General features: G+C 38.8%; 1 protein-coding gene and 1 pseudogene across 2 annotated transcripts; both read right to left on the reverse strand.

The window, feature by feature from the left end:
• Positions 1-10,128: 10,128 nt before the first annotated feature.
• On the reverse strand, positions 10,129-41,437 carry LOC108996180 (annotated as a pseudogene).
• Positions 41,438-59,190: 17,753 nt separating this feature from the next.
• On the reverse strand, positions 59,191-67,442 carry LOC108996644 (RHOMBOID-like protein 12, mitochondrial). Of its 2 annotated transcripts, none has more exons than XR_001997058.2 (8): positions 67,021-67,442; positions 65,835-65,955; positions 63,648-63,767; positions 62,519-62,679; positions 61,149-61,193; positions 60,359-60,463; positions 60,227-60,268; positions 59,191-59,750 (listed from the first exon to the last, which is right to left on the reverse strand). XR_001997058.2 is itself a non-coding variant. In XM_018972655.2 (8 exons), exons 1-8 carry the CDS (start codon positions 67,407-67,409, stop codon positions 59,661-59,663), a joined length of 1,023 nt encoding a protein of 340 aa, XP_018828200.1. In that variant the 5' UTR covers positions 67,410-67,442; the 3' UTR covers positions 59,195-59,660. The 2 variants fall into 2 exon arrangements, 1 of the variants encoding a protein (XP_018828200.1); XM_018972655.2 differs by having other exon boundaries at positions 59,195-59,750; positions 62,569-62,679.
• Positions 67,443-72,089: the final 4,647 nt, after the last annotated feature.

Here is a 72,089-nt window from a genome sequence, read left to right on the forward strand (position 1 = left end):
AGTTTCAATGTGGTTATTTAGAGTACTTGAGATTGAGTTTTGCTAATAAAGTTTTGGAATTTTATTTTAGTTGTGTTGAGAAACATGTTCTTAAGTGACAGGTAATAATTCTCCAGGCCAACAGGGTTTGGGGCATTACAGTGGTGGCGCCGGAGGACGGCGCACGGCGGCGCTACGTGCACCAAGCCCATTCAGGCTTTGCACTTCCAACGGGGAGAAAGGGAGAGTGTGAGAGAGAGGGATCGGCATGGGAGGACTCACCGGCGTGAGGTGGAGCTAGTGGTGCCGGCGGTGAGGTATGGCAACGCACGGCGGCGCCAGGCCGAGCCACAGAAGAATCGGGCGTGGGGGTGGATCGCGTACTGCGTACGCTTGAGGGAGAGGGAGGAGAGAGAGGGCTACGGGGAAAGTGAGGGAGAAAGAGAGGGGGTCTGGGTATTTAATCGAGTCCCTTCGTCTGGGGATCCACGTAACGATGGATCTCAAACACTGATTTAAAATGCATAAATATTAACTTAATTAAAAAACGCTTAGAGGAATTAAGGTAGAATATTATTTTAAACTAACTTTAGTTTATAAAATAATATTGTTCATCATTAATAAAATGATGAAGTCTCACTTAACATATTAAAGAGAATAAAACCATTTGATTAATAAAAGCTTTAAACATAATTTAAATCTCATAATATCTTAAATAATTGAAATCATTATAATAATAACATTAAAATGATTTCTGACAATTATTATATTTTTGGAGCTCTTCAAGAATATTACAAGTGTCGTATTTAAGATAAATCTTAATTCAATAACACTGGAAATACTCCTTATAAATATTTCCAACATGACTTAAAATACTGGGCGTGCCCTAGAAGTCACACGATATCTTTCGAACCACGCCATCATGGTTCGACACGCATAACGTGGCTCGCAGTCGTTAGTGAGAAGGGTGGATGATCACAAAATCTCTGCCCTCGGGATTTGCTTACGTCATAAAGACGGAACATACGTCAGAAGGAGAGAAGCGTACGTAAGAAGGAAGGAGCAGGGTATTACAGAGAAGTCGTGGGAGAGTGAGAGAGAGTGTGCGTGCATGGGTGGTAGATCAGAGCTAATGGCTGTTGGGATAGTTCGGTAGTGGCCTAAGGAGGCTGGAGGTGGTGGTCATCTGTCATGGGTGGTGGTGCACGGCAGTGGAGGGTGTGCAACCCCTGCGTGTGAAGAAAGGAAGCCCGTGCGGTGGAGAAGGGCTTTTGGCCATGGATCAAGTGGAGGAGGAAGGGGGAGGGAAGAGGAGGTCCATGGCAGTACTTGGTGGCCGTGGGTACCGTGTACGGCGATGCTAGAGGCAGCGCACGGTGAAGCCGTGCGTGGGTCTCTTGTGCGTGCGACGGGGAAGGTGGCTGCATGGGAGGGCCTAAGCTCGCTGGAGGGTGATGGCCGATGGAAGTGGAAGATTCCATGGAGGTGGTGGCGCCATTGGGTGGCGCACGGCGGCGCAGTAGCACTAAGCCCGTTGGGGCTATGCATGGCCAGCAGAGAGAGAGAGAGAGAGACTGGCATGGGAGGACTCACTGGCATGAGGTAGAGCTGGTGGTGCTGGTGGTGCCGGCGGTGTGGTCTGGCGACGCACGGCAGCGCCGGGCTGTGCATTGAAGGCTTCGGCGTGGGAGTGGGATGCGTACTACGTACGCCGAAGGGGAGAAGAGGAGAGAGAGAGGGCTGGGGAAAGTGAGGGGGAAAGAGAGAGGGTCTGGGTTTATAATCCAGTCCCTTCGTCTGGGGATCCACGTAACGACCTAACGGTGGATCTCAAATACTGATTTGAAAATGCATAAATATTAACTTAATTAAAAACGCTTAAAGGAATTAAGGTAAAATATTATTTTAAACTAACTTTAGTTTATAAAATAATATTCTTCATCATTAATAAAATGATGAAGTCTCACTGAACATATTGAAAAGAATAAAATCATTTGATTAATAAAAGCTTTCAACATAATTTAAATCTCATAATATCTTAAATAATTGAAATCATTTTAATAATACTATTAAAATGATTTCCGACAATTATAATATTTTTGGAGCTCTTCAATAATATTATGACTGTCGTATTTAAGATCAAATCTTAATTCAATAAGACTGGAAATACTTCTTATAAATATTTCCAGCATATTTAAAATACTGGGCGTGCCCTAAAAGTCATACGATATATTTCGAAACACGCCATCATGGTTCGACACGCATGACGTGGCTCGTAGTCGCTAGTGAGAAGGGCAGATGATCACATAATCTCTGCCCTCGAAATTTGTTTACGTCATAAAAACGGGACATACATTTGAAAGAAGAAACGTACATAAGAAGGAATGAGCAGGGTATCACAAGGATAGTCCCCGACTAGTCCTTCACAATGAAGGAAGAAGCATGAAACTCAAAGAAAACATTATTGTCTAAACAAAAATGTTGAGCAGATAACAGATTTTTTTGAATATCGAGAACAAGCAGAATTTGATTAAGAACAAATGATTTAGAGGGAGACGAGATTGTAGAAGTGCCACTTTGCACAATTTTCAGACCTGCACCATTAGCCACCTAGACATGGTCTTGCATATCATAGCCTTCATTTTGATCATGAATATTGCTCATGTCATTTGTGAGATGATGGGTGGCTCCTATGTCAGGATGCCACTCTTTGTCAACATGTGGATAGTTGGCAGCAAGCAGTGCTTGTGGTTGATTGTTGGAATTTTGTTGATCCTGATAAGATAAATCAAAGCGGTGATAGCATTTTTGGGCACTATGGCCTGGTTTGAAGCATACCTGACAGATAAGGGAGTTTGATTGGCCTGAATCACGAGATTGAGAACGTCCTCCACTAGCTACCTCGATTTCGATTGGACGATTGAAAAGTTCCAGTTTGTCAAGTTTGCTGTTGAGGTTTCGTGGTGACCATATTTGCAAAAGCAGCAATTTGAAGGGGCTGATTATTATGATTTATATGTGATTCACAGATGAGAAGTAGGGAGTAGTGTTCCTCCAAGTTGACAAGACCAGGTCTTAAGGTAATCGTGGAGGCCGTGGAATCATATTCATCGCCAAGTCCTGCAAGAACATAGGTGATTATATCATCACTTTTGAGAGGTTGTCCAGCAAAGGCAAGCTTGTCAGCCATTCTTTTGATGGAGAGGAAATATGCATTTGCTATCATTGCCCCTTTTCTAGCATTTGCCAATTGGGTTCGAATTTGGATCACTTTAGCACGGGAAAGAGAAGAGAAGTTGCGCACAAGTGCAAGCCATACCTCACGAGATGTGGTGTAAGACATGACTTGACTGAGGACATGATGGGCACCAAAATGGACCTAGTCTTAAAGATCCTTTGCAAGTTCCAGATGGATCAATTATATATCAATTACATGGTCAAGAGCCAAGAAGATCAAGGAGGCAATGCAATGATTGATACAATCCACTTGGGATGAAGCTAGCAAGACTCCAACACTCAAGATGGACTTGAAAGATGAAAATCCTATTTTGATTCATTTGATAAGCTATGGAAGAGGGCAACAACATGACTTAAGCTTTGGGCCCTTGAAGACTTTCAACTTGTTAATTCATTTAAATGACTTATTTTATTAGTTTAGAAATTATTGGGTTTAATTATGAGAACGACTTAAGGGGAGCCTATTCAAGGGCATGTTGGGAAATTTTTTTTTTTTGTTGAACTAGAGTTTCAAGAAGTACTATAGCGAACTAGGGTTTCAAAAGTACTATAGCCGAGTTACTGTAGCGTCGTACTGTAGCCACGGCATTGTTCATCCAAGGGCGTTTTTGGAAGATGGGGATTTATTTTGGCTAGGGTTTGATTAGGTTTCATTTTAAATACTCTTTGTTGCCTCATGTTAAGAAGTTTTATGAAATTTGATGAATTTATTCATTGTGAGTTGAGTTTTACTCCTCTTGTTCTTAATTGAACTTTTGAACTTATCAAAGGTAAATCACAACCTTTGTGGTGTTCCTCCTTGTAATCCAGGTTCCTGAGACGGGTTCTTCAAGTGGTCTAGATTTTAATATAATCTAGGCTCTTGAAACAAGTTCTCATCGGGTCTAGATTATCCATCCGTTGACTTGATTTTGGCTTTCTTAGAGAGTTTTCAAATTGATTGTAGGTTCAAGGGATTTTATTCTCGTGGGTTCATATCATTTGGTATTCAAAGCAAGGTTTCTAATCAGGTATGATTCTATCTTTTAAGTTCTTGCATTTTTAAATTTAATTCTAGGGCTTTATTGTTCTAGGGTTACAAAAAAATACAAACAAAAAGTAGGTTGTCGAAATTTTTAGGATTTTGGGTTTGACTGAAATTTGCATCACCTAGGGTTTCAAAATTCTAGGGTTTCTTGCATCTCTAAGTTTATCAATTGCTTGGAGTGTCGTTCCATTGATTCTCTTCTACTTCATTGTCAATTCTTGTGTGTTTGAATATTGCTATTTGTGATTGCATTAGAGAAAATAAGAGAAAATAAAATAAAAATAAAAAAAAATAAATAAATAAATAAAAAGAGAAGAAGAAGAAAAAGTAGCATATTCAAATGTTGCTACATAGTTACAACAAAGAGAAAGAAAGTATTTGTTGATTGAGCTTTTATCATCATAGGAGCTGAATACATCTTTCTAATTGGTATCTTGTTTTATAATTACTCTTTCCCTTGTATAAATTCCTTGAGTCCTGTGTCATTTTATTCATTCCTTGTTTCTTGGATCTATATTACTGGTTGGAATAATACAAAGTTGTATTGTCTTGATTTAGTTCAACTAGTTCTTAAAGAACTTGAGCGGAAAAACTATTGAGGTAAAAGGCAAGAGAGTGTGAGACTATTATTGGGAAAAAACCATTAAGAGTGAAACACGAGTGGAGTGCCATTATTCAAGTGTAAACACATAAGGGAGTGTGTGAGGTTTTCCACTAATATTGTTTTTGTGCAACATATTATGTGTCTCATAGCAGTGACTTATCACCAAAGGATGTAGCAGATAACTCATCATTTGTGTTGCAAGCCATGCAACAACAGTTTGAGCGGTTGAACTTGGTGTTGGATGAAGTGAGGGATAGGATGGATCATCAAGAAGCGGTAATTAGAAATCTCCAGGGCATGAGAGATAGGAGGTGACGTGGGTCTAGTGTTGAAAATGAGAATCTGAAATAAGTGTATGGTGATTTTCTTGTTACTATGCGTGCACTCAATACACGACTTAAGATGGATGATACGGAGCAATAGAGCGAGAACATTTTTCATACTAGATGCCACATCAACAACAAGGTATGTAGTATGATCATTGATTTGAGGAGTTGTATTAATTTGGCTAGTACTACTTTAGTTGAGAAATTGAATTTACCTACCTTGAAACACCCTAGACCATACAAGTTGTAGTGGTTGAGTGATTGTGGGGAGGTTATGGTAAATAAGCAAGTGTTAGTTTCTTTTTCAATTGGAAAATACCAAGATATGGTGCTTTGTGATGCAGTGCATATGCATGCTAGCCATATTTTGTTGGGAAAGTCGTGGCAGTATGATAGGAAGGTGATCCACGATGGGTTAAGAAACATGTACAATTTTGAAAATGATGGAAAAACAATCAAACTTGCTCCTTTAATTCCAACACAAGTCCATGGGGACCAACTGAAATTGAAAAGTGAGGTTGCTCAAAAAAGAAAGAGTGAAAATGGGAGTGATAAAAAAAAGAAAGAGTGACAGTGAGAGTGATCAAAAAAGAAAAAGTGAAAATGAGAGTGACAAAAAAAGAAAGAGTGAGAGTGATCAAAAAAGAAAAAGTGAAAAAGAGATTGAGCTAAAAAGTAAGACTGAAAGTGAGATTGAGCTAAAAAGTAAGAGTGAATGTGAGATTGATATAAAAAAAAAATAAAAAATAGTGAGGTCGAAATTGAGAAAGTGAGAATAATGAGAGCGAGAAAAAAAAAGGTGAGACTGACACCTCAAGAAAAAAAGATAATGAGTTGAAAAATAATTATAAGATCGAGAGTACAAAAAAAGATGAAGAAAAAGAGAGTGACAGAAAAGAAAAAAAATAATTATAAGATCGAGAGTACAAAAAAAGATGAAGAAAAAGAGAGTGACAGGAAAAAAAAAGTTTGAAAAGGAAAAAGTGAGTGAAAAAGAAAAGTGAGTGGAAAGAAAAGAGAGAGTGAAGAAAGTGAGAGAAAAATAAAGAGAAAAGTGAGTTTTTATGCTAAGGCGAGTCTTAATACTAACTAACTTGACGTATTTTTGCCTAGTATTGTTGTTTCTTTGTTGCAGGGATATGAGATCGTGTTTCCTAGTGGTGTATTTAGTGGATTGCCACCTATTAGCGAGATAGAGCACTACATTGATTTTGTGCCAGGTGGGACAATTCCTATCCGACCTTTCTTTGAAGAACATGAGTCCTTAATACACTTGAAGCGACAAGGTAAGTTTTTGACTATAATGCATGCTAAGTGGGAGGACTGTATTGAGACTTTTCTTCATGTAGTCAAATACACACATGGTAAGGAAAATTTTGTGATTGATGCTTTACCAAGAAGGTATGGCCTTGTCTTCATTTTATATGCAAAATTATTGAGATTTGAATATGATGAGAAATTGCATGCTAATGATGTTGACTTTGCTAGCGTGTATGGAGCGTGTGAGAATGCGTCATTTGGTAAGTGTTATAGACTAGATTGGTATTTGTTTAGAGAGAATACATTTTGTGAGCCTACTAGTGTTATGCGTGAGATGCCAGTGCATGGATGTGGTTTGTTGGGTCATTATGGTGTAAAAAGGGTTTTAGACATGTTGCATGAACGTTTGTGGGGTATCATTTGCCATTTATTGACTTGTTGCATGAACGTTTGTGGAAGTATCATTTGTCATTGATTAACATGTCACATAAACGTTTATGGGAGTATCATTTGCCATACATTGACTTGTTGCATGAACGTTTGCGAGACTATCATTTACCTTTCATTAAGTTTGCATATAATTGGAGTGATCATTTTTATGTCAAGAAAACTTTAAATATTTTGTATGAACATTTATATTGGTTTAAGATGAAGAGAGATGTCAATCGTATTTGTGTCAGGTGCATTACATGTAGAAATGCCAAATTTAGGGTTTTGCCACATGGGTTGTATATACCCTTACCCGTTCCTAATGAGCCATGGGTAGACATGTCTATGGACTTTGTTTCGGGGCTGCCTAGTACAAAAAAGGGTAGAGATTCTATTTTTGTAGTTGTGGATAGATTTAGTAAGATAGTAAATTTCATTCCATGCCATAAAACAGATGATGCCACAAACATAACTGACTTTTTTTTCAGGAAGATAGTGCGACTCCATGGTGTACCTAGGAGTATTGTTTATGATAGAGATGTTAAATTTCTTAGCTACTTTTGGAAGGTGTTGTGAGGGAACTTGGGTAGTACTAAGCTCTTATTTTCCACTACTTGTCATCTACAGACTAATGGTCAAACTAAAGAAGTTAATAGGGCTTTAACTCAGCTTTTATGCACTGTTGTTAATAAGAATTTAAAAATTTTGGAGGATTGTTTGCCATATATAGGGTTTGCATATATTAGGACCATGCATACTACTACTTCATATTCTCTGTTTGAAATTGTTTATAGTTTTAATCCACTTGCTCATTTACCTTTGATGCTTTTGCTTGTTGATAATAGGAGTAGCTTGGATGAACATTTTCAAATTCTTAAGAAAATTAATGAAAATGCATATAAAGTGGATCTTTCAGGTAAGTATCATGTTTCTGCTATTTTCAATGTTACTAACATTTTTCCCTTTGATCCAAGTGGAGATTCGAGGTCGAATCCTTTTGAGGAGAGGGGGAATGATGGGCACCAAAATGGACCTCCTAGTCTTAAAGATCCTTTGCAAGTTCCAGATGAGTCAATTACATGGTCAAGAGTTAAGAAGATCAAAGAGGCAATGCAAGGATTGATACAATCCACTTGGGATGAAGCTACAAGACTCCAACACTCAAGATGGACTTGAAAGATGAAGATCCTGTTTTGATTCATTTGATAAGTTATGGAAGAGGGTAACAACATGACTTAAAGGCTTTGGGCCCTTGAAGATTTTCAACTTGTTAATTCATTTAAATGACTTATTTTATTAGTTTAGAATTATTGGGTTTAATTATCAGAAGGACTTAAGGCGGAGGGGCCTATTCAAGGGCATGTTGGAAAATTTATTATTTTTATTGACTTAGGGTTTCAAGAAGTACTATAGCGAACTAGGGTTTCAAAAGTACTGTAGCCGAGTTACTGTAGCGTCATACTGTAGCTGCGGCACTGTTCATCCAAAGGCATTTTTTGAAGATGGAGATTTATTTTGACTAGGGTTTGATTAGGTTTTGTTTTAAATACTCTTTGTTACCTCATTTTAAGAAATTTTATGAAATTTGATGAATTTATTCATTGTGAGTTGAGTTTTACTCCTCTTGTTCTTGATTGAACTTTTGAACTTATCAAAAGTAAATCACAACCTTTATGGCATTCCTCCTTGTAATCTGGGTTCTTGAGACGGGTTCTTCAACGGGTTTACATTTTAATATAATCTGTATTCTTGAAACGAGTTCTCATCAGGCCTTGATTCTCCATCCGTTGACTTGATTTTGACTTTCTTGAAAAGTTTTCAAATTGATTGTGGATTCAAGGGATTTCATTCCCGCGGGTTCATATCAGGACATCTTCAGTGAGTGAGGAGTTGATGGTGGCTAGGATTAAGGAATCCTGACGAAGCCACTGATTATATTGAGGATTTGGAATTTTGTGAATGGCGCCAGTGTTAGAGTCAGGGAAATCTATTTATTTGGGTGGGATGGGGATTGTGCCATCAAGGTAGCTAAAAAGGTCGTGACCTCGGAAGTATGGTAAAGCTTGAGCTTTCCACACAAGATAGTTGGAGGAATTGAGTTTAAAATTTATAGTAAATGGAAAATTGGTGAGGGTTGGGATAGTAGCAGGAGTAGTGGAATTAGTGGAGTTTGAGGAAGATGAGGAGGCCATTTAGGATCAGAGAAGAGAAGACGTATGTCTTTTAGTGGCTCTGTGATACCATGTAAACTGTTCCAACTTGTAAAGAGGAATACGAAAACACTTTGATATTCTGTCTTGTTTGATCTGTGCATTTATGCATAGATCTTCAATATACCCTATCGCGGAAACCCAAACACAAGCCAAAGATGAATATTTGGTGCATTTCCATCCAATCCCTTGTCCTAGATCCATTTTTAAATGTTAAAACTCCTTCACATTTGAACACCTTCGCTCCATGGCTGAAACTATCTTAAGCTTAATACCAAAGTTTGTTTTACATTTTCACACACAAGCACATTATGCTTTCTAGGAATTGTTATATGTTTTTCGACACTTATTCTTTACCAGGATAACGAAGGAAATAAAAATGGAGGAATAGAGTGGCTAGGCCAAAAACTCACATTGCACGACTCCTCCAAGACTTGATGTAGTGCCTTGAGTTACAAGTGGAGTGTTTGGTTTGTGAGAAAATTGAAGAAAAAGAAGGAAAAAGGGGGAAATGTTGTTTTGCCAAAAATAGCTCGATCTCTATATTTTTCTTTGTTTTTTTCTTCTACTTTTTTTTTTTTTTTGGGAGTTCATCCATGTGTACCCGCTTGTTTGCATTCTCCAGTTTATTACAATCTACCTCCACCCCCGTGGTCAAATATGGGTGGAGAATATAATGTACTTGTACCGCTTATAGTAATACCAGACTGGTCAATGAATCATTCTACACGTAGCTAAACATGCTATTTTCATGAAATTGATGGGAAAAAAAAAAAGAAACACAGAAGCCTAGTATTACTGCTGCTAAACATGCCATTTTCATGAAATTCCTTTGGAGTAAGAAAGGAAAAATGGATGCATTTCCTAACACCAACTCTAAACCCGACTGGCCTAACAAGCAGTCACGTTTCCACTGGTTCTAGCCTATCACATTACAAGTAATCATAGGGAGGTTTAAACACAAGAAAAGGAAAACCGACTATATTGGCACTAGAGAAAGGAGTTTATAGAATTGTGGTACGATTTAGAAAAATCTTTTTCAAACTCAGGTATGATTTAGAAACGACCTTTCCGAATTCGAGCCCAGGTTATAGCCGCAACTGCAGCACCCCCCAAGTGTGCTGCTCCTGATATATGGCTGTCTACCTGCAACAGTACAACAAAAGCAATAATATAAACCCATTATCTTCAATGATTCATTGGTCTGCTCCTACAACAGGGGCTCTTAAAGATTGATCAATTGTGATTATATATCAATAGCACCTGGGGCTTATCAGGACAATTTAGCTGAGGTTATCAACTTATCATGCAGTTCCATATATGGGCAGGGTTGTCTCATTTAGAGAATTAAGAAAGGGCATTGAAAATTCACAATAGATAAGGTCAGTTAGCGGTCAGACAAGAATATGGAAGACGTGATGATTCAATGGGAGAATTCATATTTGACATCCCTTGCATATATTGAATCTTACAGCCAACAGAAAGAAAAAAAAATAGGAATAGCATCTGTGCAGATCAAGCAGTACAAAAGATAACTGGAGTCACTTTGTTATGTTGTACCCCCATATAATCATGACACTACCCTTAACCTGCTTCAATCCATAGAAAATTCTAAAGCTTGAGTTGTGTTTAGGAAAATGGCTAGTCATAGAAGAAATCGAGCATACCTCTATTATCCTCAAGATATCTTTTCCAATTAGGAAGATCCCCTGCAATGACAATTAACAAAAGGTGTATTATGAGGATTTTAAGTATTTGTCTCGCACAATCAAAATCGATAGAGGCTAAAGGTGAGCTTACCAATAAGATGTAATAAAGAAAACTTTGCACTGTAGGTGCTTGATAAAAGAACTATGAATAACAGAGAGTAATATGCCTCAGAACCAACATCGTTATTCTTACTATTTCACTTAACCGAGACTTTACAATGGTGTATATTGATACACTTGTGATATATGAAAGAGAAAGAGATAATACAAAGATTCCTATATATGAACCAATAGTGATCAGCCACATCATCATTCAGTTATAACAAACTATTGCCTGCTGCAGATGTAGTGCTCCATGATATTCCCGAATCTTCCTTCTTGGTAGTGCTACTGTCCTGCAATGTTGAGGATTGCAGTGTAGAGGAATTATTTGTCTCAATAGCCCCCCTCGAGGCAAGCGTCATTGGGAAAACATTGAGGCTTGATCGCATAAGAGTGAACCGGGCAGTGGATAGTGGCATAGTAAAAATATCAGCAAGCTGATCTTTGCTGGAAACAAAGGATACCCGAAGAGACTTTGCAGCAACACGTTCTCGGACAAAGTGGTAGTCTAAAGCCACATGCTTAGTGCGCGAGTGGAGAACAGGATTTACAGCCAAATATGTTGCACCAAGGTTATCACACCACAAGGTTGGTGGATCAGCAAGAAATATCTTTAGCTCACTAAGTAGTGACTGAAGCCAGAGTATTTCACAAGTTGTGTTGGCGACGGCTTTGTATTCAGCTTCGGTTGAGGAATGGGCAATTGTGGGTTGCTTCTTGGAGCCCCAAGAGACCAAGTTAGAACCAAAATACACACAATAACCTCCAGTTGACTTGCGGTCGTCAGGACATCCAGCCCAATCAGCGTCAGAGAAGGCAGATAAAGTAAATGAAGATTTAGAAGAAAAATGAAGACCAAAGTTAGATGTGAGACGGAGATAACGTAAGATGCATTTGACTGCTTGCCAATGTGGAAGGCGGGGACAGTGCATATATTGACATACTCTATTGACTGCAAATGAAATATATGGATGTGTAAATGAGAGATATTGAAGACTACCTACTGTGCTTCGATACAACTGAGGATCCTCGAAGGATGAACCATCAGTTGTCGTAAGCTTAACCGAAGATGACATTGGGCTAGAAACAGCCTTAGACTCATGCATGTTTGTTTTCTTTAATAGATCATGAATGTATTTGGATTGAGTCATGCACAAACCATCAGAGGACTGAGAGATTTCTATTCCTAAAAAATAGTGTAAGTCACCCAAATCCTTTATGGGAAAGGAATTACTCAGTGCAGAGATAAATTGAGAGCTGAGAGCGGAATTGGAGCCCGTGATAATGATGTCATCCATGTATATTAGAACAAACACAGAATCAATGTTATTTGAGAAAATAAACAAGGATGTGTCTGATCTAGATGCAATAAATCCTAGGGAAAGCAATTTGCTACTGAGCTTAGAAAACCAAGCCCTAGGGGCTTGTTTAAGTCCGTATAAGGATTTACGCAACTTACAGAGGTGTTGAGGACAGTCTGGATTAGCAAAACCCGGCGGTTGGTGCATATACACAGCCTCTTCCAAGTCCCCGTGAAGGAAAGCGTTCTGGACATCCAATTGATGTAGCGGCCACCGAGAGGAAACAGCAATGGAAAGGATGAGACGGATCGTCACTGGCTTGACAACTGGACTAAATGTCTCAGAGAAGTCGACACCAGATTGTTGGTGAAAGCCCTTGGCCACAAGGCGGGCCTTGCGACGTTCAAGGGTCCCGTCGGCTCGACATTTGGTCTTCAAGACCCATTTTGAACCAAGGATATTCAAACCAGGAGTGAATGGGACTAAATCCCAGGTATGGTTAGAGAGGAGAGCTTGAAATTCAAGAGCCATCGCCGCACGCCACTCAGGGTGCTTGGAGGCCTCTGTGAAAGACGAAGGTTCCTCTGGAATGTTGGATGAAATGGTTTCTGTGTGATGAAGAGAGGTTTTCGGGGGTGGCCATGCGATAGTACCGTCAGACCGATTGAGAGGGCAATGGATATTATTTCGGGAACGGGTGGTCATGGGATGGTGAGGCTGTAGAGGAAATGAGGAAGTAGTTGTTGGGTCTGTAAGGGAAGACGGCGCTGAAGGAGTAGGATGCAAAGAAGAAAACCTAGATGAAGAATGATGATCGGATGGTCCCAAATCTGTCGAGTGGATAAGTGACTGAGCTGGGAATGTGGGCTAAGTTTAAGTGGTGGGTACGGGTTGGTGAGAGTTGGGCCCAGAGGAGATTGTAGTTAATGGAAGAGGTGATACGGGCATTTTGGAGTTAATGGGTGGGCCAAGGGTATGGGACATGGGTTGAGGTTCAGATGGTGTAGATGAAAAAGGGAAATTGGTCTCATGGAATTGGACGTCCCGTGAGACGTAAGTTCGGCCTGTTGACACATGAAGGCATAGATAGCCTTTGTGATCTGGGCTGTAACCCATGAAAACACAAGGTTTGGATCGTAGGTCCATTTTGTGTCGATTAAAGGGTCTGAGATTGGGCCAACAGAGACACCCAAATGTTTTTAAAAATTTGTAATCAGGTATTTTGTTAAAAAGAACTTGGAAGGGAGATTTATTTTGGAGAATGGGTGTAGGAAGTCTATTAATTAAGTAGACAGCAGTGAGAGACGTGGGTGAGAGAAGGGCATTGGTCTGTAGTGCAATACGAGACTCATGGTTCAAGAGGTAACTGTAAATTTGAGGGGTAGACAAAGGATCAGGCCGCGTGGAGAGTGAGGTCACGAGGGACTCATAATCGGAACCTAGTCCTGCTAATAAATAGATAGTAAACTCAGAGGTGGGTAATGGGTGGCCAGCGGCACTAAGGGTAGCTGCCAGAGCATTGACCTTGTGAAAATATTCAGAAATGGTAGATGAACCCTTTTTTAAGGTGGCAAGTTGGAGTTTAGTGTGCATTACGTGGGCAGAGGATTGGGCAGCAAATAGATTTGCCAAAGTTTCCCAAATCGCAAAGGAGGTTGCGCAGGAGAGCACTTGTGCCAATACTGTTTCGGACAAAGAAGTATTGATAGTTGCTACTATGAGTTGGTCCTGTAATACCCATTTCTTGTATTCAGGATTTTCAGCATTGTTAGACATGGGAGAGGAGGCATAGGAATGGTGCCGTCCACATAGCCAAGAAGCTGATGGCCTCTAAGGAAGGGCACGATTTGTGCCTTCCATAAGAGATAGTTGTCCAAGGTAAGTTTAATAGTAATGAAGTGTGATGCAGAACTAATAATGGTTGGGTTAGCTGAGGAAGAATGTTTTGAGTTGGCCATTATAGAAGAGGGGACGCTAGTCCTAGTGGCTCTCTGATACCATAATAAAGAAAACTTTGCACTGTAGGTGCTTGATAAAAGAACTATGAATAACAGAGAGTAATATGCCTCAGAACCAACATCGTTCTTCTTACTATTTCACTTAACCGAGACTTTACAATGGTGTATATTTATACACTTGTGATATATGAAAGAGAAAGAGATAATACAAAGATTCCTATATATGAACCAATAGTGATCAGCCACATCATCATTCAGTTATAACAAACTATTGCCTGCTGCAGATGTAGTGCTCCATGATATTCCCAAATCTTCCTTCTTGGTAGTGCTGTTGTCCTGCAATGTTGAGGATTGCAGTGTAGAAGAATTATTTGTCTCAATAAGATGGCAGGGACTGGGATAATAAATTCAAAATAGAGGGTAGATTTTGGAAAGAGGAATATATCAACCAGCATGATAGCATTCACAACCCCACTTGCCCCCTAGACAACACAAATAAACTCAATAGTCAAACAAGTTTCAAGTTTCAGCAAATGCTCCATGAAATTCAGGAAGTGTCCTGCAATCCTCCACCATTTTCTAGAAAATCAGAGCTTTGAAACAAGTTTTGTTAAGGAGGCTTTCCCTTAATCTTATGGACACTTCAAATGGCCTGCTGCAGTGGAACGTGCCATTTATAAGAGCAGTCCCAGATTGGGAAGTGGGAGATACTTCTAACTTATACAGCACCCTGTACGCATTGATTTTGGAGCATGGTGTAGAGGACAAACTGTTGTGGATTCATCCCAGGAACAAGAACTTCTCAGCAAGATCCTTTTATAATGCTTTGACTTCTCAATCTTCTACTGTTTTCCCTTGGAAGCATATTTGGAAAAGCAAAGTGCCTCTAAAAGTTGCTTTTTTGGTAGGTCGGCCTCTCATGGAAAAATTCTGACCATAGACAAGCTGAGGAAGCGCGGTATTATCATAATGGATTGCTGCTTTATGTGCAAAAAAAATGGAGAATCAACAGACCATCTTGTTCTCCATTGTGAAGTGACGAAGGCTCTTTGGGATGATATATTTGTAAGGATGGACATTGCGTGGGTGATGCCTAAGAGGATGGTGGAACTCTTGGCTTGTTGGAGTGGAGTACGGGCAAATCGTCAAGTAGTGGAGGTTTGGAAGATGGTGCCTATATGTCTTATGTGGTGTATATGTAACAAGAGGAATGGACAATGCTTTGAAAATAGAGAACGTTCTTCAGGGGGTATTAGAGCTTTCTTTTATCAATCTTTGTTACTTTGGGCTAAGACCATTGTATTAGAGGGGGCTAATTTTAATGACTTGTATGCTTCTTTGTTTGCCAGTAGGCTGTAATTAGGTATATTTCTCTTGTATACTACATGTGTACTTGAGCTTTGCCTAATTATGAGGATTAATAAATTTTTCTTATAAAAAAAAAATAATTGACACATTTTCTTTAAAGACTGAAGTTTCAATAGGCTTGGTAGTCATCCATAGAACAAATTTATTTTCTCCTCTCTTCTTTCTGATGAGAAACAGAAATTAGTTAGGCACTGCAAAACGGCATAATGCGTGAGAGACACACCAGAAAAGATTCCATTGGACTAATTATTTGCAAAATTTATTTCTAAAGGTCCTTATAAAAAATCTTTCTCAGGGCAAAATATATTAGCACCTTTGATGATGAGGGAATAAAGGCTTTGTGCGCCAAGAAAAATATTGAACCACCAAGAGCCCCGGCAAGATACAACTTAAGCAAAAATTCAGGTCCGAAAGCTCTTCCAATCTGCCAATGTGAGAAATTAGCAGAACAGCCATATATGAAATGTACAAACTCAAAATTAATTGACAGAAAGATGAAATTTTACAAACTCCAAATTTTACAAGCAAAACGAACAGGAAAGAGAACTAATTTGTTTCTTAAGATAAAATGGTGTCTTTATCCCTCAGCAAATACTGACCAAAAAGAGTGCACACTGGAAAGTTAAATAAAACCTACAAATTTCCTACATATCATATGGCAGTGATTGTCTGTCTAGGTTTCTCCATTGCCTACAAGGAAAATTAGATCATCCAAGTTAACAAAATCAGTCAATTGGGTTCTACATGGAGACTCGATAAAAAAATTGGTAGCACATATCATTTATAGAAATTTTAGAATACCGACTCAACTAATAGAAACACAGCTGACTATATTTCCATCAGATGACCAAATGTCAACATCTTTTTTCGTGGTTTTAAAATCATAACCACAGAGGGTTTGTAAGGGTTCTCTGGGTTTAAGAGAGGGTTGTAGGCAAATTTCTGGGTTGGAGTATGGTTTTTAGTGTAAACAGAAAGGGAATGTAAATGCATTCACAATCAAAGAACTAGCAAGACAACTATTTGATGAAAAGCAACTGAGGAATCAGATTGCCAAAGGGTTCTTCGAGGGCCCTTAACCTCCAAATTCTAGATGTTTCTTCAATAATGGTTCAGATGATTATTCAGACGTTCATTCCACTACATATCCTTGCAGGGATAACAAACGTGACAAAGGAAATTGCAACACGTGTAAAGTAAAAACAGAATTGAAAACGGAACGCAAAAAGACTAAACAACAATACTAAGACTCAATTGACTTTGAATGACAAGTAGCCTACGAGGTAGCCATTCTCTAAGTCTCCCATCTTCATACGACGTCGTGCTGGTCATCCCATGAAACGGTGAGCTTCATCTTTCTTTCTCAAACGCTGCGTTGCAAGTTCCCAACTTAAATCCCTAACTCATCACTTCACTTTTACTTCCATCTTCTTCCTTTCGATACTTGCATCTCTCTGTGTCCCTCATCGCCGCCCTTTGCCCCACCTCCTTGTGAGACCCAAACAATCTCCCTCCCTTAAAGCACCTTGCCCACAAGGTGTGGGTAAAGGTCTCTAAGCTTCCAGAGTGATTCCCAGCTATTGTTTTCATGGTTTATGCCAACCCATTTGATTAAAACTTCAGTAGTAGCTCGGCTGCGTATGTTCTTGAGACGGCGGTCCAAAATGACTTCTGGTTCCGGCAAGATTTCAGCTTTATCATTCACTGGTCACCCAGTTTTCTCTTCAAACAAGAGACGTGGAAAACTGGGTGAATCCGTGAGGCTGCTATCAGATCCAACTTGTAGGCCACTTTTCCCACACGCTGGATCACTCGGAAAGGCCCATAAAATCGTGGAGAGAGCTTGAGATTCCGACAAGTTGCTATGGACTTCTGCCTATAAGGCTGAAGTTTGAGGTAAACCCAGTCGCCTTCAATAAATTCCCTTTCAGTTCGTCTACGATCAGCATAAAATTTCATCCTTGCTTGTGATGCCTCTAAATTCTGTTTAAGCAATGACTTGATCTGATCCCTTGTGTGCAATAAACTGTCGACTGCTACATTTGATGATGTGCCCGGTATGTAAGTAGTGAGTTTACGAGGACTGTAACCGTAGAGGGCTTCAAAAGGTGAAATTTTGGTAGATGTATGATAGGATGTGTTGTACCAGAACTCTGCCATTGGTAACCATTGGGCCCAGCTCTTAGGTTTTACCCCCGCATAGCACCTTAAGTACCCCTCCAAGGTTTTGTTAAGAGCTTCCGTTTGTCCATCTGTCTCTGGGTGATAGGCGGAACTATAATTCAAGGTAGACCCTTGTAGCTCGAATAGGGCCTTCCAAAAGGAACTTAAAAAGATGGGATCTCGATCTAAAACTATTATTTTAGGAACCCCATGAAGTTTGAACACTTCCTTTAAAAAGATTTGAGCTACCCCAGCAGCTGTATATGGGTGGGAGAGTGCCATAAAATGGCCATATTTAGTGAATCTATCCACCACTACAAGTATAACACTTGCACCTTGAGACATTGGTAACCCTTCCACAAAATCTAAAGAAATTGCTTCCCAAGCCTGTGCAGGAATAGGGAGTGGTTGCAAAAGGCTTGGGGCTAAAATAGACTCAGATTTATTGACTTGACATACATCGCATTCCCTGACTGTCTTTTTGATATCCTTTTTCATACCTTTCAAAAAAAATCTCTTTTGGCTCTTTTGTAAGTTTTAAGAAATCCTGAGTGTCCAGCCTGAGGATCTCCATGTATAAACTTTAGAACCTTGCTCTTGAAAGCCGATTGAGGGTCCACCACTATTCTTCCCTTCTTTAAGATTAAGCCTTGCTGGAGTGTGTACCCTGTAGGCACCTCCTGATTATTGTCAAATCTGGCTAATAGTTGCTGCAAGTCTGTTGAGGTGGTATAAGTATGCTTTAGTTCGTCAATCCATAGAGGAGTAGGAAAGGTAATAACAGCTAACGACCCTTCAGGAACTGTTTCAGACTCATGCATTCGTGAAAGTGCATCTGCCACTTTGTTTTCCTTCCCCATTTTGTACTGGATGTTGAAGTCATATCCCATAAGTTTGGTAATCCATTTTTGTTGGGTTACCGTGCCCACCTTCTGCTCGAGTAAGAACTTTAAGGCTTGCTGGTCAGTCTTGATAGTGAAAGCCTGACCCAGTAGATAAGGTCTCCATTTATGAACTGCTGTTGCAAGTGCTAGGAACTCCTTTTCATAAGTTGATAGGGTCAGAGCTCTACCCTTTAAAGCCTTGTTGAAAAAAGCTATTGGTTGGCCTCCTTGCATTAGGACAGCTCCTATGCCTCCCCCGCTGGCATCACATTCCAGTGTAAAAGGTTGTGAAAAGTCTGGCAGCCTCAATACAGGTGGTGAAGTCACGGCTGCCTTCAGATCCTGAAATGCCGTAGCTGCCCTTTCACTCCATACAAATGAGTTAAGTTTCAACAATTCAGTGAGTGGTGATGCAATGAGTACATACCCCTTAATGAACTTACGAGAGTACCCAGTGAGCCCTAAAAATCCCCGTAAGGATTTAGTGTTCTTAGGTACTGGCCAGTCGAGCATGGCTGCCACCTTCTTTGGGTCTGCCTTGACCCCACCAACGGTCACAATATGCCCCAAACATTCTACTTCATTCACCCCAAACAAACATTTAGACCTTTTAGCATACAAACAGTGATAAGCTAGGTTCCTTACGACTTGCTGTAAATGATCCAAATGTTCTTCCATACTACTGTTGTAAACTAGTATGTCGTCAAAAAAAACTAACACAAACTTCCGCAAGAAGGGTTTAAAAACTGTGTTCATCAGCCCTTGAAATGTAGAGGGTGCATTGGTAAGCCCAAAAGGTATTACCAAAAATTCATAATGGCCTTCATGGGTGCGGAAGGCTATTTTATGGACATCCTCAAGTACCACCCTGATTTGATGATAGCCAGACCGTAGGTCTAACTTGGAAAATACCACTAAGTCATATAACTCATCCAGTAATTCATGTATTACTCGAATTGGGAATTTATCCTTAACAGTTTCATTGTTGAGAGGCCCTCAGTAATCGACACACAAACGCCAACTGCCATCATGTTTTCTGACTAATAATACAGGAGATGAAAAGGGGCTGGAACTGGGTCTAATAACTCCAGTTCTAAGTAATTCAGAGACAATTTTTTCTATTTCAATCTTTTGGTAGTGGGGGTATCGATAGGGTCTGGTAGAGATTGGGCTAGTGCCATCCTTCAAAACTATCTTGTGGTCATGAGACCTGGTAGGAGGCAAGCCCACAGGTTCCTGAAAGACCTAGTGAAAGTGTTCTAGCAACTGAAAAGTTTCTGGGCAGCAAGGCTGAGAGGGATGTTCCATCTCAGTATCTATTAACTGTAAAATAAGTCCCTTCCCTTTGTGAACAGTTTGCAACAAAAATTTATCATCTTCATTAACAAAAGTAGTATCACTTAATTGTAAGCCCTTCAACCCCACCATTTTACCCTTCCACCGAAACTGCATCACTAAGCTAGCAAAATCCCAAGTAATTGGTCCAAGGCCTTTTAACCACTGTACTCCCAGCACAGCACCACATCCAGGTAAGGATAAAACTTGAAATGAGGGAGAGAATGTGGCACCTTGTATGTTAGTGAGCACATTACTGCAATAGCCTTGACTTTGCAAGAGCTCACCATTCGCCACTCGTACCTTGAGCTGTCCAGCTCCATCCATAGGTAACTGATTTTTTTTAACAATTAGAGGATCAAGAAAATTGTGGGTGCTTCCGGAGTCCACCAAAATAACCACCATAGAGGTGCCAATCTTGCCCCATACCCTCATTGTATTCGGGCAAGGAGTGCCAGTGAGTGCATTGAGAGAAATTTCTGGGTTACTTTCTAGCAGTAGTTTAGGCCCTGTCTCTTTAGGTTCCGTGGAATCATAAAATACTTCATCAGTGATGTCTTCGGAGGCAACTTCTGAACCGTGTAGTAAGTAGAACTTAGGGGTTTTACACACATGCAATGGGTTCCATTTCTTTTCACAGTGATAACACAAGCCTTTTTTTCTTTTTTCATCCATTTGCATAGAAGAAAATTTTCTTGTAGGTACTGCTGGTCTGGTAAATCTAGAAGTTTGTTCACTGGTTGATCCACCTTGGTTATTACTGAAAGAAGATGTACTGCCCTTATCCCCCCATGTTTTTGTTGATCTCCTTGAACTGACAATATATTCCTCTTGGATTCGTGCGAGGCCAAATGCTGCATTTAGATTTACTGGGTTGAACATACGAAGGGGAAGTCGAATCTCATCTCGAAGGCCACTGAGGAAACAGCTTAACTTATGGGAATCTGGAAGTCTTTTCAGTCTGTTGGAAAGAGCTTCAAATCTGGCCTTGTATTCTGCAACTGAGGAAGTTTGCTTGAGGCGTGTGATGTCCTCCATGGGATCATCGTAAGCAGTAGGCCCGAACCTGAGTTGAAGAGCTTGGATAAAAGTTTGCAGCATGTGAATTGGCCAGTGTCTGCAGCATCCTGATACCACACAAGGGCCTCACCATTCATATGGTAGGAAGCCATGAGAAGTCTATGAGCACCAGGTGTTTGATGAAAATCAAAGTAATGTGAGGCCTTGAAAATCCAGCCCGCCGGATCTGTACCATCAAAGAGAGGAAACTCCAGCTTGATTCCTCTAAATGGTGGTCGTCGATTTTCCATCTGTTCCTGTTCTCCATCTGCACGAGGATCCCAAGTCACAAGTTGGGTTTGGATCTGATTTTGAGTAGCCATCATGGTGCGCATCATGTCATTCATCTGGTGCATTTGATCCCTTAACTCCTGAATATTGTGGTCATGATTAGCGAGCATTTCCTGTTGTTTACTAGATCTTGTATTTTCAGCCATTAGGACCGTGGGCTCTAGATACCAATTGTAAGGGTTCTCTGGGTTTAAGAGAGGGTTGTAGGCAGTTTTCTAGGTTAGAGTATGGTTTTTAGTGTAAATAGAATGGGAATGTAAATGAATTCACAATCAAAGAACTAGCAAGACAACTATTTGATGAAAAGCAACTGAGGAATCAGATTGCCAAAGGGTTCTTCGAGGGCCCTTGACCTCCAAATTCTAGATGTTTCTTCAATAATGGTTCAGATGATTATTCAGACGTTCGTTCCACTACATATCCTTGCAGGGATAACAAACGTGACAAAGGAAATTGCAACACGTGTAAAGTAAAAGCAAAATTGAAAACAGAATGCAAAAAGACTAAACGACAATACTAAGACTCAATTTACTTTGAACGACAAGTAGCCTACGAGGTAGCCATTCTCTAAGTCTCCCATCTTCATACAACGTCATGCTGGTCATCCCATGAAACGGTGAGCTTCATCTTCCTTTCTCAAACGCTGCGTTGCGAGTTCCCAACTTAAATCCCTAACTCATCACTTCACTTTTACTTCCATCTTCTTCCTTTCGATACTTGCATCTCTCTGTGTCCCTCATCGCCGCCCTTTGCCCCACCTCCTTGTGAGACCCTAACAAGGTTCGTATTTAGTTTTTATGTATCCTCCTTCTATGAGGCTTAAAGGCTCTTACATCCTAAGTGAAATGTGTTGTTCTTTGATAAAACTCCCTTTGTTCATCAGAAAACAAAATCTAAGCTTCTCTCTCACCCTCCTAATAGTATGGCTAAAGCTAGGATGATATGCTTAACAAACCTAACAGCTTGACAAGGTGTGTAGACTGTAGTAATCTGGTACACTTAAGCACCCAAAAAAAAAATAGAGAAACACAATTATCAATACCTTCATCACAGAAAAATACAATTTCTAGTAATTCCCATACATCCCCAAACTAGAAGCTGTTAAAAAAATCTGAAAAATCCGAATCTTTCGTTCATATTCAAAAATTAAATATTATTTATTTATTGAAAAAATTGTATATTTGTTTCAATTATATTAAAAAATGGATTAAAATGTGATGTTTGCAAATTGTCAGACACAAGTATAAAACAACAGACACAGAAGCAAAGAACCCTTACATTCATTCCAAAGAAGTATAATCCGATCATGTTGGAAGCAATATGCCCGACATGAATATGACTGAATGCAAAAGTTATCAACACATGCAGTCGTCCACTTGCAATATTATCCAGTGAGATCTGTTCAGAGAACATCAATATGTAATGAGTTTAGGAAGATATCATATTAAATTGAATCCGATTGGAAGATGGCCATTGTCAACATGTCTATCCTTTGTACCAAAGCCTTATGTGATTATTAGCTAACTTTATTTATCCCCTTTAAAGAAAAAAGCCATTTTTCCCTCACAGAAGCACATGCTTGTTATATTATTTAAAGTTTTCTTGACACCGCTTGAGCTGTATCCTAAGACTTAGCTTGCTTCTGACACAAACCAATCTAGAAACAGAGTGCCCAATCAAGTAGAAGTGTGGAAAACATAATCTAAATTATGGCTTGTTTGTTAGAGGGAAATAAATTCCAGACTCGGTGCTTATTGCAAATGAATGCCTGAATATAGAGATATAGCATTGCTTTGTAAGCTTGATATGGAAAAGGCATACGACGATGTTCACTAGGACTTTCTATATTATTTGCTGGGAGGTGTGGTTTTGGGGAGAAGTGGCGTTCTTGGACAATGCAGTATATCTCCACAGTTCAATTCTCTGTGTTGCTGAATGGTACTCCTGGTGGTTTCTTCAGTGGTTCTTGTGACTTAGACAAGGCGAACCATTGTCTCCTTTACTTTTTGTAATTTTCGTGGAAGCTTTCAGTAGAATGTTGTCAGTTCAGGTGGAGGGTGCTTTCCTATCTAGATTTTCAGTAGGAGATCTCAGCATTTATCATTTGTTGCTTGCATTTGACACTTTAATATTCTGTGGCCATTAACTCTCCAAGGGCTATTCTCTTATTCTTTGAAACTGATTCTGGAATAAAAGTGAACTTAGCCCAGTCAAAATTAGTTCCGGTGGGAAATGTTCCTTTCATGGGGGTTTGGCTAGCATATTGGGTTGCAAGGTATCAACTCTGCCTAATGAATTACGTTGGTCTTCCTTCAAGAGCCTCCTTTGAGGCTCAGTTAATTTGCGAAGGTCTGATTGAAAAGATGGAGCATAGGTTGGCTAGTTGAAAGAGGATGTATTTTTAGGACCACCTTAATTAAGAGCATTTTTTTCCATTTACCTACATATTTCTTATCATTGTTCCCTTTTCCCTCTAGTATAGCTAATCACATGGAGAAGCTCCAACATGATTTCTCATGGGGAGGAATTGGGATTAGTTCAAGTTTCATCTTATGTAACGACCCGATCCTATATTTTTAGGGATACATTTCAGATAATTTTATTAGGCTCAATAAATGAGTTAAAGCCCAAAAAAGAATTTATCGGATAGATTATTTTTATTAAACCTAGAATTATGACTCCATCATTATTATTATCATCATTATTATCATTATTATTATTATTATCATCATCATCATCATTATTATTTTTCTTATTATTATTATTATTATTATTATTATTTTTCTCTACAAGCTCATGAGTCATTTTCATTATAAAACTCCTCCTTACCGAATTTTTCTTCTATAAATTTCAATAATCCACTCACATGCAAATTCACAACTCTTTTTATCTAGGATTTTCTTTTAGGTTTTCAAACATATATACATATACACGTTTCACTCACCAAAACTGCAAGCCGCAAGTCCTCCACCATGAGTCTTCCAATCACGTATCAAAACAATGCATGCACGGCTTCATCCGTTTCCTCCGCATTCACGTTTCTCATCCTAGGGTTTTCCTCTTGGCTCTCAACCAGCTAGGTTTATAAATAAGTTAAGCCCTCCTCTACATGAAAGGCATAGTCACTGCCGTCAACGTCTAAATACACTCACGCACACAAAGCACCTTTCACAAACCTCCTCCCCTCAAAACCGCAACACACGTCCAGGAAAACAACCCCCACCACCTCCCCTTAGTTTGTCCAGCAGACCACCCAAGACCTTCTCCGTGACGACCACCGAAAACCACAGCCACAGCCCCACGTTCAGTCCCGCAGCACGGCTACCCGAGTTCACCACCTAACGTTCACCCTCCAACACCCCTAGCTCACGCTCCGCCCTCAGCCAACGCGTAACCGAGAACCACCAACTTCCCCACACACAGCAACCAAAGCTCTACCCACCACCACCGTCGCCCAGCCGTTGAGAAACCACACGAACAATACTCTGTTTTACTTCACCAAAACAGAGGAATTATCCTTGCCCAAAACGAGAGCCACGTTCTGCCACTAGTGGGCCGCGACGCCACCGTCGACAGCAACAGACGACGCTGGAGATCTAGCCTCCACTGCCCAGTGATGCCACAGCAAGCCGCCACCCTTGCTCTGTAAGTTCACACCGTTTCCTCTCCCTCTCATTCATCCCGTAAACTCTCTTTCACTCATTCTCTCTCTTCTGCCGCACCACTGCCGGAGAAGCCCAGCACGACGCAGACCACTCCTAGCCACCGTGAAACTCATCCAGCCACCATGACCCTTCGTCGCACTCAGCCTCTCTCTCGGTGAGCATCGCACCACCCTCCACTTCCGTAAACTGTTTTTATTCTTGTCCCGTAAGCTGCCTTCTTCCCTATTTTATGTGTTTTATTTTCAGACTTTCCCAAAATGCCCATGCCCACTATGATGTTTTCCCAAAAATACCTATGTCTATTTAGGATTAAAAGATGAGAATATTTTAGTGTAAGGAAGAATCTAGGTTTAGAAAATATAGACTATTTTAGTAGTTTAGGTTTTAAATAAAGTCATAGGTTTAATTAGAAATTTATGAAAATTTCGTGTTTATTTTTATAGGCGACCGACTATGCGTCGAAAATAGTGGATTAACGCTGCAAGGTAAGTAGCATGATCATATTCTTACCCATATGTACGGTGAAATGCTTGTCTTTTTATAAAAGATATTATGCATGTATGCCCTTCATTGGAAGCCCCTTTTTACGTACACAAGACATGATAAAATTATGAAAAATCCATGATTTTATGTGAAGTATTATGCATTAAGTTATTTAAGAAAAATCATGATTTTATGCGATGAAACATGTATCACGACATTTATGAAATAATGTGATTTCATTTGAAATCTATGATATGATATGACAAGATATGACAAGTATGCATGTGATTTCTTTTGAAATCTATGATATTACAAGTATGCAAGTATGATTATGACAAAATATGATTATGATAAAATATGTAACGGCCTATGTTATGATATGGAAACGGTACCTATGTTATGGGCATATTGCATTGCCAGGTCTTGCATGCTGGTAGTGCACCCAGTATGTCTTCCTTATGTATGGATTCCACAACCCGCGGCCACGGGCGGAATCGAAATCTATTTAGATTCGCTAACCCTAACTCACGGGGGTCAACAGTGAGTAACAGCCTATGACAAGTGAAAGATAAGTTAATGTTCATGTTCATGTTATTTATGAATGTATTTATAAATATGCACGTTTTTTTTTTAGAAACCTTATGTTTATTATGTTTACTGTATAATGTCTTGCTTATTGAGTATTCGACTCATTTTAGTTTTTTTTTATGTTCTTAAACTACCCCAGGTGATAACATTTATGAGGATGAGACTGCAGGACAGGACTAGACTCCGGGCTGTGAGGCAAAAGCCTAGACAGATTATGCTGTGATTATTTTTATGGTTTAAAGTTTAAATAAATTATTTTGATAAGCACATGAGACTTCCGTATTTTTTAAATAAGTGCTTCTGCAGACTCTATTTTGGATTTTCAGTATTCATTAAAATTTGTTTTATTTATGGAAACTTTCGCATCTGGCGCGTTGTTAAAAAAAAAGTTTTAAATTCAAGTTTAGTAGTAGCACACTGGCTCCTTGAAAATTGTAAAATGTCTTTTTGGAAAGCGGGGTGTTACACCTTATTAATTGGGATGAGGTATGCTCTCTGGTTTCCAGGGGAATATTGGGAGTTCAAAACTTACTTAGATTCAATCAAGACCTACTAGGAAATTTTTTGTGGTGTTTCCAATAGGAGAGGGATGCTTTGTGGAAGGAGGTAATTGACTTAGTGTTTGGGGGGAGGGTGCATGAAAGAGGTAAATGGACCTATAGCGTGGGTCTGTGGAAATATATTAGAAAATGATGCGTCTGTTCACTAAACACCCTAAAGTGGAGATGGGTGATGGTTCCAGGATCAAGCTCTGGCATGATTTATGGTGTAGGGACAGGGTGCTCAAGAATGCTTTCCCAATAGTCCATGGGATTTCTCGTGAGGTGGCTTCAATGGCTGATTCATTTGAAGTTTTATATGGCTCTCTTCAGTGGGATGGTAAGTTTGTTCAAAGCAGATTTCAATTTAGGAGATAGGGGCCTTCACCAATTTCTTCACCTTGTGATCCTCTATTGATCTTGGAGCTGGAAGCACAAACAAAATGCTTTGGAGCGCTTCCAAGAAAGGGAAATTCACTTAAGCTCATTTTACAAGGTCCTCACTTCTGAAGTGAATTCTCCCTTTGCTTGGAAAAGTATCTGGAGTAAGGCGTCACTAAAAGCCATTGTTTGCTGGGATAGCTTCCTTAGTGAAGAATTTAACCATTGACAACCTAAGGAAGTGCAATGTCATTGTGATGGATTGATGTTGCGTGTGCAAGAAGAGTGGGAAATCAGTTGACCACTTGCTACTCTACTATGAAGTTGATGGGTAATGCCCAAGAGGGTGGTAGGCCTTTTCTTGAGTTGGAGAGAGTTATATGGCAATCCACAAAATGCAGTCGTGTGGAAGAAGTGAGAATATATATATATAAAAGCTGACATGGCTAGGGCGAATTTTTTCTCTCGACTTTGAGGCATCCTAGGGCTTTCGTGAGAGAAGGGGAGGTTCGGATTCGTTCTACAAAGCAGTGGGTGACTAATACGAAGGGGAAGGATTTAGTGGAAGCTTTAGGGAGGCATTTTGCCGATGTGGTGGGATCAAATCCTCTACTGCTGCTGAACGTTAACATACCACATCGTGCTCCAAAGTTTCAAGATGATGAAATGGTTTTTGTATTCTCAAAAGCAGAAGGAGCTTTGCTAGGGATCCGCAACTGTTTCGATGCACACTACACACACTTTTTATTTTTTATTTTTTTCAAATGTCAGATGCTTCTCTCTCATCTATCTCTCTCTCATCTATGTCTCTCTCTCCTCAAGCTCTCTCTCTCATCACCTCTCTCTCATCAAGCTTTCTCTCTCTTCCACCTCTCTCAATCCTCAAGCTCTCTCTCTCATCATTTCTCTCTCATCAAGCTTTCTGTCTCTTCGACCTCTCTCACTCGTCAAGCTCTCCCTCTCATCACCTCTCTCTCATTAAGCTTTCTCTCTTCGACCTCTCTCTCTCATCAAGCTTTCTCTCTCTTCGACCTCTCTCACAAGCTCTCTCTCTCATCACCTCTCTCTCATCAAGCTTTCTCTCTCTTCGACCTCTCCCTCTCTCCTCAAGATCTCTCTCAGACCTCTCCCTCTCTCCTCAAGCTCTCTCTCTCATCAACTCTCTCTCCTCAAGCTCTCTCTCTCATTAGTTCTCTCTCATCAAACCCCTCTCTCTCTCTCATCAAACCCCTCTCTCTCATCAAGCTCTCACGCTCTGCCTCCTCAACGTCTCTCACTTCTCTCTCTTCTCAAGTGTTCTCTCTCACATCAAACTGTTGATTGCAACGAGAGGAAAAAAATCAAACGGTAAAACCGATTGACACGTGGGGTGTGTTTTGGCTGATGCCAAGCAGAGGCTGATGCGAATACTTTTTCTTGAAGTTATTATGTCGAAGACCTTCACTTGATCATATTCGGGGCCTTATAAATAATCGGTGGGGGTTGAAAGCAGTACCAATTATGTAATATCCGAGTCCTACTCATAGGTCTTTACGTCATTTTATTAATTCTTTAAGTTAAATATTTTGAGATAAAGATTTTTATTATTTTTAATTATTTTATTTTAAGATGAGTATGCTTTATTTTTAAAATATGATTTATTAAAATAAATCAAAGGTATTATTTTTATGACTTTGAAATATTTTCCCTTAAGCCCTTTAATTTTATTCATTTCAGAAATGGCCCAAGTATTCTCTATCATTGGATTCGTAAGTGAAAAGCATCCTTGAGGTGGATAGATCTCCACCATCAATCTTCGAAGCTTATGTGATAAGCTTTGACTAAGGCAGAAAGTCTCTCTTATCCCTTTCACCCATAGGCTTCTAAAGTAAGCCATCAAGCCCTTTGACCCATAAGCTTCCTAAGGAAGCTATTGCACCCATCGTCTAAGGCAAGTCAAAAAGAGAGAAGAGAAAAATAAAAATTGTCCTAAGGCATTCCCCAATACCCATCGACCGTCACCCAAGGAAAATAGAAAACTTCATCTTCCTCTCCAAGCAAGCATTAGCCAACCTTCACCTATTTCTTCCTCTTCTCTTTCCATCTTTAAGAAAGTAAGTTCATCTCATCTCCTTCAAGCTTGTGACTCCATAGCAAGGGACAAAGAAAAATATTTTCCTCTCATCCTCTCCAAGCCATACGAGTATATTCTCTCCATATTCATTTTCGGTTTTTGCCTCAAAACTTGGAACTCAAGCTTGATTTTCACCTTTCAAAGGGTGAAATCTTGAAGGTAATATACTTTTGGTATTCCCTGCTATGATTTACATGTGGGTTTCAAGTTTCACTATTTTCTTACCTATGATGTTTCGGTTTTGGGGTTTAAAACAGTGATATCGTGTTGCTCTTCATCCACACGGTTGTCCCTCTATTTGGTCTTCCACTTGTGTTTTGGAAGGAGCTAAGAGCTTAAGGTAAAAATCCTAATTTGACTTATTTATTTTTAATGTGATTTTGCAAGCTCATTAAGTGTTTTAGCTTGTGTTTTGATGTGGTTAATTTCTCATATTGCAACTAAATATGTATGCCCTATTTTTTGCCCAAACCGAATGGTATTATAGTTGTTTTGCTATGTATTTTCCTATATTTCGAAAATACTATGTTGTTATTAAATTTGGTTTAATCATAGGTGATGATTAAAGTGATTTTAAATTATATATGTTGTTATCATGTGCCTTGTGTTGAGATTTGGTTGGTAATCTAATTTTAGGATGCTAGAGGTTTGGTTTAAAGGTTTGCTTGGTTCTATAATTTTACATCTTGCTTTTAAAAAGTATTAAGTGAGTAAATCATAAGTTTAAGTATTTAAAGACTTTAAAATTTCTTAATGGGTGACTTTGTCATACTTTATGCTACTTTAATTTTAATAGGAGGTTTTATCTAAACTAATTAAATATTGCTTATGTGAATAGGTTATAGCTTAGTTAGTTTTATAGAGACCCATTTCTCCTCATAAAAGGCCTAATAAGAGGAGTGATGTAACTCCTTATAAAGTCCAGGATGAGTTTCTTCCTAAGCCATTTAGGACTTCTCAACACACCCCCTCAAGTGTGGACCGGTATTTCCGGTACCATCATTGTGGGTAGGTTGCAGGAGTCAATCATCAGTCATAGGTTAACCTGCTCTGATACCATATAGAGACACTCATTTCTCCCCATAAAAGGCCTAATAGGAGAAGTGATGTAACTCCTTATAAAGTCTAGGATGATTTTGTTCCTAAGTCTTGTGGGACTTCTCAACACGCCCCCTCACGTGTGGACCTGTATTTCCTGTACCATTATCGTGGGTAGGTCGCAGGAGCCAATCATCAGTCATAAGTTAACCTGCTCTGATACCATATAGAGACACTCATTTTATAGAAACATTCATTTCTCCTCATAAAAGACCTAATAGGAGGAGTGGGGTAACTCCTTATAAAGACCAGGATGAGTTTGTTCCTAAGCCGTGTGGGACTTCTCAACACACCCCCTCACGTGTGGGCCAGTATTTCCGGTACCATCATCGTGGGTAGGTTGCAGAAGCCCATCATCGGTCATAGGTTAACCTCCTCTGATACCATATAGAAATACCCATTTCTCCCCATATAAGGCCTAATAGGAGGAGTGAGGTAACTTTTTATAAATACCAGGATGGGTTTGTTCATAAGCCGTGTGAGACTTCTCAACAAGTTTAGATATAAGAAATTAATTGTCCATGATATATTATGATATGCAAAGCTTTCCAAGTATTCCTAAGTCCATGACATGCCATGTATTGGAGTAAAAATAGCCCATTTATGTTGTCCATCGTTTGGTTAAATTCTACCTAACCTAAGAGTCCAAAAATGTTGATAAGCTAACCTTTTTATAATGAGGGACCACAAGTTGATTTAAAGGGCATGTTTCCTAAGCTTGTTTAGCCTACTTGAGATGGCTAAATCTATTTTAAAGCCCATTGTTGAGAATTTCTAGATTTTATCTCCTCATATCCATAACCCAAAGTGAGCTTAAATCAAAAAAACCTTGCTTGAAGCCTATGAATTCTTAAGTACTTTTCATATAAGCTTTTAAAAATAATCTCTCCATGAACAGCTAGCATGTCTTAATATTTAAGTTATTTCTTTTATAAGTTGAGGTGAGGAGTAGTCATTTGGATTAATGTTAAGCATAGAAGAGGTGTTAGATTGTAATATCGTGACTTTCTCTTTTAAAGGGAGGGCTAAAGGATATTGTATGAGTATTAACACGCTTATGCTATTTATTGGAATATGACCTATATTGATTATGGAAGTATCGAGGAGCATAGAGGTAAGTAGTTATGACCATGCTTCTTACACCAAGTTCTCTTTATGAAAGAATGTCTCTCTCTCTTTTCAAATATTCTTCTAAAGAAAGAGTAAAGGTATATAGTATGTACAATCTCTTTCTTGATAGCCTCTGTTAAACACCCTATCGATTATAATTGTGTGTATGTGTATAAGGTAATGCATGCACGTAGGTTGTAAGTCATGAGATTTCCATACATGCTCTCTCAATAAACTTATTGGTTATCCCTATATGTAGTATAGCATGAAAATGTATTTTGTTCATAAAAATGCATGTGCATTGGATTAAGAAAGATGATGAAAATGTTTTGATTGCAAAGGAAAGGAAATGAATGTCTCATGCCTTATGCTTCAATTGATGCTTTAAATGAGTTTTAAAATGTCCCTATGAACTCATGCTTTAAATGACGTGAAGAAAATGTTTTAAAATGTCCCTATGAACTGATGTTAAAATGTCCCTATGAACTAATGTGTTATAGATGCCATGAAAAATGATGTTTAAGCTCATGCTTTTAAAGGACGTTTTCCATAAATGAACTGTTAAATTAAAAGGATTGAAATGACTTAAATGAATGAAAGAAATGACTTAATGAATGAATGTCTTATTGTATGAAAATACGTAATGGCCATATGAATTAAAAGGGTACCAAATGAATGGGCAAATTGCAATGCCGGGTAAGTAGTACTGGAAGTGCACCCAGTGCTGCCCCCTAACTGAAAGGGATTCACAACCTGTGGCCACGGGCGGAATCCAAGTCCAAAGGAAAACTACTAACCCTAACACACGGGGCGTAATAGTGTGTACCGGCCAAAGAAAGTGAAATATGAAAGTATAGTTATTTCTTAAAATGTTTATACATAAAAGCATAGTTATTACTTATTCCTTAAATGTTTATGCATGAAAGTATGGCTTATTCTTTAAATTGTTATGCATGAAAGCATTGTCACGATTAGCAAATGTTTATGTATTCATGTTTTCAAAAGAAAAGAATAGATGCCTAGTATGTTCACTGCATGGTGTACTACTTACTGAGTATTCGACTCACTTTTGTTTTAAATGTTTTAAACATCCAGGTGATGACGAAAAGGCTAGGGAGCAAGGCACTACTACAGAGGGAGAGGCAAAAGCTTAGGATCTTCTCTAACTAGAACAATTATGTTTTGGATGATGGGTTATGTTTTTATGAATGTATGGACTCTGAGAGTCTTTTATGGATGAATGTTCGAATAGAATGTCTATCAAGTGTTCCCTTTATTAAATTAAAAATTTAGAGTGCACGTGTGTCATGTCCATGCCAATAGCATGTTACTAGAAAAAGAAAGAAAAGAAAGAAAATGAAAATAAAAGAAAAAGAACAGGCATTTACGTCGCGATCCCGCCCTTCCCGGGGCGGGGTTGTGACAAGTTATTGGTCAATTGAGAAACCCACGTAATGTGTTGGTGCAGATGGCTAAGGAAGAGGATTTTATCTTTGTGATGGTGAGAGGAAATTTTGAAATACTTGGCATACCTTTTCAAGTTTTTCACTGGACTCCGGAGTATGTGGAAGATGGGATTCGCCTTGGGTTCCGGTGTGGATGGATTTGCCGGGATTACATCCGAATTATTTTCAGGAATCAATATTGCGTAGTATTGGTGATGGCTTTGGTAAATATCTGAAGCGGGATAACGCTATGGCTTGTGTTTCTCGACCGGAGGCGGCTCAAATTTATGTGGAGGTAAATATTTATGCTCCTTTGAGGCATTCTTTTTGGCTGGGTTCTCCACATGGGAGTTCTAGTCTTTTTCAGGAAGTCTTTTATGAGGCGGTGCCGAGTTATTGCAGCTCTTGTCACAAACAGGGTCACACAAAACTCAGATGCAAACAAGGTCGGGATATTAAGCAGCAAATGAATGTAGTGCCAAGAGGTGGTAATAAGAAATCGGGAAAACTAACGTGGAAGGAGGTCAATCTTAAGGATAGAAAGGAACAGAGGCCTATTGCGCAGGTAGAGATTGGGGAGGCGTCAAGGTCTCGGTGTCAGGCAATTTTGGAGAGTATCCAGGTTCGAAAAAATGCACAATCGGGTAGATTGGATACAATTTTATTTATCTCACAGTTGGGAGTGGTACATGAGAATTGTGAGGCTATTATTAGAGAAGCTGATCTGGTTGTGGCAATGGCTAACCTTGAGATGCATATATCTTACGTGTGCAGCTCGAGCACATCTGTGAATCACTGGCAGCAAAATGATGAGAAAGATGGTGTGATGGATGATTTCTCACATACCCAAACGCCTGTAGTGAATTCAGAAAAATGGTGTGATATGGCTAAAGAGGTTTTAGAGGAAGAGGCATTGCAGAAAACCGCTAATTCTGTTCCTAGGAGCTTGCTGAGGGTGGTTGATGAGGCCTTGGAGTTTGAGTTAGGAGGGTTGGGAAGAGTAGATTTTTTGCAGTTAACGATATTATTGAGGATGCTCTATGTCGGGCGGTTTCTAATGTGGAACAAGAATGTGAGTTAAATGAGTTGGCTGCAAAAATTTTTTATCCTGATCCAGCAATAGATGTTCCTTTGAAAAATGTAAAGGGGGTAAGAAAAGAGAAAGTCTATCGTTGTCCTGGAGCTTTGTAAGCGTTCCAAAAAATTTATTTGATTTTTTTTATGTCTATACTCATATGCAATATTAGGGGAATTATTTCGTTGAAACATAGGCTTCGGCGTATTTTGAATAAAAGCCATCCATTGTTAGTGGCTATTTTGGAACCTTTTCTTAATGCGAATAAATGTAGTAGATGGGCGACATGGTTGCATTTACCATCTTGTTAATAATTCGAACGTGGGTGGGAAAATATGGTTGTTTTGGGCAAAAGAGCTTGAGTTCGAGCTGATTTAAACTACAGCACAAGCTATTTCGGGCTGGTTCTCTTATGGTAATAGGCGTGTGTTGACATCTTTTGTGAATGCCAGTTGTTTCCGTGATCAAAGACTAGAGCTATGGGATTATCTCAGATTGCAAGACTCTCAAGGGCTTCCATGGCTCATTGGAGGGGATTTTAATATTTTTTTTTTATAAGTAAAAATATTATATATATCAAAAAGGAATAACCAAGTATATTGATGTATACAAGAAAACACATTGCCCATTGACCCCAATGACCCAAAAAACCCGTGAAAAACAACCCAAAATACACTAAGCCCGACCCCAACCCCTTGTTTCCTGTAGAACTAAAACGCTACCCGAAAACCCAACCCCAACCTCTTATTTCCTCCTTTAGAACTAAAACTTCACAATGCCCTCCCTTTGGACTTTCCTGTAGTTGAGCTACCACTCTTAGTGTCGTAGTTGATTGTCCAATGAAGACTCCTTGCTTTTCTTGAAACTTGATTTGGTTCCAAGCTCGTGGCTTGCCTCAATCGCAGTAATTAGTTCTTTAAATTGGTCTTCACATCCTCCATGTGAAATTCTCACAAACTGCTGAATCTCGCTAACTTTAGGCAGAATCCAATCTGCTATTGGAAGAAGAAAAACCAAGGGAGCAACATTATTCCCAGACACAGCATCCAATTGCACTCCCGCCGCTGGACATTCCTCTATACAAGGCACCAACGCCAAGCTCATTGGTTCTCCAACAACTCTATCGATTCTCTCCAATGGTTTCAGGCACATTGGAGATTCAGGGGTGATAGCAAGTTCCTTCACCTCTAGGGTGGTATCGGATTCTACATCTCTTTCAGACCTCGGCAGTACACCATTTTCGTTCAACTCCGACGAGGGAGTCATAGCTTTTTCAGGGACCAAGGGTGTAACAAGAGGCGAATGGCATTCCATTACTAATGTCTCAATGCCGAAACTGGATGTAGACCCCTTTTCAAATATTCCAGATTTCCTTTTGACCCACCATACTCTCCTCGACCTGGTTATGGGGACAGGGCCGAATCTGATTTTCCGTTTTCCATTAGAGTTTAAAGGGTTTGGGTCCATCTCGTTTCTTATAACTCTGTTGTCTCCAGCTAAAATTAAGTCTATTTTCATAGACAAGTAAGCTATTGTTGCCTTCAACTCGACCAGTTGGGTTTCCATCTCCGAAATGATAGTGAAAAAGTTGAGGGCTTGCTACAGGCTTCTCGGGCTAAGATTGATTTTAATGGGTGCATTAACGATTGTGCTTTGCTAGATCTCCCTTTCAAAGGAAATTGTTTATCTTGGTGTAATGGAAGACTTGGAGGAAGGCGAAAATGGGCCCGATTGGAAGTTTTACGTAGATTGGGTTTCTCTGATAATTGGAGAAATCTAGTTTATAATGCGAGTGCTTCTCCGTATTACTTGGTGATGTTGAATGGATGCACTAAAGGTTTTTTTAAGGCTTTGCGTGGCTTACAGCAAGGTGATCCTTTATTGCCATACCTTTTTATTTTGTCTCAGGAAATTCTCTCTCGTATGCTACATCAACAATTTAGTGTGGGTCATATTAAACCTTACCATCCGGGTGGGGGTACCGTTATTTCTCATTTGTTGTATGCGGACAATATCCTGATTTTTGCAAATGGTGGAAAGGTGTCCATCCGGAATTTTATGTTAACTTTGCACCGGTATGAAAATATGTCTAGCCAGTCGATTAGCCCGAGTAAGTCTACTAATTTTTTCTCATGTACCATTTCTACGGATAGGAAAAATAGCCTCAAGCTGATTTCCAGTTTTGAAGAAGGATCATGGCCTTGTCTATATCTGGGAATTCCACTTTACGTGGGGCGGTTGAAGATTAGATTATTTGATTTTTTATTGGCAAAAATTCAGAAAAAGTTAGCAGGTTGGAAAAGTGAGATTTTATCTTTTGGGGGGAAGATCATTATTATTAAAAATGTGTTGAACAACATGCCAATCCATATGTTATATGTTTTGAAGGTGCCGAAAGTTGTGTTTGCAACGCCTAAAAAAGTCTTTTCTGATTTTCTTTGGGGCTCTTCGATGGAGATTAAAAATCGCAAGTGGTTATCATGGAGGAGTGTTTGTAAGCCAGTGGAGGAGGGAGGCCTTGGCATTAGAGATTTGATGGAGGTGCAAGATTATTTACTTATGAAATTTGGTTGGAAATTACTAAAGGGGGAATCTATGTGAGCAGAATTTTTCCTAAAAAAGTACCTTGGGCAGATCATATTTATAACATAACGCAAGTAAACAAAGGTTCCCGGCTCTGGAAGGGAATTACAGCGTTATTGCCAAACGTGATGTTGAACTCTCAATGGTTGGTTAGGAATGGTCAGTTAAATTTTTGGATGGATAATTGGATGGGGTGTGGTCCTTTGAGAAGTCTTTGTCCGATGGTAGGAAGTTGTAATCTGACGATAGCTGAAGTAATTGATGATAGGGAGCCGAAACTTGAAGAAATTCAGAACCTGGTAAGGCCTGAGGTATTGCAGCTAATTTCTGAATCAGGTGTGAGGATTTGGCAGGGGAGGGATGTGTTGGTATGGAAGCATTCTGTGGATGGAGATTTCACCACTAAATCTGCCTAGGATATTTCTAGGCAACGTGGTCAAGTTTGTGAATGGAGAAAGTAGCTTTGGCAAGTGGACATACCCAATAAAATGTCTTTCTTATGTTGGAGGGCGAAGCGAGGAGCTGTGCCGACTGATGATTCTATTCAACGTCTAGGCATCCCGTTGGTCTCTAAATGCCATTGTTGTAGCGCCTCAAGTGGAAACTATGCATCATATTTTATGTGAGGGGACAAATGCTCAAAAGGTATGGAAGTTTTTTGCTGATCTTTGTCAGATAAGATTGCCGCGAATCCGAAACTAGGAGCGTATGGTGTCTTATTGGTGGCAGCGAGCGACAGCTCAATCTCAAGCTGGGTGGATTTGTGGAGCTCTTCCCATTATTATTTCCTGGACTTTATGGAAGTCTCGTTGTGAGGCTAGAATGGAAGGTGTGTTGTTTAAAATAGAAGATGTTATCAAAACTGTGAAGTTTTTACATAAAAATGCTGCTTGTAATCGGAAAAAATTTCAGCATATGAGCAAGAATGAGAGGTCGGTGATGGAGAGCTTAAATATTGCGATTTGCCCTATTCATAAAAAAAGAGCTTCGTTTATTAAATGGAGCTTGCCGCCAATAGGTAGGATGAAGCTTAACGTAGACAGTGGTGCTTGTAACAATCTGGGAGAGGCAGGGGGTGGCGGGGTCATCCGAGATTCCAATGGTAGAGTTATAGGAAGTTTTGCGCACTCCTACGGCGTTGCATCTAATACTATCACAGAGTGTCAAGCTTTACTTGATGGGCTTCGGTTATGTAAACGTTTAAGTTTGCACAGGATGTCTTAGTAGAATCGGATTTGATGGTTATCATAAATTGGCTTGCTTCTAGAATTTGTGGACTTTGGTTTCTATGAGAGTTTTGGGAGGAGATTAAAGAACTTGTTCATGAGCTCAATGTACGATTTAAGCATATTTTTCGATAAGCAAATATAGCAACGGATTTTTTGGCAAAAGAAGGGTCGCATGGAGTCACTATGGATTTTATTGGTGCAGAAATATTAAAACCTCGGTTGAGAGGATTGATGTGTATGGATCGTTTGGGAATTCCTTTTATTAGAGAGAAATGAGGTTGGTTGTTCACGGATTTTTGTTTGGAAAGGTGGTGTATGGAAAACCACATTACTTGGGAATGAGAAGTTATTGCTCTTTATAAGGTTCCAATGAGACTTCAATTGTATCATTGACTAGTCTTTTTGGAGTATAGGTCATGTGGTTTGGGTCTTCCATTTGGGCGTTACAAATGGTATCAGAAACTATCCCAACCAGAAATGTGGGACTTCAGCCATGTCACCTACAATGGATAAGCCCGACGAGGACGTCGGGGATTTAAGGGAGGTAGATTGTGATACTTCCATAGGATATGGATAAGGGTAGGTGGTGTATAGGATCCCACATTACTTGAGAATGAGAAGTTCTTACTATTTATAAGGTTACAATGGGGTTCCAATTGTATTATTGATTAGTCCTTTTGGAATATAGGTCATGTGGTTTGGGTCTTCCATTGGGGCGTTACAACATTGGTTTGGAAATGATTGTGTGTTTTTTGTTTTGTAAGCTTAGGTGGTTGAGTGTTTTGTTTCCACGGTGTTCCTCCGCCATAAGTGATGGATCTTTAATAATACTCGGGGTAGGGGCCCTACTGGACATGGGGCCCTGACTTTTTATTAAAAAAAAAAAGAGAAAAGAAAAGAAAAGTCATGTGGAAGATGACTTCCATTTGTCTTTTGCTGTGCATTTGAAAGGAAAAGAATGGTCGGAAATTTGAAGATTGAGAAAGGAGAATGGAAGAATTTAAATGCCTCTTTTTCAACATTTTGTTCCTTTGCTTGCTAGCTATAGATTTCAATTGACTAAGCTTTCATGACTTCCTTGCATCTACTTATCCTTCTTAACTAGGTGTGGTTCTTATATTCATCCCATCTACTTGGGCTATGCCAATTCTTTATTATCAATAAAATTTTTGTTTAACTATCAAAAAAAGATTAAGCAGCATATAGTTTAAAAATGACTCACCATAAAGTTTTTCCTCATAAATTGAGGATCTGCGACACGCCATAACATAAAAACAGCTACATTAGCCATAATCAAGCCATAAAGCACACCATCAACAGTGAATCCTTGCAACCATGATCTCCTGACAACAGGAGGAGAGAACTGGTTGACATAGAAGAACTTAACAGTTTTAAATTGCAAACTATATAAGAGCAGAAGTGTCCCATTCTAACAATGGATTACAATATTGAAACCTATCCATTTTTTATGAAGTTAACACACAAACTGGTAATCTATAAATAAATAAAAATAGATTTTCCTGATTTAAAGTAGAAATAACTTGTAAAATTATTACAAGGAATACTAGAGATCCTATGATTTTTTTTACAGTTAAGTCAAATTATATTTACAAACAAGAAGGGTATTAAGGTCAGAAAAATAGCACTAGCGGCACAATATCACGACCCTCATATTAAAAAAATGAAAATTCTTTTCAGAAGCCCAATTATTTTGCACGGCCTGTCACTACCATTTTACAACCAATTTATTATTTATAGTGTTTTTCTTTTTTTATCATTTTTTTAAATATTTTTTTTTAACATCAAATCATTTAAAAAAATTTTAAAAATATATAATTTTATGAATAATTATTTTCTTAATTATTAAGTAAAATAAAAAATTAAAAATAATTAAATAAAAATAATAATAAATAGATAGTAAAAGAATCGTAACTATCATCTTCCTGTTTTGCATACCCCCACACTTCCCACGTCACGGAGTGAGATAGTCAATTTTACCCCTGTTTAAAACTCCGCATTTCTTTCTCCATAGGCTCGAAAAACTTCTTAGAGGCAAAGTTCTCTTCACGTTCTCGTTTGAGAGGGAAGTTCTCTTCTCTTTCAGCCATTCAACGGAAAACATCCTCAGGCAATCACAAGTTGCGGAAAGGATCTACGGAAAGGCTCATTCCGGCAGAAATGGATCTTCGTCAGCGTTATGGGGATATGAACGAAATGGGGATGTTCTTCAAAGGATTAAGGGTTTGGAGGATTTGGACCGGCCTGCTTATATAAACATTGAATAGGTTTGGACCCATGTACTTAGATTCACACAGCTCACGTTTCTCAATCTTTTGGTTGGTTTGCAGTGAAAAAACAGACAGAGAGTGGAATAGAAATAATGAAGAAAAGGCCTGATTTTGGAGGAGAGATAGAGAGAGAGAGAGTAAACTTGCTAAATTGCTAATGCTCCGCCACAATTGGATAGACACTCGAGCAATTTTTTTCCTTCTTTCCTTACGCCGATCTGTTTGTTGTATGCAGGGTGTGCAAAATAGAAGAGTTCTGCTACCGAAAAGGTAGTCCGAATTCTTCACCGAACAGTACATTTAATTTTTTTTATATATTTTTTTAATTATCATAAATATTTTTAAAAAAAATAAAAACTTTACAACATTATTAAAAAATATTTTCTAAATTTTTAAGTAAAAAAAAAAATTGGGGACACATTTGAATCCGAAATTGGGACCCAAAACATTTTTAAAAATAGAAAGACTTCTCGTTGCAGAACTCATTAAAAAATTTAGGTTTACGTGTAATTTTCATTTGGGACTATTGATGTGAGAACATAGTTTAAAAAATAAAATAATATTATAATAATATTATTTTTAAAATAATTTTTTTTTCATTTTATCTTCGTTCGTAAATAAGACTGCATACGTAATTTTTTACTAGAAATAAAATTTCTCTTAAAAAATATCACGATAGATTTGCATTTTAAAACTAAATTACAAAAAATAAAATTTAAATCTTAAATTCAAAATAGTAAGATCAGAAACTGAAGAGAAATGAAGTTTTGGTTTAGAAGACAGGTGCTTTTGGTACAAACAGAAAGAGCAATGGAGTGTTTTACCAAAAATGGAAATTGTGCATTTACACCCCTATCTGACACGCACTGTCCTTTTCTGGCCTTGGTATACAGCCTTTACTCTTTTACAAATAAAATCCACCATAAACCCAGAAGCATAAAAAAAAAAAGGGCTCTATATATTCTTCTCAGGAATATTACACAAGTTTTTTCGGGCTAAAAAGTTCGCGCTAAATTTGAGAAATCTAAAAAGTCTCGATTTCCGGTTCACATAATGACTACATTGTGTGCTTTTTCCCGGACAGATGAACATTATAGAAAATGCTTGGATGCAGAGAGAACAAAATAAGATTCCACAAAAGAAATACCAAATGTTCTTCCTTTTTCTTATAATGTCTAAGCAAACAGACTCTTAAGCACAGAGCAAACACATTACCAGCCATGCCTACGAGAATCAAAACTCGGGTTGAACCCAAAGCTCTGCCTATGAAATTTCGCTCCAACAAACCGAACTCTACAATCTGCAACACTCTTGCTTCAGGCCCGCAAGAGATTATTTGTGGACAAGAACTGCTTTGCAATCGCCGGCTTTGAGAGAAACCCATAAATAGATTTCCCTGAAAAAATATGCCGCGAAAGAGACTGGTGGTGAAATGGGTGAAAAGAGCAGAGAAGTTGGTTTTGGGCTGGGTTATTCGGTTTGATAGCGGAATAGAAGGGTATGAAACGGCGAGCATGGAGAAGTGAAGAGGAAGTGGAGGTGTTAGAGAGTTTCTTGGGGAGGTTTGAGGCAACCTGGAGAGAGAGAAACCTCTGCATTTTTGGGTCAGAGAGAACCACTTTGCCTTTGGTCCTTTGGGGGCCCTTCTTTTAAAACTTATTTCTAATGGAACGTTGGTACTTCAATCAGAATTAAAGAACGGAACTTGAGGACATAGGAGATTTTTTTTTTTTTTTTCTCAAAACCTCTTTCATTCATAACTTGCACTATTACATAGACATTAAGCAGTTAGGAAGGTCTTCCATATCAATTATACGTTCTGTTTCACATAGAGCAACCTTGCCTAGCCTGTGGGCAACTTCATTGCCTTCACGACATATGTGACTAACTGCAGGTTTTCGGCTTAAGATAAAATATAAAATTTTAATTTGATGTCATTTGATCTCATCTTGTTTCTAAATATAATAATACAAAATTTTTAAACTAATTATTACAATATTTTCAAACTTTTAAATAAAAGTAAAAAACAATTCCAACCTTTTTAAATCTCTAAAAAAAAATTATATTATAAAATTATATTCTAATAATATTTTAATTTTATAATATTTTTTATTCAACTTTTTTTCTCTCATTTTCCAATACCAAAAAAATACAGAATTCAAATTATTTAAGTACTATTCACAAACTATCTTATTACTATTTATAAAATTATTATCTCATCTTCCTTTCCAAACCAACTCTAAAACAACACTTTTCATACGAGCCATGTTTGTTTAAATATCAGAGATGAGCATTCCAAAGTAGTTTTCATAATTTTTCTTCTGTTCTATTGCATTAAACACTATCTTGGAGTCCCCTTCTAATATTGCCTTTTTCTTTCCCAATTCAAGCCCAAAAGTAATTACTTTAAGAGCTGCAGTTACCTCCGCTAGAAGTGGATCTGGAAGTGCTTCGTGTTGCTGCCTCAAAGTTGCCAAGAGATTCCCTTCCTCGTCTCTTACATCAACTCCTATGCCTATTTTACATTGCTTTGAGTCAACTACCACATCCTAATTTATTTTAAGAAAATCTTGAAGTTGACATTCCTAGGTAAACCCTCTTATTGCTTGTAGTTAAATCCCGAGCATCCTCATCAGTGTTTGATATAGATAATTCAGACATGTTTTTCACTATGTGCATCACATTCTATCTAACTCTCGAATTCAATATTAGTAAAAATGGAATACGGATAATTATTGACTTTAAATTAGGTTGAATCAATTATATTGAATAAGTCCTGAGTTATTATTCATCGAAATTGATTAGGAATTTTTAATTAGTCCATAAGCCAAGAATTCATTTTAAAGCCAGTCAAAGTTTAGTGGATAATTTTGAATGATATTAATATTCTAGTACTTTTTAGGAAGCCTAATTAAGATTTATTAGATAATATTAAATAAGCTGAGGCTCTAAAAATTATGACCTAGTTATATGTCGCCAAACATAACCCAGTTATAATTTTTCTTATTGAAAGAACCATACCTTGACATGGTGGAAATTATTAGTTTGAGCTAGATTATTGTAACGCCCCATTCTCATAGGTCTAGAGAGTTAGCTCATGTCAACTAAAATCATCTCCAATAACACATTTAAAATTACCCAGATTCTTCATAAAATATTAGCTTAGTTGTTCAACACATGTTCCTCCATAGGGACACAAAAGAAGTATCTCAATAACATATATTTTAGTTTTTACAAAGATTCAAAAATATCCATGACTCAAAATACCAAAGTAACATAAAATATCAACATTACCAAAAAGACTCTCCAAAAAATTCTTGTACTAATTCTAACTATAGTACTTATTGGGGATAGAGAGAGAACCTCCTCCTTCTCTCTAAAAAAAAAAACACCTCAATCTTGAAACTAGCTTGAGGGGGAGGAGCCGCCTCCCCCTCCCTTCCCTCTTGCTTTTTTTGTCTTTATCCGCTAGGTTTTATTTTGTTTTGTTTTGTTTGTGTTTTCAGGGATAATAATAGAAGACACTGCTATGGGTTTTCGGTAGATTTGGCACCATCCACCGATGGTAGCAGTGTGTGCGCATCCATCCCACAATGTTTGTGCTGGTACTAGTTTCGACAGGGGCATGGGTGGGCAGACTGGCACCATCCACCGATGCAGATTGCGACGCCTGATAGGTTGAGTAGGGGTGGCAGCGGGTGGTGGCTGAGAGCGAAAGGGTGGGCAGGGGTAGGGGTGGTGGCGGCATGAGATCGGTAGGAGCATCGGTGGGTCGTTTGTGCAGATGGGCAGAGGTGGCTCGACGGCAGGGGCAGAGGAATCGGTGGAGGGGGTCACGGGTCGACGGTCTACAGAGGAATCGGTGGAGGGGGCAACGCAGGATGGTGAAGAAGAAAAAATTAAAAATTAAAAAAAATTAAAAAAAAAAAGAAAAGAAAAAGAAAGGGCAGCGGCAGCAGTTTAAGATGTAACGCTAATAGCAGTGTCTTTTTCAGTCTGTGTCTTTTTACTTTTCCATGTACTTCATGTTTGGTGTTGTTTACAATAAATAGAAATAGGCTATTGGATTTTTTTGAGTCCATAGTAGTAGAGTTCCGATCCTCCTTTGGGACGAGGTGGAGTGATAGTACTTTTCCTCTTTGAGAGGACGGAGGGTGATAGCACTCTTTTTTTTAGAGGGGTTATTTAGTTGTGTTTTTACAGGACACTATTCTCTCGGACAAACCGGATGGTTTGTTTAGGAGAAAATTTACAAAAGTTAAGGCAATGTCCTTCATAAAAAAATTTGTGTGCGGGGGATGGATGACATTTGTAACTTCGAATTCATTGAATGACATGAAGTCTATTTCCATAAAAAATAAAATAAATCTTGTACTCTAAGGCACTTAATCTTCTACGATCATCAAAACTTGCTAATACTTGCTATTCTTGACTTCCAGGTGATGCATCAAAATTATCTTAAAAATGTTGTGAAGATAAGGGGTGAGTTATCAATAACTCAGTAAGTAGAGAACATATACTAGTAATCAAATATGAGCATTTACAGAGTTCAAAATGCAGAATCAGAACATGTTATCAAAAATATCAGAGCAAAAGTTCAAAAATATTATTCAAAATCTCTTTGGCACAGCATAACTGAAACATTATATCAGAACAAAATTTCATGTTTAACCTCAGCAGTAGGGTTGTACAAACCCCGGCGATCAAATGAATAGAAACAGAATGTGAACCTTCCCCTTATTATTCTCAGAGCCAAATATGTGCTCACAAGAAAGACCACGCAGAAAATCACTTTGTTTCCAAAGTGGGTGCATTAGAACAGAAAAGTTGGTATCAACCCAAACAGAGGTCACAATTTTACACCCATAGTAAAGTCAGAACAGAACAGAAACAGACTATCATGGCAGAGGTTTTAGAAATCACATCATATCATATCAAAGTACATAATAATTTCAGAACAGAACAGAATCAGATCACAAAAATATAATTTATTCACAAATTTTCATATTCACTCTTTTCTGCACAGTTCAAAAATAAAATGCCAAAATAAGCTCATGTCTTCTTCACCAGTCATGCTAGAAAATATTTGATTCTTATACAAAATTTCATGAGTAATGTCGAACAAATAATTAAAGTTGTTTCAAATTTTTTTCATAACAAAACATGCATATTTTTCCGAAATTGACTTCAATCGATTTTATTTTTATACAAAGTCTAATATAAGAACTCCCGCTTACATGAACTTTTTAGCTTTTCAGAATATCTTCACAGCATCGCCAAATCAATATCAATAGTCACTATAGAAAATTCATGTAACTTGAATAAACCTCCAATTGAGCAGTTACTTCGTAATTACACCTGAAATACCTATTTTAATACCTCAAAACTTAAAATTTCTTAACTCTAAAATACTATCAGTTTCTAAATTAATCAATATTCACTTAATTTCTCCAACGACGATAATAAATTATGAATTATGTACTACTAAAATCTAATTATAAAAATTTAATATCAATTAATATAATTTAAAAATCTTAAATATTTTCTGCTAAACAATTTTTTGGACTAGTTTAAATTGAACTGAAGTCGTCTTAAAATAACACAACAATTTTCTACAGTGAAGTTTAGGTCCATCATAAAACAACCCCAACGAAAAATATAATTAAAACACCTTATGATTTAGATTGAAACTTAGAGGGTAAGATTGTAAAATCGTAAAACAGTTTTCTCCCTTAAAAAGCTTTACGTAAACAATGCAAAAGAAAATCATGTTCACTTACAAAGTGAGACCCAAGGCCGTGCGACGGAAGCTCACCGTGAGGTAGGGAGTTGTGACGGAGTAGGGTGAGTGGGAGGTGGCTGACCCGACGGCTGAACACAGAGAAAAAAAAGACAGAGTGATGAGCGAGAGAAACCAAGTGATGAGAGAAAGAGAGTCTGAGAATGGAGATCGGAGAGGGGACCGTGAGCACAGTTAGAAGAATTGAGATGGCTAATTCAATTGAATTCAGCTCTACGTATGTCTTTGTATTTATAACGATAGATGAGAATATACAGATAAGGTAAAGCATTTGAAATACAAAGTTTTAAATGTTACAACAACTAGATAAACATCAAGTAGATAAAATAACAGCTATTTCTCCTAAACTTTCTGCAATACTTTCGAAACTACTCTAGACTCCTCAGAGCCTATTACGTGATGTATATCTTGTCTAACATCCTCTCGCAAGTTGATGGGGAGGGACCGAAGTATCAACTTGTCTCTAAGCAATAAGAAACGAGAAGAAGATAGTCATTTGGTGAAAATATCTTAAGGTTGATCATAAGTGGGAATATAATGAGCTTGTACATCTTTGTTCAGAATTTTCTCACGAATGAAGTGATAATCCACTTCAATGTGTTTCGTTCGAGCATGAAATACAGGGTTGAAGGATAAAGCTAAGGCTCCAATGTTGTCAACCCACAAACAAGGAGCAGAAGTAAGTGGAATTCGAAGTTCACGAAATAGCATACTCAACCAATTGAGTTCAGCTACTGTGAGAGACATGGATCAGTACTTAGTTTCAGTACTTGATCTGGCTACAACATGTTGTTTCTTAGCAGCCCATGAAATCAAGCAGGGACCAAGATAAATAGCATAACTCGTTGTTGACTTTCGATCATCAGGGCTACCAGCCCAATCGGAATCACAGAAGCCATGGAGTTGAAGAGATCCCTTTGTGAATTGAAGATCAAATTGAGGAGTTCCTTTTAGATACCTTAATACACGTTTAGCAGCAGTGAGATGAACTGAGGTGGGACAATGCAAGAATTGGCAAAGTTGGTTGACACTATAAGAGATATCGGGTCTAGTCAAGGTAAGGTATTGTAAAGCAACTACCATTGTGCGATATTCTGTCGGACCAGATAGAGGTTCACCAGAAAACTTGGAAAGTTTGCTACCTGAACAACAAGGACTGGATGTCGGTTTGGCACCAACCATTTTAGTGCGATGAAGAAGATCTGTCACATATTTGCCTTGATGAAGATGAATGACATCAGGAGTGTGGGTGACTTGAATGCCCAAGAAAAATGAGAGTGCACCAAGGTCTTTGACTGCAAATTCATGGCTTAGTGTAGAAATCAATTTAGAAATAGCAGTAGAAGAATTGCTGGTGACTATTATATCATTACATAAATAAGAACATGAATGCATATCTTATGATAATGGAAGGTAAATAAAGAAGTGTCAACATTTGAACCAACAAAACCAAGATCCAATAATGAATGTGAGAGACGCATGAATCAGGCCCTAGGAGCCTATTTTAATCCATATAGGGACTTCTGAAGTTTACAAACGTAATCTGGATGTTGAGGGTCTTCAAATCCTTTAGGTTGTTCCATAAATACCTCTTCTTCAAGAAAACCATGGAGAAAAGCATTAGAGATGTCCAGTTGTCTAATGAACCAGTCATGATGTACTGCAAGAGCTAAGACAAGTCGTATAGTGGCTGGTTTGATAACAAGACTAAATGTCTCATTGAAATCAATGCCCAATTCTTGATCAAAACCTTTCGCCACAAGCCATGCTTTGTATCGATCAATGGAACCATCAGATTTTTGTTTGAGTTTAAAAACCCATTTGTTTCGCACTACTGTCTTGGAAGCAGGTCGTGGACATAAAGTCCAAGTTTTATTGAGTAAGAGGGCGTTGAACTCAGTTTGCATAGCATCACACCAGTGCTGATTCTTCACTGCTTGAGAGTGGGTTGTGGGTTATGAAGGAAGAGTAACGGTTGAGAGGGCTTGAAGAGGATACTTGGTGGAATAAGAAACTTGGTAGTTAAGGAACTGTTTTGGTTTTAAGGAGTTTGTTTGGGACCTTGTCACCATTCGGGAAGGGAGGGAAGATAGATGTTCTGAAGTGGAAATGTCAAGGGAAAGGGATGGAGGCAACGAAACAAGTGATGAATCGGAAGAATCTTCGAGGGTATGGTGATGAAAAGACTCCTCAGAGGCTGTTGGGACCACTGCAGAAGGCTGATTAGACGATGGTGAAGGTTGAGCATGATTGAGAATATCAGGAAAAATAGAAAGATCAATAGGAGAACCAAAGTTGGGAATAGACAAACCTGAGATAGATGGAGGTGTAGAACCAGGAGAGACAACTTCGGCAGGCCCAGTAAGCATAGGTGAATCTGGTGCAGTAAAATCCAGTTCATCAAACACCACATGACGTGAGATGTAACACGAGTGGTAGAAGGATCCAAGCAACAATATCCCTTTTGATTAGCACTATAGCCGAGAAAAATACATTTCTTACTGCGATAACTTATGAGTGGTGTATGGGCGTAGGAGAGGATAACAAGTGCAGCCAAAAGTTTTAAGAATTGAATAATCGGGTTGCTTGTTGAATAATTTAAAATAAGGAGAAACATTGCCAAGTACATGAGTAGGAAGATGATTTATAAGATAAACGGCAGTTAAGAAATCATCAACCCAATACCTAGATGGAAGTTTGGATTGTGCAAGAAGAGATAAACCAGTCTCAGTGATATATGTATGTGTTTTCTTTCAGAGATTCCATTTTGTTCAGATGTATATGGACATGTTAGGCGATGGAAGATACCATGTGTTTCAATAAATTCTTTGAATGTGGTTGAAATATATTCCCCTCCATTATCAGTTTGCAATTATTTTATCTTAGATGAGAATAAATTTTCAACCAAACACTTGAATTTAATAAAACACTTAGTAACATCAGATTTGTGATGCAATGGAAAGAGCCATGAAAAGCGAGAGAAATCATCAACAAAAATCAAATAGAATTTGCAACCACTTACAGACGATACTGGTGACGTCCATAAATTCGAATGAAATAAATTCAAAGGAGAGGTAGACCTACTAGTGGACTCACGAAATGAAAGTTTGTGACTCTTGGCTATTTGGCAAGATTCACAAAGTTTACTTAATTTAGAAGATCCAGAAATAGACAATACAGAACTATTGAGTAATTGAGAAAGAATAGACTCAGAGGGGTGGCCTAATCTAGAATGCCAGACTTGAATTGGTGCTTTAACTCCTGGCAATACAGTGAAGGAGGGTGGGGAGACAGGCGTTGGTGGTGGCTTGTTGAACTGAAAGTTCTGCAAATAGATGGGGTAGAGACCTGCTTCACTCGACCCTTGAAGGAGTATCTCCTTGGTCTGCAAGTTTTTGACAATAAAGGAAGAGGTAGTGAGAATAAAATAACAATTGTTATCTTGACAGAAATTTTGAATGGATAATAAGTTAGAGGAAGCATGAGGACATCTTAAGATATTGTTAAGTAGAAACTTTGACTTGGAAGAAGAAAGGAGTGAAGAACCAGTATGAGTGATATGCAAACCTCCTCCATTACCAACTTTCACCATGTATGCACCCTGATATGGTTGTTGCTGTAGAGTTAAGTTGTCAAGATCAGCAGTTATATGATTGGTGGCACCACTGTCCAGATACCATGGATGTTCCACCTCGTGAGAGACATTGGACTGGGCAGCGAGTGCTGCAAACTGAGATGGTGGATGAAGACCCTGGTAGGAAAAATTCATCCTTTGATAACAGTCAAGTGCCTGGTGACTTGTCTTCCCACAGATTTGATGGGGTTGTCGATTTGTAGAGAATAGTCTTTGATTAGTAGGGGGTTTTGAACCTAGCTGAGTGGATGGTATGGGAGAATTGGTGGGAAACTTACCCTTTTGTTGAGAATAGTGTGGCTGCTGAAAGAACTTCTTCTTATGATACGACTGCTATTTTGGTTTTTGTGTGAAAAAGGCAACACACACTACTATCTGCTGCAATATGTTTGGGTTGGGCATCAAGGAGTTGCTCATAATTAAGTAACTCAGCTTGAAAATCATCAAACCTTATAGCAATGTTACGTATTGCAAAGTTCAATGAAGTAATGAATGGGTGCTAATAGGGATTGAGGCCTCCCACTATATAGGAGATCAGATCCTCCTCATCTACATGTTTACCAACTACTGCAAGCTGATCAGAGTAGCATTTAGCTGTTAATAAGTAGTCAGAGCAACTTCAAGACCCTTGGTTCAGAGTTTGAAGTTGTCTCTTGAGATGTGAGATTCGAGAACGAGAGTGAGGGGCAAATCTATTTGCCAAGGTGGTCCAAACTTGTCGAGAGGTGGTCAGTCCATAAACTGTAAACAAGACCTTCTCAGCTAATGTAGCATTCAACCATGCCAAAATAAATTGATCCTTTTTCTGCCATAGTAAATAGGTAGGATTTAGATCAAATGTTGTTTTCCCAGTATCATCAACAAGAAATTGAGAAGGACAAGGTTCTGAGCCATCAACAATGCTCAGGAGATCATGGCTACGCAATACGGGAATGAACTGAGTAGTCCAATTGAGGTAATTGGTTTCATCGAGTATGACAGATACCAATGAGGTGATATTAGGAATAACAAAAGTAGGGGAGGAAGTACTTGAAGAGGCCATAGAGGAACGAGTGGGATGAGCTAGAGGGGCTCTGATACCAAGCTAGAAGAATTGAGATGGCTGATTCAATTGAATTTAGCTCTACGTATGTCTTTGTATTTATAACAATAGATGAGAATATACAGATAAGATAAAGCATTTGAAATACAAAGTTTTAAATGTTACAACAACTAGATAAGCATCAACTAGATAAAATAACAGCTATTTCTCCTAAACTTTCTGCAATACTTTCGGAACTGCTCTAGACTCCTCAGAGTCTGTTACGTGATGTATATCTTGTCTAACAAGCACGACATGAGCTTACCAAGCAAGAGCGGCGGTTTGGGGTGGCGTGAGGTGCCGGGCAACAGTTTCTGTGCAGTGTGGTGACGACGGGGTGGGGCTGGCGCTGTGTGATGGGTCCGAATGAGATGGGCACTGAGCTGTTGTTGCTCTATTTTCGGGAGCTAAAACAGGGAACAACTAGCTGGGTTTCCATGAGATGGGGGAGGGGTGGTGGTGTTGGTGGCTTCTGCCGTGAGTGGAAGACCTCGGCACGCTAGTTTCTCCTGAGTTAACGTGGGTCTCCGTTGCTAGATGTCATGTGTGGAGAAGTTTACTATTGTCTCCGAGTGAATAGAAACTGAGCTGTGGTGGAGCTGGGACAGTGTGGGTCGTTCATGGTGGTCTCATGGTTGACGCTAGGAGAAGTGGCTGCTGGACAGTAGGCCATGGTGGTTGGCTTATGGAGGTGCTAGGTGAGGAAGGATGAATGTGCATGATGTTGGTGATGCTACGGTGCGGAGGATGGCGTTCAGTGCAAATTTATTTTGTTTGGCCTCGGGTGCTAGCTGGTTAACAACATGAAGAAATTGTTTCACCGAAAAAATCTAGCGGTGGCAACCATAGTTATAGGAAGGAACACCCGTATAGTCTAACGTAAACGTGTTGTATATATAGTTGTCGTAAATGTGAGGGATAGAGAAAAAAAAATTAAGGTGGTAGTCATGAAAGATTTGTTTCATCGAAAGAACAATCAAGCCAGGCAGTGGAAAGTTTGCTTCGTCGTTGTTTCTAGAATACGTAAGGACGTGCATGGCAATTAGCATGCCGTGCATGCTGAGTATTGTGGTGGACTCGTCTACTTGAAAGAAATGTAGGTAGAAGATGCGGTGTGATTTACGTCCATGGGTTTAAATATATATAAGACAGTAGTTTAAGAAATGTTATCACAAAGGGGACTCTGAAATTTTAACTTTAGCGTGCCTGAAATTGGACACTTTAATGAGCTTGAACTTGATAAATAAATTGAGCCATAATCCTCGTGTCCAAAATAAATCTCTCGTCCAACAATATCTTCTATGTTTAAAAAAATTTTCTTGGGCCAAGTTCTAATTATTCCGATCCCTTGGTTCGTGAATTTTTATTTGGGCCTTTGTCCAATCATTGAGCCCATTGAAATTCATACTCTGTTAAAATAAAGTTTTGACCCATAAGTTACTTTGAAATTACTCGTTAAAATTCAAATGAGTTTTTTTATACATAAGCCCAAAAATATTTAATAGACTTGGCTGGCCCTAGTGTTACATTATCCCTAGATCTAATGCAAGTTTTTCTTTTCTATTATGACTTTGTGTCCCATCGTGATTGAAAGAACATGGATAAGTGGCTTGTGGGATTGGCATGGTGAAAGGACTTTAATACCACCATAAGGGTTCGCGGGGTACCACCCTAGGCCTAGGTCATGGGGGTGCAAAAAATTCTGCCACTCAAGGCTCAAACTCCTTAGGCCTTAGGCTAGTTTATTAAAGACAGGAACGCCCACCTACTTATTATGAGGCAATTAGGATATTCACTCATTCAAAATGAGTGGATAACCCAAAGGTTCCGAGATTCAAATTTCAAATAGTGGGCAAGATAGTTAGTCTAGGTGATCCTAAGAAGGCAAGTCCTCTATTTAAATAATCCAGGTACGCTAATAAAAGTCTCTAGAATAATTGACTCTAAGAAGATTCATATTGTTACTGACATAAGCATCGGAGGGGCCTTGTTCAACCCCCCAAGCCATCTCGCTCTTTGGTTGTAGAAGAAAGGGAGTGCATAGCGGTGAAACATGTCCTTAACACATGGCATGAGGATATCGAAGGCAAACTTCACGTAAATTTAAAAGCACATAGCACATAGATACAAGTTATCCCTTGAAATGAAAGAATCTAACTTTTTATGAACAAGGAAGTTGCAAATAATGTAACTATTGTTGATGCATTTTTTTAGAGGAATCAAAGTTTGACGGTTTGATTGAATGGTCCACAATGATGGCATAAGCGTTGATTCAGTGTTCAAATGTTCATCCATAAAAATAAAGAATAAATAAAGTACATGAAAAATAAATAAGAGAGACATATTTACATAATCGACATAAAAACTTACATCCATAGAGAGTCTAGGGAAAAATCTACTATGCTCGAAGATTGTACAATCTCTCATGGTGTCAACCATCTTTCAATACAATGGAAGTTGAAGAACGACTTTTTCCTTCTTCAAAGAGAAGAAGTCTATGTATAATTCCTATTTATACGACTAGGTTCAAGCATAGACATAAAACTCCTTCATGTTTTATGCATGCATAGATCTTCAATATACCCTATAGCCGAAACCCACACACAAGCCATAAAACTCCTTATGTTTTATGCATAGATCTTCAATATACCCTATAGCGGAAACCCACACAAGCCAAAGATGAATCTTTGGTGCATTTCCATCCAATCCCTTATCCTTGATCCATTTTTAAATGTTAAAACTCCTTCACATTTGAACACCTTCGCTCCATGGCTGAAACTATCTTAACCTTAATACCAAAGTTTGTTTTACATTTTCACACACAAGCACATTATGCTTTCTAGGAATTGTTATATGTTTTTCGACACTTATTCTTTACCAGGAAAACGAAGGAAATAAAAATGGAGGAATAGAGTGGCTAGGCCAAAAGCTCACATTGCTCGACTCCTCCAAGACTTGATGTAGTGCCTTGTTAGAAGCTCAGATCGAAAGGGGATGGTGGAAGGAGACGATTTGAGCAATCTGTGGAAGAAGGGTTTCAGTCGGCAGAACATCATGCGAGAGAAAGATAAGTGTTGAGTTCGTGTGTTACAAGTGAAGTAAATGGGGAAGCTGATACGATGTCGTGTGACCAGGGAATTACGGTGTCATTTTCGAAGGAAGGAAGGTTGCATTTTTAGAGTTTAATTAAGTGTTGAGTTTTGAGGGAAGAGCAATACAGCGTCGTCTGGTTAAGTAGAGCTGCTGCTGACTTGTTGATTCCGTTACGCACACACCTGCTGCCTGAAGAAAGAATAGAATAAAAACAGTTATGAATTGTCTGTACTCTCTAACATCCATGACTATAAGGATGGAAGGAGGGGTGCTATTTTGTTTTATCTAAAAAGCATTGTATGAACGTACTATTGGAGGTTTAGGGACCCTTGAAGATCCCATAGCATTTCAAGCAATCAGTATTTCCATTTTTACTATCATTCTGTTCTTACTCCTTTTTCACTATCATTACTACATTACATTCCATTGTCATCCATTACATATAGCTAGAGTCATAACAATTGGTATCAAGTGCCGTCGATCCTACCCATTCCTACCCAAACAAGTCCTACCAGAATACATCATTCAATCCCAAACCCAGAAAACACCACACAAACAACCAGCATCCAATATTCAACCCAGAAAACATCACCATGGCCGAAAACACAAGATCCAAACACCAATATGAAGTCTTGCAGAATCAGTTGGAGACTCAGCAAAATGAAATCCTGGAATTGAAAACAGATGTTAGTACAGTGAAGAATGATGTCCAGGAAATTAAGGATATGTCACGTACCCTTTTTGCACAGCCACACAATCCACCCCTCCCCCAATCAACCCAGAAATGCCTCTGGAAGTGGAAAATCCAGATCCACGAAAGTTCAACCTCAGGGGAGTCAAACTTGATTTTCCTCATTTTCAAGGAGTTAATCCAGCTGCATGGCTTTTTAAAGTCAACCATTACTTCGAGTTTCACCAAATGCCACTAGCACAGAGGCTATTGATGGCCTCATACCACATGGAAGGCGATGCCCTCGTATGGTTCCAAAATGCTGCAGAGGGAGGATTCTGCCTTAATTGGGACACTTTTTGCAGATCATTACTCCTTCGTTTCGGGCCAACAGCATATGACGACCCCATGGAGGCATTAATGAGACTCAAATAGACCAGCTTAGTGGCGGGATATATGGCAGAGTTTGAAACATTATCCAATCGTTTGAGGGGCCTATCGGATTTACATAAGTTGAGTTGTTTCCTCAGTGGCTTGAAGGACGAGATTCGCATCCCCATCCGCATGTTGAATCCTATGAACTTAAATGGAGCCTATGGATTAGCAAAAATGCAAGAAGAATACCATACCAGTACAAAGAAATTCAATAAACCAATGGTGGAAAAGATTGCTACACCAATAGAAGGAAATCCTTACTCCAAGGATAATTACAACAAATGGAAGAAACCAGGGGGTTTTACTAAACCTGTAACCTCCATGCACATGGATGAGAAACGACGAAAATGGTTGTGCTATCATTGTGATGAGAAATGGAATCTAGCACACACTTGCAAGAACCCCAGAATTTATTTTTTGCAAGTGGATGAAGAAGTAGTAGATGAAGAGGAGAAGGAAGCTAGTGAGAAAGAGGAAGAAAATAAGCACATACAGATCCTGTCCAGCAGCAAGGATGAACTGGAGATTTCCTTGGCTGCCATAGCTGGAACCCCGACAGTGCGCACTATGAGGTTGGTGGGAAGTATTAAAGGAGAGCAAGTGGTGATTCTACTAGACTCGGGCAGCTCACACAACTTTATAGATACTGCACTGGCCTCAAAATTGCAGCTACCAGTGGATTATTTAGTAAATTTAAAGGTGAGGGTAGCAAATGGTCAAGGCCTAAACAGTGAAGGGTTGTGTCGAACCGTGCAATTGAAAGTGCAAGGTAACTTACTACAATTTCCTCTACATTTATTAGAGCTAGCTGGTTGTGATATTGTTTTAGGGGTTCAATGGTTAGAAACCTTGGGCCCTATCATGTGGGATTTTTCCAAGTTGCTTATGAGTTTTATGTGGAAGGGGAAGACCATAGAATTTAAGGGGCTGAAATTGAGCCCTTCCGTGGTGGAGGATAGTGAGAAGACATTAAAAGCAACTATAGCCAAAAGGGAAGGGAATTCTCTTACAAATTATGTGTGATAAAGGTGAGGAACCCGACTGTGGGAAGATGGATGAACAGTTTTCAGAGCTGTTGGAGGGTTTTAGTGAGGTTTTTAATAAACCCCAAGGGCTACCACCACCTCGTAACCATGACCATCGTATAATTCTCAAGGAAGGCACCCAACCTATCACAAATAGACCCTACCGATACCCATACTACCAGAAAACAGAAATTGAAAATATTGTGGCTGAATTGTTAAAATCGGGAGTGATTAGACCAAGTTCTAGCCCCTTTTCCTCCCCTGTTTTGCTGGTTCGTAAAGCCGATGGCAGTTGGCGACTTTGTGTGGATTATAGGGCACTTAATAGGGAGACAGTAAAGGTAAAGTTTCCCATTCCAGTTATAGATGAATTATTAGATGAGCTCTTTGGGGCGGTGATTTTTTCTAAGCTGGATTTGCGATCGGGTTATCACCAAGTGAGGGTAGTGCCTAGTGACATCCTTGAAACAGCCTTTCGGACCCATGACGGACATTACGAGTTTTTAGTGATGCCTTTTGGTCTTACTAACGCTCCAGCCACATTTCAAGGGTTAATGAACGATATATTCAAACCTTTTTTGAGGAAATTCGTACTTGTATTCCTTGACGATATCTTGGTATATAGTAAATCGAGAGAAGAGCATGTGAACCATTTGAGAGAGGTGTTGAAGATGCTGAAACAGCACAATTTGTATGCAAAAAAATCCAAGTGTCGGTTTGGAGTGGCTAAAGTTGATTATTTAGGCCATATCATTAATTCGGAAGGGGTTATGGCAGATTTTTCCAAGATTAAGGCCATGCTAGAATGGCCTAAGCCTAAGAACATGAAGGCCTTACGAGGATTCCTAGGACTCACGGGTTATTACAGGAAATTCATTCGAAATTATGGACTTTACCTCCTTGTTGAAGAAAAACTCTTTTTCTTGGAACTTGGAGGCCAGCAGGGCATTTGCAGCTTTGAAACAAGCTGTCTCACAACCCCCGGTTCTTAAACTACCGGATTTCAGTAAATATTTTGTGATTGAGTGTGATGCTAGTGGGAAAGGCATTGGGGTAGTTTTAATGCAAGAAGGTAGACCCTTAGCTTATATGAGTAAGGCTTTAAAAGGGAAGGCACTGCTGTCGTCCACTTACGAAAAAGAATTGTTTGCCTTAGTTACAGCAGTACAGCGTTGGAGACCTTACTTATTGGGTCAATCTTTTGTTGTTAAGACTGACCAATAGGCTTTGAAGTTCTTGTTGGAACAGAAGGTGGGTACAGTTGCACAACAGAAGTGGATCACGAAGCTCATGGGGTTTGACTTCTGTATCGAGTACAAAAAGGGAAAAGACAATAAGGTAGCCGATGCCCTTTCAAGGAAAATGGAAGGAAATGAAGAGGGAGATGGTTGCTTAGCCTTGATAACTTTTCCTACAGTGGAATGGATTGAAGAATTAAAAAATAGTTATAAGGCTTCAGCTGAGATGGCTGATTTGTTAGATAAACTGTAGTACAATATTTCTGTTCCTCAAGGATATACTGTCCAACAAGGGATTATTCTTAAGAAGGGTAGAATTGTGTTAGTTCCAGATTCCAATTTTAAAAACAAGGTGCTGGATTATCTACATGTGGATCCACAAGCTGGTCACACAGGTTTTTTAAAATCCTATCAACGGGCTAAGCGAGATTTTTTTTGGAAGGGAATGAAAAATGACATCAAAAGGAAAATAAGGGAGTGTGACGTTTGTCAAGTGAACAAGAGTGAAACAGTGGCCTCACCCAGTTTATTACAACCCTTACCTATTCCCAACCAAGCTTGGTCTGATATTTCCTTATATTTTATCGAAGGTTTGCCTTTATCGAATGGAGTTAGTGTCATATTGGTGGTAGTGGATCGATACACTAAGTATGGCCATTTTCTTGCTTTATCTCACCCTTACACTGCTCAAGGAGTTGCGCAGATATTCATGGACCAGGTTTTCAAGCTGCACGGACTTCCTAAATCGATAGTTTCTGACCGTGACATAGTATTTTTAAGCTCATTTTGGAAGGGTTTATTTGAATTACAAGGATCTACACTTAGTTTTAGCTCAGCCTATCATCCTCAGTCGGATGGAAAAACTGAGGCTCTTAATAAGTGTCTAGAAACTTATTTACGTTGTTACACAGGCACTAAACAGAGACAATGGAGTAAGTGGCTTCCCTTGGCAGAATATAGTTACAACAGCTCTTATCATACTTCAACAAAAATCTCACCTTTCGAAGCGCTGTATGGGTATCCTCCCCCTCGTCTATTGTCATATATACCAGGTACTTCAGCTATAGAGGCAGTGGATCAATTCCTGAAAACAAGAGAACAGATCAAAGAGCTGTTAAAGGAAAATCTCGCGTGGGCTCAAAACCCTATGAAATTTTTTGCAGATCAAAGGAGAACCAAGAGAAGTTTCGAGATTGGAGAGTGGGTGTACTTACGTTTGCAGCCCTATCGACAGAATTCCGTGTTGAGACGTCGGAATCTAAAACTGTATCCCAGGTTCTTCAGACCATTTAAGATTCTTCAAAAGCTTGGAACCGTCGCTTATCGCTTAGAGCTTCCAGCATCGTCACACACACACCCGGTATTCCATATTTCTTGTCTGTAGAAGAAACTGGGATCTCAGATTCAGCTCTTTCCAACACTGCCACCCACGGACAAGGAAGGGGAAATCTCACCAGAACCAGAGAAGGTGGTGGATCGATGCTTAAAGAGGCTAGGGGGCCGTGCCGTAACAGAGGTACTGATTAAGTGGGTTGGGGCTCCTCCCGAAGACAGTACATGGGAACTACTCTGGAAACTGCAAGAACGTTACCCGCACCTTGTGGGCAAGGTTCTTTAAGCGAAGGGGATTGTTAGAAGCTCAGATCGAAAGGGGATGGTAGAAGGAGATAATTTGAGCAGTCTGTGGAAGAAGGGTTTCAGTCAGCAGAACATCATGCGAGAGAAAGAGAAGTGTTGAGTTCGTGTGTTACAAGTGAAGTAAATGGGGAAGCTGATATGATGTCGTGTGACCAGGGAATTACGGTGTCGTTTCCGAAGGAAGGAAGGTTGCGTTTTTAGAGTTTAATTAAGTGTTGAGTTTTGAGGGAAGAGCAATACGGCGTCGTCTGGTTAAGTAGAGCTGCTGCTGACTTGTTGATTCCGTTACGCACACACCTACTGCCTGAAGAAAGAATAGAATAAAAATAGTTATGAATTGTCTGTACTCTCTGACATCCATGACTATAAGGATGGAAGGAGAGATGCTATTTTGTTTTATCTAAAAAGTATTTTATGAACGTACTATTGGAAGTTTAGGGACCCTCGAAGATCCCGTAGCATTTCAAGCAATCAGTATTTCCATTTTTACTATCATTCTGTTCTTACTCCTTTTTCACTATCATTACTACATTACATTCCATTGTCATCCATTACATATAGCTAGAGTCATAACATGCCTTGAGTTACAAGTGGAGTGTTTGGTTTGCGAGAAAATTGAAGAAAAAGAAGGAAAAGGGAGAAATGTTGTTTTGCCAAAAATAGCTCGATCTCTATATTTTTCTTCGTTTTCTTTTCTTTTTTTTTATTTTTTGGGATTTCATCTGTGCGCGCGCGCTTGATTGCATTCTCCAGTTAGGGATATTACAATCTACCTCCACCCCCGTGGTCAAATAGGGGTGGAGAATATAATGTACTTGTACCGCTGATAGTAATACCAGCCTGGTCAATGAATCATTCTACACCCAGCTAAACATGCTATTTTCATGAAATTAATGGGAAAAAACTAAAAAGAAAAGAAAAAAGAAACACACAAGCCTGGTAGTACTGCTGCTAAACATGCCATTTTCATGAAATTTCCTTCGGAGTAAGAAGGAAAAATGGATGCATTTCCTAACATGCACCAACTCTAAACCTCACTGGCCTAAGAAGCAGTCACGTTTCCACCGTTTCTAGCCTATCACATTACAAGTAATCATAGGGAGGTTTAAACACAAGAAAAGGAAAACCGACGATAATGGCACTAGAGAAAGGAGTTTATAGAATTGTGGTATGATTTAGAAAAATCTTTTTCAAACTCAGGTATGATTTAGAAACGTCCTTTCCGAATTCGAGCCCAGGTTATAGCCGCAACTGCAGCACCCCCCAAGTGTGCTGCTCCTGATATATGGCTGTCTCCCTGCAACAGTACAACAAAAACAATAATATAAACCCATATCTTCAATGATTCATTGGTCTGCTCCTACAGCAGGGGCACTTAAAGATTGATCAATTGAGATTATAAATCAATAGCACCTGGTGCTTATCAGGACAATTTGGCTGAGGTTATCAACTTATCATGCAGTTCCATATATGGGCAGGGTTGTCTCATTTAGAGAATTAAGAAAGGGCATTGAAAATTCACAATAGATAAGGTCAGTTAGCGGTCAGACAAGAATATGGAAGACGAGATGATTCAATGGGAAAATTCATATTTGACATCCCTTGCATATATTGAATCTCACAGCCAACAGAAAAACAAAAAAAATAGGAATAGCATCTGTGCAGATTAAGCAGTACAAAAGATAACTGGAGTCACTTTGTTATGTTGTACCCCCATATAATCATGAAACTTTGTTAAGGAAAATGGCTGGTCATAGAAGAAATCGAGCATACCTCTATTATCCTCAAGATATCTTTTCCTATTAGGAAGATACCCTGCAATGACAATTAACAAAAGGTGTATTATGAGGATTTTAAGTATTTGTCTCGCACAATCAAATCGATAGAGGCTAAAGGTGAGCTTACCAGTAAGATGGCAGGGACTGGGATAATAAATTCAAAATAGAGCGTAGATTTTGGAAAGAGGAATATATCAAGCAGCATGATAGCATTCACAGCCCCACTTGCCCCCTAGACAACACAAATAAACTCAATAGTCAAACAAGTTTCATGTTTCAGCAAATGCTCCACGAAATTCAGGAAGTGTCCTGCAATCCTCCACCATTTTCTAGAAAATCAGAGCTTTGAAACAAGTTTTCTCAAGAAAACAAATGTAAACCATGATATAATGAAGAGTAGGTATATACCTATACAACGCAATTAATTTTCATGACTTCCATGCATTGGTTTATATCATAAAACAACTCATATAGTTTAAGTAACAAAGAAATGATTTGCTTTGGCCTGAATGTAAATAAGGGATTAGGTTCCTTGCCCTTAAAAATCTATTGGGAAAAACTGTACCGTATCGGAAAAATAACAAGGGACTGTATAAACACAATGGACGTAAGATCAATCTGGTGTGATGTGCACTATAGTTAATGAAAAAAAGAAATGGATAAAATCAAATGTCTTAAGAAGAGGAAATCCAAGTTTTAAGGCAAATTTGCAAAGTTTCATTCCAACTGGCACTGTCTTGTAAAACAAAGTGAACCAAGTATTGGTTTAAGATATCAGTAGACATCATTTCCAACAAGATTCAATTTTATTCATGTATAATTGACAAATCATGAGAAGGCATACACATTCATTTAGTTGCCTTTTTTGATTAGAAGATATGAGGCTCTCACTATGAAAAAGGTTGCCAAAAGCATACCAATCCTGGTGTCTTCGATGGGTCCAGATTCCACAGATGTTGGCCCTGCAGCAAAAAGACAGCAAGATAGAGTTACAATGGTCACGATTACAATAATATAGTGCATGATATATCTTTCCAAGTTATTAGGAAGGGCTGGGAGGATTTCTTTTGTAATTTCAGATTTACGGTGGGTCGAGGCACTAGGGACAGATTTTGGTTTGATGTCTGGTGCAGTAAGGTTGCTCTTAAGGAGGCTTTCCCTTAATCTTATGGACACTTCAAATGGCCTGCTGCAGTGGAACGTGCCATTTATAAGAGCAGTCCCAGATTGGGAAGTGGGAGATATTTCTAACTTATACAGCACCCTGTACGCATTGATTTTCGAGCATGGTGTAGAGGACAAACTGTTGTGGATTCATCCTGGGAACAAGAACTTCTCAGCAAGATTCTTTTATAATGCTTTGAGTTCTCAATCTTCTACTGTTTTCCCTTGGAAGCATATTTGGAAAAGCAAAGTGCCTCTAAAAGTTGCTTTTTTTGGTTGGTTGGCCTCTCATGGAAAAATTCTGACCATAGACAAGCTGAGGAAGCGCGGTATTATCATAATGGATTGGTGCTTTATGTGCAAAAGAAATGGAGAATCAACAGACCATCTTGTTCTCCATTGTGAAGTGGCGAAGGCTCTTTGGGATGATATATTTAAAGGCTGGACATTGCGTGGGTGATGCCTAAGAGGGTGGTGGAACTCTTGGCTTGTTGGAGTGGAGTACGGGGAAATCGTCAAGTAGTGGAGGTTTGGAAGATGGTGCCTGTGTGTCTTATGTGGTGTATATGTAACGAGAGGAATGGACGACGCTTTGAAAATAGAGAACGTTCTTTAGGGGGTATTAGAGCTTTCTTTTATCAATCTTTGTTACTTTGGGCTAAGACAATTGTATTAAGAGGGGGCTAATTTTAATGACTTGTACGCTTCTTTGTTTGCCATTAGGCTGTAATTAGGTATATTTCTCTTGTATACTACATGTGTACTTGGACTTTGCCTAATTATGAGGATTAATAAATTTTTCTTACTTATAAAAAAAAAATAATTGACACATTTTCTTTAAAGACTGAAGTTTCAATAGGCTTGGTAGTCATCCATAGAACAAATTTATTTTCTCCTTTCTTCTTTCTGATAAGAACCAGAAATTAGTTAGGCCCTGCAAAACGGCATAATGCATGAGAGACACACCAGAAAAGATTCCATTGGACTAATTATTTGCAAAATTTATTTCTAAAGGTCCTTATAACAAATATTTCTCAAGGCAAAATATATTAGCATCAATGCAAAAGATTCATCAAATAAAATTTGATTAATAGTGCTCAGAGAGAAGTATGTTGACTCATACTTTTTATCGCAGCTCATACTAGTTAAGTCACTCTCCCCAGGCATTTGTACCTTTGATGATGAGGCAATAAAGGCTTTGTGCGCCAAGAAAAATATTGAACCACCAAGAGCCCCGGCAAGATACAACTTAAGCAAAAATTCAGGTCCGAAAGCTCTTCCAATCTGCCAATGTGAGAAATTAGCAGAACAGCCATATATGAAATGTACAAACTCAAAATTAATTGACAGAAATATGAAATTTTACAAACTCCAAATTTTACAAGCAAAACAAACAGGAAAGAGAACTAATTCGTTTCTTAAGATTAAAATGGTGTCTTTATCCCTCAGCAAATACTGACCAAAAAGAGTGCACACTGGAAAGTTAAATAAAACCTACAAATTTCCTACATATCATATGGCAGTGATTATCTGTCTAGGTTTTCTCCATTGCCTACAAGGAAAATTAGATAATCCAAGTTAACAAAATCAGTCAATTGGGTTCTACATGGAAACTCAATAAAAAAATTGGTAGCACATATCATTTATAGAAATTTTAGAATCCCGACTCAACTAATAGAAACACAGCTGACTATTTCCATCAGATGACCAAATGTCAACATCTTTTTTCGTGGTTTTAAAATCTTAACCATAGGGGTTCGTGTTTAGTTTTTATGTATCCTCCTTCTATAAGGCTTAAAGGCTCTTGCGAAATGTGTTCTCTGTTCTTTGATAAAACTCCCTTTGTTCATCAGAAAACAAAATCTAAGCTTCTCTCTCACCCTCCTAATTAGTAAGGCTAGAGTTAGGATGATATGGTTAACAAACCTAACAGCTTGACAAGGTGTGTAGACTGTAGTAATCTGGTAGACTTACGCAACAAAAAAAAAAAAAATAGAGAGACACAATTATCAATACCTTCATCACATAAAAATCCAATTTCTAGTAATTCCCATACATCCCCAAACTAGAAGCTGTTAAGAAAATCTGAAAAATCTGAATCTTTCGTTCATATTAAAAAATTAAATATTATTTATTTATTTAAAAAATTGTATATTTGTTTCAATTATATTAAAAAATGGATTAAAATGTGATGTTTGCAAATTGTCAGACACAAGTATAAAACAACAGACACAGAAGTACAGAACCCTTACATTCATTCCAAAGAAGTATAATCCGATCATGTTGGAAACAATATGCCCGACATCAATATGACTGAATGCAGAAGTTATCAACACATGCAGTCGTCCACTTGTAATATTATCCAGTGAGATCTGTTCAGAGAACATCAATAAGTCATGAGTTTAGGAAGATATCATATTAAATTGAATCCAATTGGAAGAATGGAAGATGGCCATTGTCAACATGTCTATCCTTTGTTCCAAAGTCTTATGTGATTATAGCCAACTTTATTTATCCCCTCTTTAAAGAAAAAGCCATTTTTCCCTCACAGAAGCACATGCTTGTTATATTATTTAAAGTTTTCTTGACACCGCTTGAGCTGTATCCTAAGACTTAGCTTGCTTCTGACACAAACCAATCTAGAAACAGAGTGCCCAATCAAGTTGAAGTATGGAAAACATAATCTACATTATGGCATGTTTATTAGAGGGAAATAAACTCCAGACTCGGTGCTTATTGCAGATGAATGCCTGAATAGAAGACTTAAGTCTAGAGATATAGGATTGCTTTGAATGCCTGAATAGAAGACTTATGCCTGCATAGTTGACTGGGACTTTCTATATTATTTGCTGGGAGGTGTGGTTTTGGGGAGAAGTGGCATTCTTGGACAATGCAGTATATCTCCACGGTTCAATTCTCTGTGTTGCTGAATGGTACTCCTGGTGGTTTCTTCAGTGGTCCTTGTGACTTAGACAAGGCAAACCACTGTCTCCTTTACTTTTTGTAATTTTCATGGAAGCTTTTAGTAGAATGTTGTCAGTTCAGGTGGAGGGTGGTTTCCTATCTAGATTTTCAGTAGGATATCTCAGCATTTATCATTTGTTGCTTGCAGATGACACTTTAATATTCTGTGGCCATTAACTCTCCAAGGGCTATTCTCTTATGCTTTGAAACTGATTCTGGTATAAAAGTGAACTTAGCCCTGTCAGAATTAGTTCCAGTGTGAAATCTTCCTTTCATTGGGGGTTTGGCTAGCATATTGGGTTGCAAGGTATCAACTCTGCCTAATGAATTAAGTTGGTCTCCCTTCAGGAGCCTCCTTTGAGGCTAAGTTCATTTGCAAAGGTCTGACTGAAAAGATGGAGCACATGTTGGCTAGTTGAAAGATGATGTATTTTTAGGACCACCTTAATTAAGAGCATTATTTTCCATTTACCTACATATTTCTTATCATTGTTCCCTTTTCCCTCTAGTGCAGCTAATCGCATGTAGAAGCTCCAACGTGATTTCTCAATTCTCATGGGAAGGAATTGGGATTAGTTCAAGTTTCACCTTATTAATTGGGATGAGGTATGCTCTCTGATTTCCAGGGGAATATTGGGAGTTCAAAACTTAGATTCAATCAAGACCTACTAGGAAAGTCATTGTAGTGTTACCGATAGGAGAGGGATGCTTTGTGGAAGGAGGTAATTGACTTAGTTTTTGGGGGGGAGGGTGCACGAAAGAGGTAAATGGACCTATAGCGTGGGTCTGTGGAAATATATCAGAAAATGATGGGTCTGTTCACTAAACACCCTAAAGTGGAGATGGGTGATGGTTCCAGGATCAAGCTCTGGCATGATTTATGGTGTAGGGACAGGGTCCTCAAGAATGCTTTCCCAATAGTCCATGGGATTTCTCGTGAGGAGGCTTCAGTGGCTGATTCATTTGAAGTTTTCTATGGCTCTCTTCAGTGGGATGTAAGTTTGTTCAAAGCAGATTTCAATTTGGGAGATAGGGGCCTTCACCGATTTCTTCACCTTATGATCCTCTATTGATCTTGGAGCTGGAAGCAGAAATAAAATGCTTTGGAGTGCTTCCAAGAAAGGGAAATTCACTTAAAGCTCATTTTACAAGGTCCTCACTTCTCAAGTGAATTCTCCCTTTCCTTGGAAAAGTATCAGGAGTAAGGCATCACTAAAAGCCATTGTTTGCTGGGACAGCTTCCTTAGTGAACAAAAATGCCTCTTTTTCAATATTTTGTTCCTTTGGGTGCTAGCTATAGATTTCAATAGACTAAGCTTTCATGACTTCCTTTCATCTACTTATCCTTCTTAACTAGGTGTGGTTCTTATATTCATCCCATCTACTTGGGCTATGCCAATTCTTTATTAACAATAAAATTTTTGTTTAACTATCAAAAAAAGGATTAAGCAGCATATAGTTTAAAAATGACTCACCATAAAGTTTTTCCTCATAAATTGAGGATCTGCGACACGCCATAACATAAAAACAGCTACATTAGCCATAATCAAGCCATAAACCACACCATCAACAGTGAATCCTTGAAACCATGATCTCCTGACAACAGGAGAGAACTTGCTGACATGGAAGAACTTAACAACAGTTTTAAATTGCAAAGTATATAAGAGCAGAAGGGTCCCATTCTAACAATGGATTACAATAGTGAAACCCATCCATTTTTTATGAAGTTAACACACAAACTGGTAATCTATAAATAAAAATGGATTTTCCTGATTTAGATTCAAAGATGAGTTGAGATGTTTGTGAATAGTAGAATAAAATATGGTTACAATATTATTTTTTAATATTATTATTGTTTTGAAATTTGAAAAAGTTAAATTGTTTATTATATTTTGTGTGGAATTTTGAGAAAGTTGTAATGATGAGATGAGATGAGTTGAGGTGAATTTCCAATCCAAACAGGGGCTTTTAAAGTAGAAATAACTTGTAAAATTATTACAAGAAATACTAGAGATCCTATGAATTTTTTACAGTAAGTCAAATTCTATTTATAAACACGAAGGGTATTCAGATCAGAAAAATAGCACGAGCGGCACAGTTGCACGACCCTTATATTAAAAAATAGCACGACAGATTTACATTTTCAAACTAAATTACCGAAAATAAAATTTAAATCTTAAATTCAAAATATTAAGATCAGAAACTGAAGAGAAATGAAGTTTAGGTTTAGAAGACAGGTGCTTTTGGTACAAACAGAAAGATCAATGGAGTGTTTAACCATAATGGAAATTGTGCATTTACACCCCTATCTGACACGTACTGTCCTTCTCCGGCCTTGGTATACAGCCTTTACTTTTACAAATAAAATCAACCATAAACCCAGAAGCGAAAAAAATGGCTCTGTATATTGTTCTCAGGAATATTACACAAGTTTTTTCGGGTTAAAAAGTTCGCGCTAAATTTGAGAAATCTAAAAAGCCTCAATTTCCGGTTCACATAATGACTACATTGTGTGCTTTTTCCCGGACAGATAAACATTATAGAAAATGCTTGGATGCAGAGAGAACAAAATAAGATTCCACAAAAGAAATTCCAAATGTTCTTCCTTTTTCTTATAATGTCTAAGCAAACAGACTCTTAAGCACAAAGCAAACACATTACCAGCCACGCCTATGAGAATCAAAACTCGGGTTGAACCTAAAGCTCTGCCTATGAAATTGAGCTCCAACAAACCGAACTCTACAATCTGCAACACTCTTGCTTGAGGCCCTCAAGAAATTATTTGTGGAGTCCAACAAGAACTGCTTTGCAATCGCTGGCTTTGAGAGGAACCCATAAATAGATTTCCCTGAAAAAATATGTCGCGAATGAGACTGGTGGTGAAATGGGTGAAAAGAGCAGAGAAGTTGGTTTTGGGCTGGGTTATTCGGTTTGATAGCGGAATAGAAGGGTAGGAAACGGCGAGCATGGAGAAGTGAAGAGGAAGTGGAGGTGTTAGAGAGTTTCTTGGGGAGGTTTGAGGCAACCTGGAGAGAGAGAAACCTCTGCATTTTTGGGTCCGAGAGAACCACTTTGCCTTTGGTCCTTTGGGTGCCCTTCTTTTAGAACTTATTTTATTTTTTATTTTTTGATAGAAAAACTCTTCATTTCATATTGGCATATCACTGTGGGATAGGTTACAATATTGTTGATCAATGAAAATTAAGTTATTAATGATAGTAGGTATACTATTCCACCAAATAAACATATTTTCTATGGACCAGGCATGTCTTGCAAGACAATGGGCAGCCTCATTTTTGAATCTGTTGCTATGCTGAATACTGCACTGAGGAAAAGTTTGCATCAAACCTTTTAAATCTGCTACCACAGATCGTATAGCTGCATTGGACCCCGATGATCTTTTAACCTTTTCTACTAGGAACAAACAATCACTTTCGATAATCAGCTTAGAGATACCCAAACTCATGCACAATTGAAGTCCTCTCAATAATGCCACATCTTCAACTTGTTCTGGTTCCAGAAAAACTGTTTCCACTCAACTAGCTGCCATAAGAACTTCCCCCATATGGTTCCTTAGAACAGCACCCATACCAGCTTTGTTTAAATCAAAGAAAAGAGCCCCATCAATATTTAGCTTAAGAGAGTCTTATGGAGGTGGTGACCATCTGTATACCAGGATTTTAGAAAGATGACACCCCAACTGATGCCTAACCACAGCACTATGCAACTTCTTTGTAATAGCAAACCCAATAACTTGTTGAGGTGGTAAAACAATGTGCTCATGAACCATCTTGTTCCTTCTAAACCAAAAAGCCCAAACCATCAAGAAAAAATAAGCCAATTCCTCATTAGAGCCTTTGAATAGAATATCCATTGTAGCAGTGAGAAAAGAGCTGATTTGGCCTCCATTTTGAAAAACAGAAAACCTACGCATTAAAAACTCATGGATGGAAGGGCATAAAAGCAACACATGCCTCAAATCCTCAATGGGATGTTGACAAAAACAACATTGCCCCTCAATATCCAGTTTCCTCTTAATCAGATTGGCCTTAGTAGGTAAACTGTCTTTACAAGCCCTCCAAGCAAAAACCTTAACCTTATGGGGGACTTTTAACTTCCATAGAGCAGTCGGGAATTTTTCCATCAAAGCCCCATTAGAGGACTCCCCATGTTCAATTTCCAAGCAAGTTTTGAAAAAACTGTAAGCACTTTTGACAGAAAAAGATCCTAACTTCTCATGTTCCCACATCCAATGATCTATAGCTCCAGAGTATGACTAGGATGCAATCTGATAATAGCATCCACAATGTTTGGATTGAAGATAGATCTAACTTTAGCAATGTCCCACCACTTAGTACTTGGATCAATAAGAGATAAAACTTGATTGTCCAATTGACAAAGTTGCTCACTACTCTGCTCAGTTCCCAACTCTTGTCTCAAATTTCAAAATCCAGGTATCCAAACATCATTCAAAATATGTATTAAACTTCCATCTTCCACATTCCATCTGCCACCTTGCACTAGCAGGTTCTTTGCTTCCCAAATACCCCTCCAAGCATAGAAGGGATTTCTTCCAGGAGAAGCTGTCAACAGGTTCCCATCAGAAAAACATCTAGCAGCATACATCTTGTGGAATAAGCTCTCATTTTCCTGCAATAACCTCTAAGCTTGTTTAGCCAACAAGGCCATATTGAAAACCTCTAGCTCCTTGAATCCTATACCTCCCACAAATTTTGAACTACACAGCTTCTTCCAGCTTATCCAATGTACCTTTCTCTCCTCCTTTTGATCCCACCAATACCTTGTCATCATACCCTCTATTTCAGAACAAAGCTTTGGAGGAAGCTTAAAGCAACTCATGGCATAAGATGGAGTTGCCACAGCTACTACTTTAAGTAGGATTTCCCTACCCCCTTGAGAGAACATATTCCCTTTCCAACCTTGCAACTTGAGCCAAACTTTATGCTTAATTCCTTCAAATGCCCTTGATTTTGACCTACCCACCACAGGGGGCAACCCAAGGTACTTATCATAGTGCTGCACTTGAGTTGAGCACCACAAATTCATAATAGCTTGCTTGTTATTCTATTCTACATTGGCACTAAAGACCATTGTTGTTTTCTCTCTATTCAACTGTTGGCCTGAAGCAACTTCATACTGCTCTAACAGAGCTTGCAACCTTACATTTGTTTCCACAGTTGCATTACAAAAAATCAAACTATCATCTGCAAAAAGCAGATGGTTTAGCTTAGGAGCTCCACGACAAATCTGTATGCTAGTAACATACTTCGTTCTTTCAGCTTCTCTCAAAAGACTAATCAAACATTCAGTACACAATAGAAAAAAGGTAAGGAGAGATAGGATCACCTTGCCTCAAACCTCGTGAAGGAACAATAAACCCAATAGGAGAGCCATTAATCAGAATGGAGAAAGGAGTCCTCACACGCATCATCACAAGCTGAATTAACTTCTCATGGAATCCCAATTTGCTCATAACAGATTCAAGAAAACTCCATTCGACTCTATCATAAGCTTTGCTCATATCAAGCTTGATAGGCATAAATCCTTTTTTTCCTTTTTTCTTTCTCTTCAAAAAATGCAAAACTTTATAGGCCACGAGTACATTATCTGTGATCAGTCTTCCAGGAAGGAATGAGGATTGTGTATCAGAGATGACCACACGTAATACTTGCTTGATTCTATTAGCAATAGCCTTAGAAATTAGTTTATATGCAACATTACATAAACTAATAGGTCTAAGGTCATTAACTATTTGAGGGCTCTTATTCTTAGGGACCAGAGTGATGAAAGTGTGGTTAAAGGCTTGAGGCATTTCACCATGATTCAAAACATGCATAACAACATTAGTGATGGAAGTACCAATGTCACACCAAAATTTTTGGAAGAAGAGAGGTGGCATACCATCAGGCCCTTGTGCTTTGTTGGGGTGCATCTCTTTCAAAGCTTGAAGAACTTCAACAGATGTGTAAGGTTTAATAAGTTCAGAATTCATCTTAGGAGAGACCTTCCTCTCCATTTTATTAAGAATAACTTCCTGGTCTTGAGATCCTACAGAAGTGAACAAAGAAGAAAAGTGGTTAACAATCAACCTATCACAATCCTCTCCTTCCTGCCAGCAACCACTTGCATCCATTAGTTTTGATAAGCAATTTTTCCTCTTTCTTTGAGATGCATGGAAAAATTTAGTATTCTGATCCCCTTCGACTAACCATAAAGCTCTTGATCTTTGTTTCCACATTATCTCCTCCCTCTCTATCCATTTCTAGAGCTCAATTGAAGCTTCATCAACCTCTCTTGTATTTAAACCTGTTGGGGCCTTACTTTGTTCCTTTGAGAGTTTGAGCTTTGCTTCTTTCAGCTTGACTTGGACCTTACCAAACTTTGATTTGTTCCACCTTTGTAGCTTACTGCTACAACTAAAAATGCAATCCATAACACCCTGCCTCCCACTAGAGGAAACTGCAGCAAGCCATTCCTTCTTTACAATTCTAGAACATTCCATTTCTCCAAGCCACATTGCCTCAAACCTAAAAGGTTTAACACCTCCCCTTCTAAACTGGGCACCCTCTAGCTCAATCGATAAAGGGAGATGATCAGAGTAAGAGATAGAGCCATGGGTGACTGAGGCTCGATTGAACAGGTTACACCAAGAGGAATTACCAAGGAACCTATCCAATCTCTCTTAAATTCGAGCCACATCCTGTCTTCCATTGCACCAAGTGTATTTTGGATTACAGAAACCAAGGTCCCTTAATTCACAGTCCAGAAGCATTTGTTGGAAATCAACCATTTGCTGTTATGGTCGATCTCTTCCCCCCCATTTCTCATGCACTGTTAAAATCTCATTGAAGTCCCCAAACACAAGCCAAGCCTCCTCAGAATTCCTCCTCAAACTTTGTAACAGATTCCAAGTTTCCATTCTTCTTGCAGTGTCAGGTTGACCATAGAGACCTGTCAAGTACCAGATTCGTGACATTTTAGTGACAACAACATCAATATGTGATGATGAGTAACTCAGAATGGACAATGGCACCTCTTGCTTCCATAACAATGCAAGGCCACCACTTCTACCAACAACATCAACTGTTAAGCAACAATTAAACTTAAGTTTAACTCTACATAATTCCATTTTTTCAGCATTAAGTTTTGTTTCTTGCAAGAACAAAACATCGGGATCTTCTCTTCTGATTAGATTAGGAAGAGTACGAATACCACGAGGGTTCCCAAGCCCTCGTGTATTCCAACTAAGGATCTTCATTGAGCTCGGTGGGGCTGTGCTCCAGCCACCACCGCATCCTATGAAATGGTACCCTCACTCCCATTATGGAATTTAGCATCACTTTTAAGTCTCTTGGGATTTCCAGCAAACTCCAAAACATCCTCAGAACCCTGATGCCTCTTATACCTCCCATAAGCACTTTTAGAAGGAGATTGGTGCACATGAGACCTTAAAGTTCTTCTCCATTTACTAGTCCCTCTAGAGGTAGAGAGCAACTCTACTTCTGCATTCAAAACATCCTTCCCACCAGAACTATTGCCCAAAGTAGCCTCCACTATTGAATTGTCACTAATACCCTTCTGTTGAGATTCAAAATTGAGTCCCTTATCTTCCGCAGCAGTTACAACGTTCATCTTACAGTGATGTTGATCAGTTACCATGCTACTCTCCATCTTATCTGCATCAGTTACAAGTCCCACCTTATCATATT

Source organism: Juglans regia, chromosome 9 (genome assembly GCF_001411555.2).
Source record: "Juglans regia cultivar Chandler chromosome 9, Walnut 2.0, whole genome shotgun sequence".
Classification (NCBI taxonomy): Eukaryota; Viridiplantae; Streptophyta; class Magnoliopsida; order Fagales; family Juglandaceae; genus Juglans; species Juglans regia.

What these genes read in the sequence shown, in the direction of transcription:
- LOC108996644 (XM_018972655.2), bottom strand. Translation starts at nt 67,409, where the DNA reads ATGCAGAGGTTTCTCTCTCTCCAGGTTGCCTCAAACCTCCCCAAGAAA. An exon ending in TATACTTCTTTGGAATGAAT is followed by an intron (nt 62,680 to 63,647) that starts GTAAGGGTTCTG and finishes TCACATTGGCAG; the next exon opens with ATTGGAAGAGCTTTCGGACC. An exon ending in ATATCTTGAGGATAATAGAG is followed by an intron (nt 59,751 to 60,226) that starts GTATGCTCGATT and finishes GTACTGTTGCAG; the next exon opens with GGAGACAGCCATATATCAGG.